Source organism: Homo sapiens, chromosome X, assembly GCF_000001405.40.
Source record: "Homo sapiens chromosome X, GRCh38.p14 Primary Assembly".
Lineage (NCBI taxonomy): Eukaryota > Metazoa > Chordata > Mammalia > Primates > Hominidae > Homo > Homo sapiens.
Window position 1 is genome coordinate 140,476,436 of NC_000023.11, and position 70,498 is coordinate 140,546,933.

A 70,498-nucleotide genomic window follows, 5' to 3' on the forward strand; every position below is an offset into this window, starting at 1 on the left:
CTTTCCTTTATAAATTACCCAGTCTCGGGTATTTCTTTATAGCAGTGTAAGAATGGACTAATACACCCACCAAAACCAAGATGGCAAATAAAAGTGACCTCTGATCATCCTCAGTTTTTATTATACACTAATTATAATGCATTAGCCAACTAAAAGATAGTCCCACCAGTGCCATGACAGTTTACAGATACCATGGCAATGTCTGGAAGTTACCCTACATAGTCTAAAAAAGGGAGGAACCCTCAGTTCTGGGAAATCCATGCCCTTTTCCCAGAAAACTCATGAGTAATGCACCCCTTGTTTAGCATATGATCAAGAAATAACTATTAGTGTACTCAGGTGAGTAGCCCATAACGCTGCTCTGTCTATGGAGTAGCCATTCTTTTGTTTCTTTACTTTCTTAGTAAACTTGCTTTCACTTTATTCTATAGATTCACCCTAAATTCTTTCTTGCACGGTCTGTTAACAAAGGTATCAATCAGCAAGTTTGGTTCCTTCTAAGGGCTGTGAGGGAGAATCTGCTGCATGCTTCTTCCCTAGCTTCTGTGGTTCGCTGGCAATCTTTGGCTTGTAGACACATCACTCCTAGTTCTCCTCGTATCTTCACATAATGTTCTCCTTGCTTGTGTGTGTGTGTGTGCATGCGTGTGTGTGTGTCTAAATCCTCCCCCTTTTTTAAAATGAAGAGTCACATTACATTAAGGTCCCATGCTTCTCCAGTATGACCTTATAATAACATAACTGATTATATCCACAAGGACCCTTTTTGCAAATACGGTCACATTCTGAAGTACTGGAGGTTAGGCCTTCGTTATATAAATCTAGCGTACACAATCAACCCATAATACCCTGAAACAGAAACCAGCCAAAGGCATTCTAAGGAAAGAAAATTACAGTATAGTATCACTCATAAGCATGGATGCAAAAAATGTAAAGTCATACAAAGCACTAAAAGCCTATGTTAGAAAAGATTCGATTTTCAACAAATGGAATCTGACACTATATTAAAAAAATAATATATCATGACCAATTGAGATTTATTCCAGAAATGCTGGGTTGGCTTAACATTAAAAAATCAATTAATATTATTAATATAATTCACTATGTTAACAAACTATATATGTATAAGAACATATATACATATATATGTAAACATATATATGTATACACACTTATAGGTGTCTGTATGTACGATCATTGCAATATATTTGGAGTAAATATTAGATAAAAACTAACATCCATTCTTCATTTTAGAAACTCAACAAACTAGGAAAAAAATGGGAACTTCCCCAACCTGATAAAAGGCAAATATAGAAAACTTACAGCTAACATGATGATTAATAGTGAAAGACTAAATCCTTTTCCCTAAAATCAGACTCAGATGGCCGCTCACCATACTTCATTATAAATGAAGTTTCTGGCCAATAGTATCAGATAAGAAAAGGGGGTGGTGCAAAGAGAGGCAAATTGGCATGTCCCTCTTCCCCTCCCTCCACCATCAGGGCCCAGAGGGAAGCTGAGCCTACACCTACATTCAGCATCAATGAGGTGGAATGAAGCAGTGTGAAGTGAGGTTATTAGGTATTCTGATTACTCTTTCCCCAGCTGCTATCAGAGGAGCCCACTAAGAAGCTGAGCCTCCACACCTATCCAGCATCAGTGAGGTGGAACAGGGTGTGTTGTGGCAGGGCTAGTAGGCTCTCTGATTTCTGGCCTCCCCTACCAGTGGGGAGCTGAGTTCCAATGCAGGAATGAGGCTGAATGAGGCAGCACTCTGCCTTCTTCAGGAATGTGTTAATGGGGTCAGGAGGAGAACTGAACTTGCAGCTTGCAGCACTTCAATCTCTGCCTCCATCATCACATGGTATTCTCCCCTCATGTCTTTATGTCTCTATGTCTCTTCTCTACTTATAAAGATACCACTCATTTTGAATTAAGGGCTCACCTTACTCCAATATGACCTCATCTTAACTAATTACATCTGCACTAATCCTATTTTCAAATAAAGTCACATTCATAGGTACTGGGGGCTAAGACTTCAACATATATTTTTGTGGGACACAATTCAACTTATTATAATTATGTTTAATGGTTGGAGCAAAAATTATAATATCATCTAGGTGGTTTCAATATAGAGAAAATAATTATGACATTTACATTTTTTAATTGAGAAGGGCAGAGACCTAAATAGAAGTACAGTTTCAATGAGTAGAAAAATATCAAAACAAGTAGACTCAATGTTATATATTTATGTTATAATGCCTAGCTCAACTACTAAAAGAGAACTATACAAAGAGATATATTAGGAAACAAAAAGTCAAAATAGAATTCTTAAAAATGTTCAAGTAACCCACAAGAAGGCAGGCACAATGAAGAAAAGGAACAAACCAACAGAAAACAAATAATAACATGGCAGCTTAAGCACTAACATATCAAAAATTAAGTATAAATGGTTTGAATACACCAATGAAAAAACAGAGATTGAAAGAGTGGATAAGGTAAATTACCCAACTACACACTGTCTGGAAGAAACTGACTTCAAACATAATGACAAAGGTAGATAGAAAGTAAAAGAATGAAAAATATGCCATGCACAATCTAATTTTAAAAAGCAGGAGTAGGTATATTAATATTAGATAAAGTAGACTTTGGAGCAAAAGAATTGCTAGGGGCAAATTGGACATTATATAAAAATGAAAGGAACACTCCACAAGAATACGTAGTTATCCTGATATGTGTATACACCAAACAACAGAGCTTCAAAATCTATGAAACGAAAACTGATAGAAATGAAAGAAGAAATACACAAATCCACAGTAACAGTAGGGGACTTCAACACACTACTCTCATCAATCAATATAACTACTAGGCAAAAAATCAGCAAGTATGTAGGAAAACGGAACAACAGGATCAACCAATATGATCTAATTGACATATATAGAAAATACAATACTCAACCCAACAGCTGCAGAGTAAATATTTTTTTTCAGGTGCCCATGGAACATTCACCAAGAAGGACCACATCCTAGTCCATAAAACAAACCTCAGCATTTTTTTTTATAAAATGAGCATACGAAGTATGTTCTCTGACCGCAGTGGAATCAAACTAGAAGTCAACTACAGAAGGTTAACAGGAAATTATTTAAACTCTAGGAAATTAAGCAGCATACTGATAATCCATGGATCAAAGAGGAAACCTCAAAGGAAATTTTAAAAATACATAGAAGTGAATGAAAATGGAAGCACAACCTATTAAGACATATGGGACACAGCTAAGCTAAAGCTGAGAGGAAAATGCGTGGTAATAAATGCTTGCTTACAAATAAGAAAAGGTCTCAAATCAACAATCAAAGTTCCTACCTCAAGAAACTAGAAACTGAAGAACAAAATAAACCCAAAGCCAGCAGAAGGAAAAAATAATAATGATAAAAGCATAAATCTAGGAAATTGGAGAAAATAGAGAAAATTCATAAAATGAAAAGATGTTTCCCTGAAAAAAAATCAATAAAATTGATGATCTTGTACCAAGACTAACAAAATAAAGACTGAAAACACAAATAGTCAATATCAAGAATGAAATGAAAAATGTTACTACAGATCATGCAGCCATGGAAAAAATAATAAGGGACTACTATAAACAACTTTACACTCATAAATTTAACGACTTGGAAGAGATGCATCAACTCCTCCAAAACCACAAACTACCAGAATTCAGCCAAGATGAAATAGACCATATGATATTGATATTAGGATAGGCAAATATATCAATAGAACCGAATAGAGAAGTTGGCAAACTTTCTCACGGAGGGCTAGATAGTAAATATTCAGTCTCTGTTCAAACTACTCAACTCTACTGCACAAAAAGCAGCCTTAAGCCATATTTGAATCAGCATATATATGTTCCAATAAGACTTTATTTATGAATACTGAAGTCCTAATTGTATGTTTTGTGTGTCACGGAATATATTTCTTTTAATTTTTTGCAATCATTTAAAAATGCAAAAAACATCCTTAGCTTGAGAGTCAATAAAAACAGCACATAATTTGGTTGGAGACAAGTAGGATGATTCACATGGCCACAGAGACTTAAATGTGGCCACTTTACCTTAGAGGGATTTTAGGGAAGTCATCCAAAAAACTAGGTAATGGTGACGGGTGGGAGAGAACAAAACGAACCACTGATGTGGTGGCTATGGGGAACAACTTGGAGGAAGCAACCTCTCTCTGCCATGTGGGTCGACAGAATTGAATATGTGGAGAAGAGGAAGGAGTGGCAGATCTGATTGGGAAGGCTCTTTATGTGGTGTTAAAGAAACCCCCTTTCTCCAATCACAGCATCTTAGCCTCCCCACCACCACCCAAACACCAATGGAGGTGTTGGGGTTGTGTTTTGTGATGTCTCAGACACTCCAGGGCTACCATTAGCTGGAGCAGTGCCTGGATAACCAAACAAAGCTTAAGAGTGTGGCTTGGCTTTGCCCCAGGGAGGCTACATACAGGGAGGGGAAGAGCCCTGGGACAGACCACTGGGAGGTTTCAACTTGGCTGAGATTTACAAGCAAACCACAGCTATTTATCACAGATAAGGACCAACCAACCAGAAGAGTAGAACAATCAGCCACAAGTGCTCAAGATGAAAAGAAAGAGGGGACAACCCCCTGCCAGTGCAAGTGCAGAGACAGTTGCCAGGTCAGATGACCCCACCCATGCTCCTTCTCTTCTTCCCCATACATTCCCCCAAGATCACTACCCTCTCCTGGCCTGGCACAAACCCCTCCTCAGCCTGCATCCCCTATGAAGCCCCTCTTCCCATCCCATCTCTAACCTCTTCCCTTAAACCATTGCCCTTCTGCGCTCACTCTGTTGCCTTCCCAGGTACACAAGCCAGCCACGAGGATATAAATTACTCCTTTACCCTTCTGCGAGCAAAAAAAAAGTCCTCTGAAACATCTATTACCCAATCAAGAAAGCATAAGAGAGGGGAAAAAGTCAACAATAATTGTCTGTTACCACATGTTGACTAAGAAATGAAATCAGAACCAAGAGATCCCCAGAGAATGCCACCAATCCAAGTAAGCCCTGTGTGTAAGAAGGGAGGGAGGGAGGTGGAGTCCCACGGTTAGCCAGACATTCAAAATAAGGACGGGGGAAGACTGAACATGGAAGACACATTTCCTCCTCCACACTTCATCCCACAGGCAAATGGGAAAAGGGGCTTGGTGTTTCTGCATGTCGGGGTGAGGGAGCAGGTAGGAGTAGAAATGGGAAGGGCCCATCTGGGTCGAGGTGTGCTGTGTGGGCGATACCAATGTAACAGTGACAATCTTCTCACAAAGGCAGACAACAAAATCACTTCCAGGCCACCTTCCTCACAGTAGTATGTGTTGTACCTCAGCCGATGCTGTGAGCACCTGAAGGCCTCAGAAAGACCAAAAAAAGTACCCTACAGAAAGTCACCAACAATATCACCATGCAGTAAAATAATAGTGTTTGGAAGCTACAAATGCAACACCAATTGGGGCACTCACTAAGAAACTTAGGGTGGAGCAGTGGCCTTCCAAAGGCAGGGTAGTGAGAGTGGTGCCCCCACCCCAGTGCAGGCAATAATAGGTAGAATTATCTCCCTGTTTTTAGGAAATTTTATTTTTGGAGAATTTTAATAGTAGAATAAAAGTGAGTAATAGTTGATCTTGTTTTTATTAGTAGACATAGACAAACTATCTCAAAAATCTACCTAGAAAGGTGGAGGCCATAGAATAAATAAAACAATCTTGAAGAAAGAAGAATAGCATAGGAACACTGATTGTATCTAATATGAAGTCTCACTACACAGCTACAGTAATTATGACAGTGTGGCAGAGAGATAGATAACATTGATAAATAGAGCACAAAAAAGAATTCATAAATAGACTCACAAAGAAGCCCAACTTATTTTTGACATCGTTGCAAAAGCAATTCAACACCATTTTGGAGTAATTGGACACCCATAGACAATAAATAAATAACATCTATCCAAACCTTGTGCTTTAAGCAGACATTAACTCAAAATGAATCACAGACTTAATTATAAACTGTAAAACTCTAAAACTTTTAGAAAAAAAAAGCATAGGCAAGATATACGGCTTGCTGAAGATGTTTTAGACGTGATATCCAAAGCATAGCCCAAAAAAGGAAAATTTAATGAATAAGACCTCATCAAAACTAAAAGTTCTGCTCTGGGAAAGATGCTGTTAAAAGGATGAAAAGACAAGCTCCAAAGAATAAGAAAATATTGACGAACACTATCTGGCAAAGAGCTTCTATCTAGAATATATAAAGAGCTCTCAAAATTCAACAGTAAAAATAAGAAAAATTCAATTAGAAAATAAGCATTTGTGGAGATAGTTTAAGCATGCTCAGTAGCTGCTGGTAGGAAAGTAAGCAATGTGAGGGAAAAGTGCTTTGTTAACTAGACATTTCCTTAGTTATCTAATGAGAAGTACCTCTCGCTGACTGCTAAGTTTTTGCTGGCCACCTACATTTCTTTAGTCCAACAGATGGGTGAGATGTCCAGAGCCATTTTGAGGTCAGTAAACATCCCCAACTAAGAAAAAGCATGCCGGGAAATCAATTGAACACAAAGCTAGGGAATTTAACACCACTTTTCAGTTCTGTTTAGACAAAAATCTGGGTAAAATGTTTTAATTCTTTTGATTTATACTAGATAACATTATTATGATATATATTGTTATATGGATTACATTAATCGTAATATAAAGTTATGTAAATGGTAACCACAGTTTTGAAGCAAAGATTCGAATTCATTCTCTGCAGAATGCAAGTGAGTGTTTGACCCAGGACCAGAGTTATGTATGTTACTCTACTTCTCTAGGTATACACAGTGGGTGCTCAAGAAGTACTGATTGTGCATACATATTTGAATTTTTAAATTTATGTAGAAATGTATTTTCGTGAGTGGACAAATGTATCTCAAAACAAGTTCTGAAGAATATTTAATTTTTCCCACAGTAAAGGAAGGGAAAAGAAAGTGGTGCTTCTCACTCTTGATAAAATATCAGTATTCACTAGCAGGGTTCCCTCAGTCATCAACATGGATACATGATAGGTTTATCTTAAATCAACTTTTAGTATTGTATGGAGGCAAGGACACTAAGCTGGTAACCAAAAGCCCCAAGTCCTAGTCCATGCTCCACCACTAACTCCTGGTGTGGCTTTGCTGAAACTCCTTCTCCTTTCTGGGCTTGCATTTCCATCTGAAAGATGTGGGGTTTGGACTAGAATATGACATCGGCCCTTTCTTGAAATTCTGTGAGTGTGTGTGTCTGTATCTTTTTATTTATGTATTTTGGTGGATAAAAATGCTTTTTTGGGCCAGGTGTGGTGGCCCATGCCTGTAATCCCAGCACTTTGGGAGGCCAAGACAGGAGGATCACCTGAGTTCAGGAGTTTGAGACCAGCCTGACCAACATGGAGAAACCCTGTCTCTACTAAAAATACAAAACTAGCCTGGTGTGGTGGGGGGTGCCTGTAATCCCAGCTACTCAGGAGGCTGAGGCAGGAGAATTGTTTGAACCTGGGAGGCGGAGGTTGCAGTGAGCCAAGATAGTGCCATTGCACTCCAGCCTGGGCAACAAGAGTGAGACTCCATCTCAAAAAAAAAAAAAAAAAAAAAAAAGCTTTATTGATTAGGATCTATAACCTAAGCCATTACATTTAACAAAAAAAAAAAAAAAAAAAAAAAAGGCAACATGGGGAGACTCCGTCTCTACATAAAACTAGAAAATTATTAGCCCAGCATGGTGGAGTTTTCCTGTAATCCCAGCTACTTGGGAGACCGAGGTGGGAGGATTGCTTGAGCCCAAGAGTTTGAGGCTGTAGTGAGCTATGATTAGGCCATTGCACTACAGCCTGAGTGACAGGGTAACACTCGATCTCGAAAAAAAAAAAAAAGAAAGAAAAAAGAAACCCTGTTTTTTGTATGCTTAGGCACAATTAAAAGACTGAATAAATTCCATGCTCAGCGAATCACAAGAGTAGGGGATCTTGGAATCTGGCAGCTACTGATAAAGTAGTCAAAGGAAGTCACTGAGAAGCAACAGTTTCAGTAAGTAGCTTTCATATATACTGCAACTTGGAGTGTCTTGCTAATATTTGTGACTAAAGACATTGTAGCTTGTTCGGTTTAACAGTCCCTGTGGAGATCAAATGCTGGAATTTCACGAGCTTTCAAGATATTAAAATCATCATCAACAGCATGCAGCCATGTCTGTCCAAATCTCAATCTGGTCCTGAGTTTATTAGAACACAACAAATGAAGCTGAGCTCAGTGGCTGTGGGAGGTTAAGGCTTAGAGGCAATACTGGAGTTCTTATTCTATTCTTGCTGGATGTTCACCAATAGCTCTCTAGGGTCTAGGTATAACGATAAAAGAAGCTAACTTTTTCCTTTCTTTGAGAATCCTTCCCTGAAAAGAACTTCCAAGTGCCTTCCCAGACCCTCTCGGAAAGGAAGCCCCAGACCCTCTCAGGAGCCTGCCCCAGTATTGTGCAGCCCTTACTGTCCAAGCCATTTTGCTTTAGTTCTGACACGATTTCTTTGGGTTAGTGTTCAAGCTGAAGTCCTGGATCCTGGGGTCAAGGGGCCTAAGAGTCAATCATGGTGGTGACTTTAGTTCAGTGTGGATAGAGGGTTTGGTATAGATATGAGAAGAATAAGGACCTGATGACATGCCAGGAATCAAATGGGTTAAGTCTGGAGGTAGTGTGTATAAATGCGCAGGATCACAAAATGAATTGGACTAGAAATCAATGTCCCCTGTACTCCCATTGTCCAAATGGCAGAAATAGAAAAGATAAGTGGGTACTTACCCAGTGACCAGAATTCACTTTTAAAAATTCTAAGTGGCAGCTGGGCGCGATGGCTCACACCTGTAATCCCAGCACTTTGGGAGGCCGAGGCGGGCGGATCACCTGAGGTCGGAAGTTCGAGACCAGCCTGACCAACATGGAGAAACCTCATCTCTACTAAACATGGAAAATTAGTCAGGCGTGGTGGCACATGCCTGTAATCCCAGCTACTCGGGAGGCTGAGGCAGGAGAATCGTTTGAACCCGGGAGGTGGAGGTTGCAGTGAGCCAAGATCGCACCATTGCACTCCAGCCTGGGCAACAAGAGTGAAAATTCATCTCAAAAAAAAAATTATAAGTGGCAATCAGTTTGATTATATATATATGATTTTATATATGTGTGTGTGTATATATATATATATATATATGGCCATCAGTTTGATTTTATATATACATAAATATATATTTAAAATATACAGAGGTTGAATATTTATCATATATATGGGAGTGTCCATACACACACTCCCATATATATGATAAATATTCGACCTTCATATATAGATAGATACACACACACAAACACTCCCATATATATGATAAATATTCAAAATGTGTATATAACCCAAATTATATACAATATATGAAATTATATTATATATAATTATATATTAATTTATATTAATTATAAAATTGGGCTAAGCTATCTCTATAGAATAGCAGCTGGGAAGAATGTGTTGGATGACAGAATCAGGACCTGACAATGAAGTGGGATTGAGTAGCTAAATTAATCAATATGAAATTTATTGTGAGTCAACAGTGTAATGTACTCATAGACTTCCGGGGTGGTGAAACTTGCTCTTCAGTTTGGGAAAGTGAGTCCTGCTCTGCTCTGCCCTAGTCAAACCCCACCCAGTGTTCACTTCTGGCTGCTACACTGTACTGATAGATGAAGAAATATTGCAAAATTTTCTCAGGAGAGACACAAGAAAATTGAAGAGCACCTAGAACCTTCCAAATGAGAGAAAGTTGAAGGAAGTGAGAGTGATTGGCTTGGAGATGAGCAAAATTACTGCACAGTGCTGTCCTAGGATAGAGAGGAAACTCTGTAAGTCCCCACTAGGAGGAATGGGTGGCAGGTACAAAACAGAATAGTAAGAGCTTTTCAAACAGGGGCCACTTTGCCCCACAAGGTAGTGATCCGTTCATCCCTGGAGGCCTCCAAGCTGGGCATCCATTTGGCTGGGACAGTCAAATGTGACATGAATGAGATCCATGGCACATTATGTGCCTCAACATGTGGAAATAGAGTATCTCCTCTAGGAAATATGTATATAATGTAAAATTCGGTAAAAATGGATGGAAACTTTCCATAAGGCACATCTTTTCTCGGAAAGGACATAGAGATGCCCTGTGACATACCTAGAGCCAAAGAAGCCAAGAAGAGTGGCTCTTACTAAAGCAGACCTGGCCATATCATATTTTTAAGCAAGCACAACCCTGGGCAACGTCCTCTTGAGAATGGCTTACCTCCTAGTCTGCTGTGCTCTTTTCATAGTCTAGGTCCTTCCACCCTCCCCAAATGAACTGCAATTGAAGTGTTGACAGGCTTGAAGAAAGTGATCAAAAGTAGATTGAAACTCACTGTCGACAAGAATGTTCTTATGCATGGCTGAGTTGAGGGACGTCTGAGAGTTTAGACATCAGGAATTGCTCTGAGCAAACAAGTTACAATTCCCTGGGAAACTGTCTTTCGACCTCATTTGTCCCTGACAAATGTTCATCAAAGACATGCTGTAGTTCTGTGTCTTGTCCTGCAAACCATACGCCTTCCAGACACAGTAATGCTAGCTTGCTCACCAGTGGAAACATTCTTAAGATAGAAGTAAGATCTTCTCATTTCTGGAAACTATTTTTCTAAATTTTCTTTCTCTCTAGTAATTTTCTTTCCCCTTTCTTCCATCCTTTTTCATCTCAAATGAATATTTTAATGGATATGTCTTTATAATAAAGACAAAAAAGAGAATGCTTTTTAAGAATGGAAAAATCAAAGTTATTGCAGACAAGGTTGATGTGGAACATTGTTTTTTTCAGACTGTGAGAAAGTTATGGAACAACTGTTGATCTATTAAAACTTAACCTAAGGCCGGGCACGGGGACTCGCACCCGTAATCCGAGAACTTTGGGAGGCCGAGGTGGGTGGATCACCTGAGGTTGGGAGTTCAAGACCAGTCTGACCAACATGGAGAAACCCCGTCTCTACTAAAAATACAAAATTAGCTGGGCGTGGTGGTGCATGCCTGTAATTCCAGCTACTTGGGAGGCTGAGGCAGGCGAATCGCTTGAACCCAGGAGGTGGAGGTTGCAGTGAACCGAGATCACGCCATTGCCTGGGCAACAAGAGCGAAACTCTGTCTCAAAAAAAAAAAAAAAAAAAAAAAAAAAGACAACCTAGAGCTCATATTCTCGGTCTATTGTTTGTTTACTTCTTTACTCTAGTGGTTTAAATCTGCCTTAAAGACTCAAATGTTATAGAGTGTAACAACATATGGAACAGTGGAAAGTGGACTGAAAAGGAATGCCAGTGGTTCTTCATTCTGCAGCAATACCACTTAATGAATGAGCCAACCATCATGCCTTTCAGACCTTATTAGACTCTCAGGGAGCCTTCTAGGACATCTTGTCCTACCCCTTTATTTTATACCTGAGGCCCAGAGGGGAAGTTAATGAGGACTAATGAGGGGTAGACCTTAGGTTACCCAGTGACCTATTCATTAAGTGTTCTTTCCACTATACCACAGAACCCCTCAACATAAAGAAGTCACAGATTCACAGATTTGCAATAAAGCAGCCAATGACTTTATCAAGACTTTTGGTTCAAATAATAACAGCCACTATTCATTAAGTACTTTATGTGTGTTATCTCATTTATTGGGTCACAACTTGTAACAAGCAGTCTGATTCCATTTTTTGATGTTTGAGTGCTGGCAGCTTTTAAGCTTCAGCCCCCTCGTCCCACTGTTCTCCACATCTGGGCAAGCTTTTAAGAAAGCTTGGGCACTACCTCCTTTAGTTCTGGCAGGATTCAAACCACATAAGCCCCTGACCATGTGTGGGAACCCATACCCTGGTCCTACCTCCTAGCCACAATAAAACCCCCTGTCCAATCTCCTTTTCTAGCTCTCTCAAGCCAGTTTTGGGCCGGCTTGGGATGCCTGCCCTGCTCTCCCTTGGAGAGCCCCAATTATGCAATTAACAAACCTTTTCATACACTTTTTGTTTGTGTTTGGCATCATCAGTCTTGACACTGGACCAAATTTTGGGTAGATGGTCATAACAGAACTCAGAGGTATGTGCCGTTATAATCAGCATTTTGCAGATGGGGAAACTGAAGAATAGAAAGGTCAACATAATATACTGAGGCTTCTAAAAGGCTACAAAATTATAGAAACCACTTCTGAAAATAAATATACTGCTAATATTTCAATTCAGACCTAAGAAAATGTAATAGTTTGTGTGTGCTATTGAAATGTAAGTAAATAATCTATAATAAATCTTTGACTCTTAGTTAAAGTTCTTGCCCAAGGTCACACAGTTACTGATGGGGCTGGGATTGAAACCCAGGCACTAAGACTCTGGAATCTACACTCTAAGCATCTCAAACTGATATTGGTCCAATTGCAAAGCCTGTGCTCTTTCCACTACAGCAGGAAAGTAAACCTGGATTGCATAAAGCTATAGAAAGGCTGTGTCTAGAATAATAATAATAATAATAATAATAATAATAGTATATGCTAGGCATTGCTAAGTCTTTTATTTAATCTTTTCTACAACTCTGTAAAGTCAATACTATTATTGTCTTCATTTTACAGATAAGGAAATTGGAGGCTCAGAGAGCTTAGGAAATAATATCCAAGGTCACAGAGGTTCTTGCGAAGCCTCTGCTTACTACCTGTGTGACCTTGGATATTATTTGTCTTGAGAAACTACATGGGTTGATTTATTAGAGTTCATAGTCTAATGTTCATTTGGAATGTGGAGTTTTGGATTCTTCCAGGATTGTAATAATAAAGGTAATATTTTCCCTGTATTGAGTGATAAGCCCCTTATATACATTCTCCTATTTAAACTTAGAGCCATGCTATAAAGTAAGTGCCGCTATTATTCCCATTTTGCAGAAGAGGTACTTGAGTCTGAGAGAGGTTCACAAAACATATTCAATGAAAGCAAGCTAAGCTATGGACTTGGGTAGAAGCTGAAATTTAAAATCCAACTGGTTACACTGGTCAAGCTCTGAAAGACTTAACCGGCTTCACAATTTGAGCCCTAATTCTTTCCTCTCTCCACTGAAAGTACATAATATCTAGCAAGAACCTCACTATATCTTTGGGATTTTGACGCACAACCAGCTGCCCTGCCACAGCCCTCCCCACATCAGCACTTCGTGAGCCGTTGCAGCATATTCCTCCTCAGCACCTCCTGTCAGATTCCTCATTCTTGCTGATTTCAGAGCCTGCACTGTCACTGGAATTGCCCTTGCTGCTGTAGCTACTCAGGCATCACATGCTGCAAGTCCTTGTTATCTCTAGGACAGCTCTTTTTGGTATGTTAAGGACTTATTCAGTAGAAAAGGAAGAAGAAGGAAAGGAGAACCTTCTGCTGTCCATACATTTCTTCCCATGAATATCCTGGAGCTTTTAGCTCTGGAAATGGAAATCCATGTACCCAGAAAGGAGAATGCTGAATAAACATACAGAAAATGGAGAAGAATGCAGTTACTGGAGGAGGCCCAAGAGTGGTCCTCCAGGACCATAAACTCCTGCAAACAAATTCAGCCCTACAACAAAAACTGAAAAGGGGACGGAATTTCTTCTGATTTCTTTACTCCAAATTAGAATGTGATTCTCGCCACCCTATCATGCAGGAAGTCTATGTTCACACAAGATGGAGATAGTAATAGGACTCATGTTGATTCTAACAGGAATGGAGAAGCATCACCTGCAGGCTTATTTTTAAACTTCCGTTTTTCCTACCTTTGGCGAATCATAGATTTTGGGGGGCAACAGGGAGCTTAAAAGCAGTGAAGTTACTTTTGTAGGAGTAGCAAGAGCACTTGAGTTGATGGAAGGAGGTCTGGCTAAGCTTGTTAGTTGTTCCAACTCAGTCAGTGAATAGCAGTGTAATCTCAGACAAATGCGTTCCTTTCTCCTCTCAAGCCCTCCAAGTCCTACCTCATTTGAACTTCAATAATCTATGCCTTTTTTTCTTTCGTACAGCTCTAGCTCTATTTGGTTTTATTCAAGAAAACGACGAAGTGGCATCAAGTGTCTCATCATATATGCCAGGCACTGTGTAAGTTCCTCAAATGGAACTACATACAAAGAGTTTGGGAGGCACAGACAGGGATAGTCAGGGTAAGAATCTGAAAGGAGGTGCCACTGAAGCTGTGCCTCGAAGGATGAAAGGCAGAAAACAAGACCAGGCAGCCAGAGGAGCATACATTCTTCACTGCCTCGGAAATTGTAGAAGGACCTAGAAGAACCTGGTTTGTTTCAGGGAACCTGGGAATCGTGGGAAATTTGGTATTGCTCTAGAGGAAGAGTGTGTTGATATGAAACAAGACCAAGGAGCTAAGAAGTCAGGAACAGATCACGGAGGGCCTTGGATGGCTTTCCAAGGAGCTTGTATTTTGTCCTATGGGTAGCACAGGTTGCCAACAGAGTTGGTTTTTAGCAGCAGCATCACATAATCAGATTGTTTTCATAGGAAAACTGCTCTGGTTTCAATATGAAAGATGACCTGGAGCGAGGTGACCCTGGAGCCCTGGAGGCCAGTGGGATGCTAGTGCCTGCATTACATTCCAGCCAAAGACAAGGACCTTCCTGCTGAAAGACTTTAAGTTGATTACCAATGATCTCTGCCTGCTGACATTCAGGCCCCTGTTTATTCCCCTCCCCTTGAGTGTGGCCTGGACCTAATGTCTCACTCCTATAAACAGAATACAGTAAAGGTGTTGGATGACTCTTCTGAGATTAGGTTACAGAAAGGCTATGACTTCCAAAATCAGCTGCCATGTCGTGAGCGGCCCTATGGAGAGGTTCAGATGGCAAGTGGCTTATGTCTCTGGCCAAAACCTAGCTAGAACCAGAGGCCTGCCCACCAGCCACTTAAGTGAACTGGGAAGTAGATCTTCTGAGGTAAGCCAACAGCCACATCAGTTACCTTGGAAATGGATCCTACCCCAGTGGAACCTTGAGATAACTGTAGTCCTGGCTAACTCCTTGACTGCGTCCTTGTAAGAGATCCTGAACCAGGTGGGCCACACCAAAATTCCTGAGCCACAGAAACTGGAATTAACAAGTAGGGTATCTGTTGTTTTATACTGCCAACATTTGAGATAATTTCTTACACAGCAATAGATAAGTAATACAAGCCCCAATAAGGCAGTGGCAATGAAAAGCAGATGAATTCTGAAAATGTGAGCAAGCTGGGTTGGAGTGTGAGAAGGAAACAGATATCTAGGCAGACATCGACGCTGTTTAATTAAGATGGAAAATAAAGTAGGAGGTGTTGCTTTGGGGAGGAATATGATATACTAGTTTGCTGGCCAAAGTTTGAGGGCCTGTGGGACACCCCTGTAAATATACTTAGGAGGCAGCAGGATTCAAAGGGCAGAGGTTTAGGACAATCATATGGACTGGACATTTGGGAGTATTAATGTAGAGGTGGCTTAGGAAGTGCAACAGTGAAGCCCTGGAGATCCTCAACATTTCATCAAACCAGTGTTATTGTGTGTATGTGTTTTTGTGTGTACTATCTATGTATATCTTCTCCTAAGCAACTACTTCGCATCCTAAAAAAAAATTTCCTTATCTTTGCAGCCATTTTTGGGTTTTCATTTTACCTCACTGAAGACTCTAAATATGAGTGACTCTCTTCGCCTTTCAGATTAACCTGAGCCCTCTCCAAATTGGACAAGTTCCCTTTTTAAGTGTGCTGCGTAAATCTGCTGTTGATTTCTGCTGCTTGTAATTATTGGCAACATCTCTAGAGTTCATATGTTGTTTACATACTCAGCCTAATTTATTTTTCCCAAAGAAATTATACAATGTGACATAGCAGGAGAGCTTGTTAGAAGAAACACAGTACATGAAGAGTCTAGAAGATGTCAAGTTGACCCAGAGATCTTTATCAGGGGTTGGTGGTGGTGAGTGTGTTTCTAGCTAACCTGCAGAATGTAAACAGAGCCTGCAGACAGACTGAAAGACAGCTCTATCAGCTGTGCTGGAAGTGTTGACAACACTATCCTACCCAGGGTGTGAGCACAGAAGTTTGTTACCATTCCAATTTTGCTGAGCAGTTTGGGGTTTTTGACATTACAGATATCCTGTTCCTGCACAGAGTCTCACAGAAGAATCTTAAAGTTAGAAAGCACCTTAGAGGTCTTCTCAGAAAAGAATGCACAGACTACTTCTGAATGTTTGAAACTATCTACTTGCAAATAATGGTATTTCAATTGCGCAATTAATAAAGCAACAAATAGAATCATTTTCAATTGAGCAATGCTAGTAGATGGAATATGTTTTTATTAACCTACAAAACCACATTAAATTTGATGGGGCAATGGTTCATTTGAACAAAGTGATGTAGATATTAATGTGATTATATATGGAAACATATAGTACCAAACTAAAGTCACATATCAAAATCTATTCTTTTCACTTTAAAAGTTTGAGAACTGACCAGGCACGGTGGCTCATGCCTGTAATCCCAGCACTTGGGGAGGCCGAGGCGGGCAGATCACGAGGTCAGGGGTTCGAGAATAGCCTGGCCAACATGGTGAAACCCCGTCTCTACTAAAAATACAAAAATTAGCTGGGTGTGGTGGTGGGCACCTGTAATCTCAGCTACTCGGGAGGCTGAGGCAGAATTGCTTGAACCTGGGAGGCAGAGGTTGCAGTGAGCCGAGATTGCGCCACTGCCCTCCAGCCTAGGCGACAGAGCAAGACTCTGTCTCAAAAAAAAAAAAAAAAAAAAAAAAAAAAGTTTAAGAACTTAAACTCCTTTTCTTGTGCTCTCTATCTCTGTTCATGCTACCTCTCTCTCTAGTCACCCCCAACCAGGATGAAGAAGAGACTCACCCTGCTTACCTACCTCTTGATCTTACCACTTCCCATGCTCATTGCTACTGGACTCAGAGATTGCTTTCTTGCCTTAACCAAAATCAAACAGCCTCTTGGCTATTCTCTCTGCCTCTAGCCTCTTCCTTGTCCAATTTGTCCTTCACACCGTAGTCAGCTTGATCTTTATAAAGCACTGACCAAAATCATTTCATGGTTTCCACTGAGTACAGAATCAAGTCACAACCCCTTAGCATGACATTCAAGGCCCACGAATATGACGTTTTCTACCTCTCCAGCCTCATTTCCCATGACATCACTCCATCCGCTCCCTTCAAAGCCATGCTCTTTAACCACATAAAGTTCCCTGACTCCAAGATAGATGACTGTGTTATTTGCATGCTGTTCTATCAGCCCAGAATGCCCACCACCCCTTCTTTTCCTATGAAATTTCTATGTATACTATAAGGCTCAGCTTAAATATTCTCTTCTCCAGGAAGCCCCTTCTTTGACTCTCTCATGAACCCTGGCTCTACCATGGAATGGTTCCCATTTCATTTTGTCTCAAGAATGAGACCTGTTGACCTTCTCTCTCCAAACCTACATTGTGAGCCACATGACTTCCTTTTGTTCCCAGATCGTTGCACACTCTCTGACATATAGGTTGCCTCAAAAGTGTTTATAGAGTAAATAAATCATGAGCATTAGCAAAGCTTTTTAACATATTTCAAAAGTCCTTGAAGGTTTCATGTTTAGATAAAAATTGAAGTTCATTAAATGTTTTGAATACTGTTTAATAAGTATTATACATTTTTTATTTTTGCTCATCAGGGATTGTCAAGATCCACATATAAAAGCATATTTATCATTAGTTAATAAAATGTAAGAGTAAAATAAACATGGTAATTTAAACTTCAGTTACATTTGATTGACATTTTCATAGAGAATACATGCTTCAAAAAGAAACAAGCTCTTAATTACTTCTTTAAATAGGACCCTTTTGTCAATGAAAATTTTATTTAATACAGAAGTTCTCACTTTTAAAATTTTTGAGGAGAGTTGCTACCACAAGAACCCATTTTGGAATTTTAGATGTTCAGTAACTAATTCTAGACTTTTAGTAACTAAAAAGATTACTTTGTTTTTCTTTTGGGAATGTTTTGTCCTTTTCTATATACCCTCAAACTGAGAAGGTGTTTCTGGTGGAGATGGAAAGAACACATTCAGCCTTATTAAAGGCAAGTTGAGAGTAGTTGTAAAAATCATTGAACAGGGAGGGAGAATACCCAAGCTCTGGTTCATTGACTCTGGCATTAACAAGCTATGTGACCTTGTTATGCCTGTGTCTCTCTGGGCCTCAGTTTCCCTGTATGTAAAATGAGAGTGCTGGATTAGATTATTTCTGAGGACTTTTCCTGTTCTAACAGACTAGGTTAGCAGAATGCATTTGGATTTGAGGTAGCAGCTGGTTAGTACAATAGCCCCTAGCACTGGACAGCTTTCTCTCAAACACCTCTCCTAGTATCAGCCACCAGAGCCCCAGGTGTTTTTTTAAATTCAAATAGCCACTTTATTGATATATAATTTAATACCATAAAATTCATCCATGTAAAATTTAAAATTCAATGGGTTTTAGAATATTCAAAGTGGTGCAACCATCATCCCAATCAATTTTAGAACATTTTCACCATGCAAAAAAGAAACCCTGTACACATTAGCAGTAACTCTCTATTTCCTCCCAACCCCTCCAGCCATAGGCAACCGCTAATCTAATTTCTGTTTCTATAGATGTGCCTTTTCTGGATATTTATACAAATTGAATCATACAATATATAATCTTTTACAGTTGGCTTCTTTCACTTGTTAATGTTTTCAAGGTTCATCGATGTTCATCATTTATTTTTCAAAAAAACAACTTGACTGGCCATGGTGGCTCACACCTGTAATCCCAGCACTTCGGGAGAGCAAGGTGGGCAGATCACTTGAGGCCAGGAATTCGAGACCAGCCTGGCCAACATGGCAAAAACCTGTATCTACTAAAAATACAAAAATTAGCTGGGTGTGGTGGCGCATGCCTGTAGTCTCAGCTACCGGGCAGGCTGAGACAGAATTGTTTGAACCCGGGAGGTAGAGGTTACAGTGATCCGAGATCATGCCACTGCCCTCCGCCCTGGGTGACAGAAGGAGACCCTGTCTCAAAAAAATAAAGAAAAAACTTTACTTTTCAGAACAGTTTTGGATTACAGAAAAATTGGGAAGATTGTACAGAGAGTTCCCATATAATGCCATATCCCATTTCCCTTATAATTAACGTCTTACGTTAGTGTGGTACATTTGTTATAATTAATGAACCAATACTGATATGTTATTACTATATAAACTCCATACTTTATTCAGATTTCCTCAGGTTTTCCCTAAAGTCCTTTTTCTTTTCCAGGATCCTATCAGAATACCATAATACATTTACATTACAATAGTAGTCATGTCTGCTTACGCTACTTGTGGCTGTTTCTTAGCCTTTTGTTGTTTTTTGATGACCTTGACAGTTTTGAGGATTTCTGGTCAGGTGTTTTGTAGAATGTCCCTCAATTAGAATTTGTCTTATGCTTTTCTTATGATTCAACTGGGATTATTGTTTTGGGGAGGAAGACTGCAGAGGTAAAGTGCCATTCTCATCACATCATATCAAGGCTGCATGCTATCAACATGATTTATGACTGTTGATGTTGAGCTTGATAATCTGGATTTGATAGGGTTTGTCAGGTTTCTCCACTGCAGTTATCCTTTTTGCCTGTTATGCATACAGTTTTGGTAGGTACTCACTATGAGCAGCCCACACTTAAGGCATAGGGAGTTGTGCTCCACTACCCTGAGTCCAGAGTATCTACATAAATTATTTTGACTTCTTCTGCACAGATTTGTCTCTTCCTCTCCTCTCATTTATTTATTTACTTATTTATTTATATCAGTGTGGATACATGCATTTTTTAATACTTGAGGTTATAATCCGATACTGCTTTATTCATTTTGTTGCTCAAATTGTTCCAATTTGGTCACTGGGAGCTATTTTAGTTGGCTACTGTGTTCCTTTGACACAGAGCATCATTGTAGTTTATGTGTCTTCTCTCTCCCTCTCCCTATTTCTCTCTGTCTCTCTGTCTCCCTCTTTTTCCTTCCCTTACTTTCCATCACTGCAAGACGCAACAGGCTTATTTTGTATATTTCTGGCCCCAGTCCTAGAATCAGTCATTTTCCCAAAGATCCCTGGTTCCTTTTATTGAAGAATGATATTAGAAACTAAGATCTGGGCACTAGGTGTACTCATTGTAACTGGGATGTCTCTGCTTCCAGGTCCTCTCAGCTGACAGAACAAAGAAATATGTGTGTGGATCCTAGCCCCTGTATATACCAGTACTCAATTTCTTTTCATTGCAGAATACTATTCATTGTATGAATATATTGAATTTTATTTACCTATTAATCATGTAATCGACATTTAGATTGTTTCTGCTTTTGGGCTATTATGAACAGTGCTGTTACTAACATTAGTTTACAGATTTTTGCGTGAAAATATGTTTTCATTTTTCTTGGTTATTCCTTAGAGTGGAATTGCTGCTGGGTCATATGGTAAATCAATGCTGAACCTTTTAAGGTACTGCTGGACTTGTTTCAAAGAGTTTTGCACTCTCACTAGCACTGAATAAAGATTCCAATTTTCCCACATCGTTGGCAACACTTGTTATTGTCTACTTTTATATTGTTATTGTAATAACCATGTTATTTGTGAGTGGTATCTCATTGTGGTTTTGATATGCATTTCCCTGATGACTAATGATGTTTAGCATCTTTTCATGGGCTTATTGTCCATTTGTACATTTTCCCTGGGAAAAAGTGTCTACTCAGGTCCTCTGCCCATTTTTTAATTGGGTTGTGTTTGTATTATTTAGTTTCAAGAGTTTTTATATAGTCTAGACATAAACCCCTGATCAGATATATGATTTGCATATATTTTTTTCAGTTCTGCAGGTTGTCTTTTCACTTTCTCGATGGTGTTCTTTGAAGCAAAACATTTTTAATTTTTATGAAGTTCAATTTATTTATTGTTGTGTGTCTGTTTATGCTTTTGGTGTCGTATGGCTTTCTTTTCATTATTAATGGTGAAGACTGATGGTGCCTTCTTCTTCATCAAGAGCTAGCCTCAGCAATGAGAAGCATCACTCATGGTGGGAAGTACACAATCTGACCAGAGAACACTCCCTCTTTTCTGAAAGGTCAACAGAGGCTATTGAGAAAGTGATCATAATAGCTTACATAAGCCAAATGTGGTGGCATGTGCCTGTGGTCCCAGCTACTCAGGAGGCTGAGGCAGGAGGATTGCTTGAGCCCAGGAGTTTGAAGCTGCAGTGTACTATGATGGAACCTGTGAATAGTCACTGCACTCTAGGCTGGCAACATAGCGAGATCCTGTCCCTAAAAAAAAGTTTTTTTAAAAAAAAATGTACAAAGATAATAATAACTAACACATACTGCACAATGTGTGCCAGGCACTGTGCTTAGCTCTCAAAGCACCGTTTTTTATTGAATCCTTAACAACAAACTGGACACATTGTTGTCCCCACTTGACATTTCAACAAATTGAGGCTCAGAGTAAGTGATGTCCTCAGGAGCCCACAGCTGGTAAGAGATGGAGACAAAAAATTATAAATTCAGTCTTGATTTTCACTGATCCTATTGGCTTTAAGTCCCCAGGGCACCCATTCCTAAACATGCAATAAACACTCATGAATATTCTGAGAGCCTCCTATAAAATAGGCATTGTGCTGAGTATTGGTGAAGAGTAGACACGGTATCTGCCTTCATGGAGCTTACAGACTAGAAAGCAGACAAGAGGCAGAATCATACAAATAAATTAAAATGATCACTGGAATCAGTGTTGGAAAGGCACCCAGAGCTATAACAGCTTATAACAAGGAGATCCATCCTATTCTGAAGAAGGGCAACATGAAAACCTCTCTAAAAGAAGTGGTGCTAGGGCCAGGCATCGTGCCTCATGCCTGTAATCCCAGAACTTTGGAAGGCTGAGGTTGGAAGACTGCTTGAGGCCAAGAGGTGGAGACCAGCCTGGGCCACATAGCAAGACCCTGTCTCTCCAAAAATAAGAAAAGAAAAAGTGGCTGAGTGTGGTGGCTCACACCTGTAATTTCAGCACTTTGCGAAGCTGAGGCAGGAGGATTGCTTGAGCCTAGGAGTTCAAGACCACCCTGGACAACATAGTGAAGCCCCATCTCTATGAAAAAAAAAGTGATGCTTGAACTGGGATGTTCAGAAGGACACTGGACTATTTGAGAAGCAAGCTTGGAAAAGAACTTTCTAGGCAGAGGAAATAGCAAGTTCAAAAGCCCTGAGGCAAGAAAGAAACAGTGCCTTTTTGTCAATGGATGTAATTGTTAGGAAATCTGTGCTTGATGTGTGGATTTGGGGGAAATCCTACAGATGCAAAAAATAAAATATGTACTGTGCATAATAATCTTTATTTAAGACAATTACTAGACTTTAAAATGTGTTGAGATATGAAACTAACACAAACCATAATCTATTCATTCAACAAACATTTCTCAAAAGGAATCCTGGCTGAGGTTGAGCGAAGGAAGACTAAGAGGTCCAAGGAGTTGAACCCAGAGAGGTAGGTAAGAGCTGGATCAGGCAATGCTTTTGAGAGTTGGGATATTTTTTAAAGAGCAATCAATAGGAAGCCACCAGAAAGTTCTTTAAAAAGTAACAATGAAAGGATTTATGTTGGGCAAGTGGAGTGAATGTTCTAGGGATAATGGGTTGAAGCGGGCAGAGTAGAAGCAGTGAGAACAGGTAGAAGAAGGCCATGGCAGAGGTCCAACAAGAAATGACAGTAGTGGTGTGGATGAGGATGGTGACGATGGAAAGGAGAGACACAGCATGTTGTATGTATTCCACTCAGCTGGTTGGTGCTCACCTAACCTCTCCTCTGCCTGACCTGGGAACCCACCCCTGGGCTTGCTCTCTGCCCCCTTCTCAAGAGGGCAGTGAGGGTTGATTGGGCCCCTGCATTTAAGCGCCTTCTGGTTCCTCAGCGGCCCCAGCTCCCCGCAGCCCAGGCTGTTCAGCTTGGCTCCCAAGGAGGTCTTTTTCTCCAGTGAGTGGGTCTGAAGAATGACGGAGCCGCTCACTAATCTGATCCTGCTCCTGCTTACTGAGGAGGGGAATTGGCAGGGGGTTGCTCTGGTGTGCTTGTCCTGCTTGTGTTAACTGCAGGCCCCAACCTGGAGAAAAGCTAGAGGATTACTGCTCCTGGGGCTCCCTGCCCCCTCCCCATCCCAAAACAGCTGAAGGAAAGGCTTGAACTTTTCTCTTTCACAAGGAGACACAATTTTGTATTTGTGATAGGGAGAGAATATATTTTAAACCTGCCTTTTCTAGTGATAACAGGAATGCAATCCTATTAGAGAAAATTGGAAAGTATGAGAAGGATGACTAACCAGTATTCATAACACTACCCTGCATTTTTGCATGTTTCTCCAGTCGAATATACTTATTTTAAATAGTCAAGGTCATATACACTGAATATAGTTCTGTGTATCTTGCTGTTTATGCTTTGTGCTTTAAGCTTTTCCTTGTGTCATTAAAAATTTCTCTGTAAACGATTTTCATGTCTGCAAAGCAGACTTTTTAAAACATTTTACCTAACCTTTCTCCATTTGTTGGACATTTGGTCTGTTTGGAACTTTTTTGCATAAGAAGGGCTGTGATGAGTATCTTTGTTATAAATCTTTGGCTGCATTTTGGATGCGCTTCTTCAGCCCCAACCCTCACCCACTCCTAGATTTCTAGAAGGGGGATTAATGAAGGAAGTTGTATAGTCAGAAGATAGGAAAGCAAAACTCTACCTAGGGTAATTCCCACCAAAAAGTAGCTCTGCACCTATCATAGAAGCTAAAAAATGGACTAGCCATTTTCCCTCGGTAAGGACTTGATGCTTCCCACATCACATCATTCACGAAGAGGTGGCTAGTAGGAGTCTCTGTGTCAGGAATTGCCTTTCTCTAGAGGCCCCGCTGGATTATGGCTTTGAGGGGCAGCTGGGGCTGTGATTTCACTGGTTTATCTCTTGGTTTTGTGGCCGGCAGAGGAGAGAGTACCCTCCCAGGCCTGGGAGTGTGGTTCCACTGCGCCGCGGTAGAACCAGCTACGCAACCTTGAGCACCGTCATTTCCCCTTTTGGGGCCAGTTTCCTCCTATGTAAAACAAGGAAGAGGAGGGAGGAGGAATTGGAGTTTGACCAGATTTCATTATTGTTGCTGTTTAAGCAGCAGAACCCTTATTACAAATTAAACCTTATCAGAACCCCAATCTATAAAATGGATTAAGGTTCGGTTGCCCTGATAGACGTGAGTGGGGAGGAGTGGGGGAGGGGCCCCAGTTTGAAAACTCTGGCCTAGAAGATGAAAGTTTCATTCTAGTTCAGTTCCGTTCTCTTCCCTATTGCTGAAGGAAAGAAAAAAAAATCATTTTTCATCTGTATTTAAATCCTCCTAATGTGCTGATTGATGAAATCTTTTCCCTTAAGGGCAATTTGGAAATCAGACAAAGTGAAGCACAAAGCCATGGATGTTTAGAGAGAGAGTGAGCGGTATGTGAGACACACTGAAAGGGTGACCCTGGCACTTCTAAGAAGGCAGCAGCACAATGGACTCTTCGAAAGAAGCAGTGTCAGAGTTTATTCCCCTGTTGGCACCGCCTCCCACAGTGGGGGCGAATTGCTTGTTTTTACCCTCCCTTTCCTGGAGTCATTTCAGACCAAATTTGAGTCCACAATTGCTAGCAATTGGAAACCCAGAGTAACCTACGGACAGGTATTTTATTGAAGGCCAAACACGGTAAAAATATGGTGGGGGGATAGATGGGACAAAAGAGTTTCCTCTCGCCCCTGGGTTTTTGGAGCACCCGGGTTGAGGGGCCAGGGGAGATGAGGCTCACTGACCAGGCAGCTTGCAGGTTTGCTCCAATCACAGCAGCAAGGATTGAAGCACCAACCAGCCGGGAGGGGGGCGAGGTCTGTGGCCCTGGGATTGGGAGAAGGGGGAGTGGTACCAAGGCTAAGACTGAACCCGAACCCGAGCCTGGACGCGCGGCAGGACCAGGAGGAGGACTGGGTGGAGGGCAAAGCGTATGGGTCTGTAAATCAACGCCGGCCCCCTCCCACCCCATGCTGCACAGTGGGGGATGGAATGCGGGGGGTGAGGGTTGGCAGTGGAAATGTCTTAGGGGGCTGGTGCTGCCTTCCCAGGGAGACCCGACCTTTCTTGAAGAGGCGGAGTGGGTTTAGTCTCCAGGATCCGCAGTGATGTGTAAAAAGCGGGCACGACCCCCGAAGCCTCAGAAAGCCCCCTCCCCACCCCCCCACCAGGCCCTCCCCGGCCCGCAGGTGAATGACTGGCCCACACAAAGGAAGCCGGCTGGAAATGTGGAATTCGGACCAATTTACGGGAGACTCTGTCGCCTAGGGTCCCAGCGGACCTCAAGCAAAGAAACCTGTGGTCAGTAGTGGATGAGGATAAAAACAGTGCACCAGGCCAAGCTTATTGGAAAGGCTGAGTTTAGTTATTCTGGGATAGCGAGGTAACAGGATTAAAGGGATTAAGGAAATCACCTCAAACAGCTGAGGAGGGGGTAAAAAAACACTGGTTCTATTTGTTTTCTTCCTAGGCCCCAAACAGATACACTGGGGCCGTGTGGCTGGGCGCGAAACTAAAGGCCCTTCGGGGGGCACAGTGGAATGGCCAAGGGTCAGGGACTGGAGGAAAGTGGGGAGGGGGATGGAGTGGGGAGGGGGATGGAGTAGAAAGCGGGCTCGAGACTCTGGATGAAAAGGAGCCTTCTCTGGAAAACAAATAGGTGGACTGAGTTGACATGTTAAAAACAAAACGCCTGGGAGGAGTTTCGGAGATCTTTGAAAATCTAAGGAGTACTTTTTAATACCAAATCTTCCAGCGCTGAATGTTGACTCCGGCGGTTCAGCTACCAGGGTTGAAACGTATTTGTTTCCTGCTGGGGATCCCTGTAACCATTTATTTTTAATAGGATCATCGAGATTTCCGAAGGGTTTTCGTTTTGTAAATATTTCAGCTAGGCTCAAATGTCTTCCCGCCCCAGTGCACAAAGGTAAAAGTGCCCCGTTTTTGGTCGGTTTCAGCGGCCGCGCCTTTCCAGCCCCGCCTCGCGTGGCTGCGGCAGCAGACACTTTCAGCAGACGCTCACTGCGATCAACAAGTGCGCGGCCGCGGGCTCTGCGCATTAGCTACTACTGTGTGCCCGCTCTCGGGAGACGCTCCTGGAAGACTCGGAACTCTGTTCCGAGTTTCAGTTGAGAATATTGGAAGCTGGTGTATGGTGGATCACCAGTAGTTAAAAGGAAACCATTTCAGATTATGCTTGCCTCCCCCCAGGTCCCACCCCGCCCCTAGGATGGGATCTCAGTTGTAAAACCGAGTGTTGGTTCCTCCCCAACCTGCAAAAAAGTTTCAGGGCCGCAAAATTATCAGGACTCCATCATGTTGGTTATAAAATTTATTGATCTCATTTAGGAATTAAGAGTAAAAGCTTGAAAACCCTGAAACAAAGTAGCCCCTCCCCACTACCCAAACGAAATCTGAACACATTAGCGCGAAGAAATATCAAACAGATCACGGCAGAAATCACCAACTCAACATGATTGGACAGAAGCTGTCCCGCGGCCAGGGGCGGCGAGGCGGGAGACACACGCACACCTGGCTATAAATTAACATTGGCTTTAGCTGCCGCGCTGCTTGGAGCGGTCAGCGCCCCAAAAAACCACGAGGAAAACAGACGCGACACGACTGGGGGCGTAGGCGTTGCAGTTCTCCAGCTGGCCTCACCCGATACTATGTTTCTCCCATTCACTCCTTGGCTAACTGCAAACTAACAAGACAACATTTTCAAATGTAACAGAATAACCCTGGAACTCAGGAGGAGGAGTGGGGGCTGTTTTTTCTTTGCAAATAACACAGCGATTCCCAGCCTACAAAGGTGAAAGGAGCAGCGGCGTGGGGCAAGAGAGCTCTCTAGAAGTCCCATTTTCGCTGCTCCTGACTTATTTTTGCTTTTGTACAAAACCCGACAGCTACAGCAAAACTTTCAGCCCTCCCCATCATCGGTACAAGGCAACAGTCCCAGGCAAGCAAAGCTAAACAAGGCGTCCCAACTTGGGGGTGCGGGGCGGGAGTGGGGGTGGGGGTGGGGAACAAGGGTGGACGAGCGCAGGCCGGTGCTCAGATGTGGGTCAGCGGCACCGTTCCGTTGACTGCAGTCCCGGCGCCCTGGTAGTGCTGGTGCACGCCGTGCAGGCGACCGCCGGGCAGCGGAGAGGCGGCGTCGGCCGCGTCCCCGCCGGGTGGCAGGTACATGCTGATCATGTCGCGCAGGTCGCCGAGGCACGCGCGCTGAGAGTGCGATGCGATGGCGGGCGGCGGCGAGCTGGGCTCAGACTTCACTACCGAGCCCATGGGGCCCAGGCTCATGGCGGCTGCGGCCGCAGCTGCGGCCGCGGCGGTGGCGGGCTGCTGCCCGTAGGCGGCGGCCGCGGCTGCTGTGGCTGAGGGCGCCATGCCCCCGTAGCCCGAGGCGGCGGCGGCCGCGGCAGCGACGTTCATGTAGCTCTGAGCGCCGGGCGGCATCATTGGGCTGTACTGCAGGCCGGCCATGTCGTAGCGGTGCATCGGCGGCAGCGCGGGCGGCGGCGGCGGGCTGCTCATGCTCGGGGGCTGCGCGTAGCCCAGCTGCTCCTGCACCAGCGAGTACGCGCCGTTGGCCCAGCCGTTCACGTGCGTGTACGTGTCCAGGCGCTGGCCCACGCCCACCGGACTGCTGGCGGCAGCGGCTGCGGCCGCGGCAGCGGCGGCGGCGGCCGCGGCACCGGGAGGCAGGAGGCCGCTGGGCAGGGAGTACTTATCTTTCTTGAGCAGCGTCTTGGTCTTGCGGCGCGGTCGGTACTTGTAGTCCGGATACTCCTTCATGTGCACGGCGCGAAGTCGCTTGGCCTCGTCGATGAATGGTCGCTTCTCGGCGTCGGTCAGCAGTTTCCAGTCGGCGCCCAAGCGCTTGCTGATCTCAGAATTGTGCATCTTGGGGTTCTCCAGGGCCATTTTGCGCCGCTGCCCGCGGGACCATACCATGAAGGCGTTCATGGGCCGTTTCACACGGTCCTGGTCTGTACCCCCGCCACCTCCGCTCGCACCACCGCTGCTGCCGCCGCCCGAGTTCGCGCCGCCGGCTGCGTTCGCACTACTCTTGCCTGCGCCTCCCGGGGCTGCGGGGCCGCCGGTGCCCGCCGCTTGTGTGGGTGTCCCTACGGGGTTCTTGAGTTCAGTCTCCAGAAGGCTGTACATTGCCGGGGCGGGAAGAAGGTGCGCCAGCGTGGCGGGAGGAGAAGGCGCTCCCGGGGCTGGAGCGGCCACGGTGAAAAGGCCCTGGGACTCCGTCGGAGCGGAGCTTGGGGGCCTGTGGGCCAGCGAGTCCGGCGGGAAGGGTAGGCTTATCAAAATGCTCCGCGCCAAATCAGCAGGAACCCGCGGGCTTCTCGCACCTGATGAGTTCTCTCGAACAGGTCGCATTCACAGTCTGCCTGGGCTCTAGCTGGGCCCCTTATATACCTGCTCGGATTCCCCGGGGTTGGGGCTTGGTCCGCCCCTCGCAACCCGGAGGACCCGTGATTGACAGGTTCGCAGTGATGCGCCCTGGCCAATCATTACCGAGCCCCCGTTCGGCCTGGCTGGAAAAAAAAAAGTTCGGGGAGCCCTTTCGTTCACCCCACGCCCCTCTTTGGCCTAGTGACGTGGTAAGAGTTACTTAGGAGGCGGGAGTCCACGAGGCCCACTCAGAGGCCACCAATTAGGGTTTCAAAAAGTTTGAAAGAACGAAACCTGAGGAGGTGACGGGGGGAGGGGGGAGGGGGCACGCAAGCAGATTGGGGGGAGGGGGCAGAGGGGCGCCTTCGGAATTTAGAAAACAACTTTGCAACCCTGTCAAGGCAGACCGGCGCCCCATCCCCCGGCCAGCCCGCAAAGCTTCCCGTTGTCTGCACGGAGGTTTTCTGGCCGCTTCTGCTGCCAGCGCTAGGAACGCAGGGCACCACCAGCTACCCAGGCCGGCTTAGGGACTCCAGGCTCATTGGAAGTGCTCCTGGCTGCGTCTCCAAGAAGCTCTCCCTGGAATTGGCCGCTGGTTGTCCAGATCTTTCTCTAGGAGGGCCAGTGCGTCCAGGACGCAGCGTGGGTCAGGGGCCCGGGCATGGGAGACAGGCTTCAGGACTGCGGGGTGCATTCGGCTGTGAGGCTCTTGGGGGTTTGCAGGAGGGCGGGCAAGCAGTCAGTCGCCCGTCTCCTGAGCCTGTCGGAGGCGCTCGCACAAGGTGGTGTGGAAAGTATGTGTGGGACGTAGGGGGTGAACTGGCCTCCGCTCTCTCGATCCTGGCCCCCGCTTAGCGGCCCCTTTTTGTCTCTGCTCTGTGGCCATTTCGGTTTTTCCAGTCCGATGCCCCTGAGGGGGAGGGTCGGGCCCCTTGGAAAATCCGTTTTCATGGCAACACGGAGCCTCTCAGAGTGAAAGAAAAGTTTCTTGGAGGGGGGAACGTTGGCCGGAGCGGAGCCGAGGCCGTCCTCCGGGCGAACCGCCGGGCCCCCTCCACTGCCCCCGCACCTGCCGGGACCGCTGAGCGCTACTCTGGGCGCGCAGCCTCGCCGCCTCCCCCGGGAGCAGGCTCTGCTAACGGATTCCGTCCGTCTCTTTTATTGTTTTAGAGACTTCCTGAGATTCGGAGCGGGACATTCACTTGCTTGTTGGGTTATCTGCCAAAGACTAGCGGCGCGGGAACTCTGGCTGCGGGGAGAGGAAACCCCGATAATCGCCACTGCCAGCTGAAGCGAGTGGCACAGCGTTTGAAACTCTCGGAGCAGCCCGAGGTAGCGAGTGGGAATGAGAAGCCATCCCGGCAGATTTGGCAGAAACTAAAATAAGGTGTCCATACGGTGTGGGGTCTCGCCCCCCCATCATCCCTAGCCCCGTGGAAAGGTGGGGAACTAAACGGAAAGCATAATCTTAAGTGGGTGGGGGGCGCATGGGGGAATCCCAGGTTTCTAGCGTCTTAGCGTTAATGCAAGACCAGGCGATCCCGGGACTTCTGCATGCTGGGCTCTTCCCCCTTTCTCTCCACGAATTAAAAAGTACGCCTCTTCGGCTTGTTAGTGGGGTCAGGGGGGGAGTGGAGGCTCAGGGCAGGCCAGCCCCCTCTCGGCCAGGCGGACCTCTGGCAAAAGAATCCCGGCTCCCAGTCGGCATCATCTCTCGGAAGTTTGGGGTCTGGAAACTTGCCCCTTAAGTTTGTGTTCCACTTGATCTGAGTATTCTGCAGCCAAGGGCTGCAGTCAACTGGATGGGTATACGGATTTAGGGTTTTAAATGTAAGTAAACTCTCTGGAAGGCTTCTGTGTGTAGATACAGTGTGTGTGTGTGTGTGTGTGTGTGTGTGTGTGTGCGCGCGCGCGCGCGCGCGCGTAGCGAACGTGAGCTGATAAGTACGTCTCAGAAAACATAATGATTAGGCAATCCCTACCTGCACCTGTTTTCTTGGCGAAGTGGCCGACAAGGTCAAACTTTCTTAGGCAAATCCATCCTCTCCTACAGAAGCCAATGTGCAATATCTCTGCCCTCCTGCCGTCTTTCCCGCATGCCCTCTCTGGGCTTTTCTGGGCCCTGGAGGCTGTTGCTAAGTGAAGCGCGTTTTAGGAAACTACCCAACCGACGCGCGGCCTGGCGTCCAGTAGCTTCACAGATGTCAGGTTTCTTTCCAAGTTTTAGGACCCAAGTAAACGTTGCAGTGACAGCGCCTGGGCTGCATATTTCCCAAGGCAGGGGATACGGTGCTGGGCCGACACCCTCCCCGCAGCAGATTACCAGGGGAAACTAGTCACTGCTCCCAGCTGTCTGACATTTGATCACACTTAGCCCGAGGCTTAGGTGAGCTCATTTTTGCCCTACATCCTCCTGCCAGATTTACAGCAGTCTTTTGCCAGGACCAGGCACACTCTCCCAATTCTCCCGGCTTCTCGCTGAGGCCAGCTCCCTCTCGGGGGGTAGATACATAAAATCTCCGTATCTGGTGGTTCTGGGGTGATCTGCACATTCTCAAGTAAGAGCCACGCCAGATTTCCTTGGAAACTCTTGCCAGGACACTTTCTAAATACAAGCTATCATTTCAATAGACAAGCAAGGTTACCATTGCGGGCGTGGGGAGATGGGGGAAGGCTGGAAATAAATCAGTTCTTAGCCCACCTGCAGCGCAGGCTTAGCCACCAGCCCAGCGGCGCAACCTTCGCTAAGGGTCGGGAGAGGTGTCGCGACAGGTACCACAGCGCAGGAGGCCTCGGTTCCGGCTGGGGCTGCGGGAAGGCAGGGCAGCTGGCGGAGCCCCAACTCCAGTGTCTCCGACGCGCACCCTGCACCCAGCGAGGAAAGCAGAGGAACGCAGTGGGAACCAGGACCGATCCTTCAACCTCTTCAGGAGAAGAGAGCGCGCTCAGCAGCTCTCTCGCCCTCTCCAGCCTCCAAGTGCCCTTGGGCGGTTCACAGAGCTCCGGATCTGGCGCTGGGAACCCGACCAAGGCCTCCTCCCCATTCCCCCGCCCTTCCTAGAGAGCTCCCGCTCCCTCCGACTGGAGCCAGCCCTGGGGCTCCCAGAACCCAGGGCGCGACAATAGCGCCGTTTGTTGGCTTCGGTTGGAAACTTCACCCAGCGTAGCCTCTTGCCGCTTCGCCCTGCGGGGCTTGGAGGTCGCCCCAACCTTCGAAAGAGACCAAGCGGATTTGCGGCGGAGCAGATGTGATGCCTATCCTTAGAGGGCGGGTTATAGCAAAACTCCGGGACCAAGACTCTAGCGTGACTGGCCCAATGGGCTTTGGGTACATAGGGCACCCCTGCTCTGCCTTCTTCCTATTTCTAGGCTTGGCCGACATCAGGTGTCCCAAGTGCCTTATATCTGCAAAGAACACTCAGCAATTGTGCCTTAGAGCTACTGGTGGAAAGAGCAGGAAAGGAGCTGTCCCACGACTCGCGCGGAGGTATCTGCATTGATTCCTCTTCAGTAACTGCTCATAGGGGACCTTTTTCAAGGTCCCTGGCATGATTAGGACCCAACTTATTAGAAGAGGTGCCCTCAGCCGGGCGCGGTGGCTCAAGCCTGTAATACCAGCACTTTGGGAGGCCGAGGCGGGTGGATTACCTAAGGTCAGGAGCTCGAGACCAGACTGGCCTACATGGCGAAACCCCGTCTCTACTAAAAGTACAAAAATTAGCCTGGCTTGGTGGCGTGCGCCTGTAATCCCAGCTACTCAGGAGGCTGAGGCAGGAGAATCCCTTGAACCCGGGAGGCGGAGGTTGCAGTGAGCCGAGATTGCGCCACTGCACTCCAGCCAGGGCGACAAGAGCGAGAGACTCCGTCTCAAAAAAAAAAAAAAAAAAGAAAAGAAAAGAAGGAGAAGAAGAAGAAGGGTGTCCTCTGCGTGCTGGGTGGTTTGGGGCCGATGTGTGTCTGTGTCGCTTGGGGGACGGAGAGTCGGAGAGTGGGGTGGGGTGGGCGGTATTTGGGCTCGCCTGGGCCCGCTGAAGCCTGACAATAGGGTCAGCAAAGGTTGCCCTCCGGCTGTGGCCTAGCGTTCGCCTTTCAGGTTTCTCAAGTGTAGCCAAGCCCAGCTCGGGGTCTGGCTTTTAGGAAGTGAGAACAACTTATCCTGGGGACTCTCGGAGACGCCTTGATTTTCAACAGACAAACAAAACCAAAAACAAACCCGCAACAGTTTGCGTTTCTTAAAGCAGTCATTTCTATCTTTTCCCTTGAGAACACCCCTTGTCTGTTTACTCTGGCTTCTAGCCAAGATTGTGTATTTAGGCCGCTGATCGAGAGCCTTGATCAAAAAATCATAGGCTTAGGTCTATTGTAGAACCATCCCTTGTAAAAAAAAAAAAAAAAAAAGGTCAGAAAGGTCACCATCATTTCAACGGGGTGGTAGAGACAGCACCTTCCAGTTCCTGGAGCATTCAGTAGGAACCCCAGCCCCACTCCGCCAACGCGTAGCACCGTCTCCAGCGGAAGTACTCTTTCTTACAGGTCACAGAAGCAGCTGAAGACCCTAGGCTGGTGGGTGTAGATTGTAATAACTTAGTCGATGGTCTCTAAAGAAAGGTTGCTAGGAGCTGCGAGGTATGGGAAAACAAGGTCCTCGAGGTACCATAAAGTCTCCTGCGGGCTGTACAACTGTATTCTATCGTAGTTTGGTGTTGCTCTTTTTTGGGAGGGTGCGGGGGTACTTTTAAAAAAGTTTCCGCATTCAATTCACTTGGTTGGCTGAGCTGTACTTGGAAAATACACTGGGAGTCCCCTCGGCCCACACGTTGGCGCTCAGTTTCCTTCCACCCACAGAGTATTCAGGTGTTAATCACCAGCTCTCTTTTCCCTATGTGCGCAGCAACTCCAAGGAATTTGACAACCTTTGCCTTCTGCTTTTACTCGCTGACCTCACCACCCGAAAGTTGCCATTTTCCCGGAGGAAGGAAGGCTCTGCCCATGCACTGGGTCCCATTTCCAGCGGGCTTTGCTGAGCCATCGCTGTCAGCCTCTTTGCCTCTCACCCCCCTCCTACACCCGTCTTTGCCCATCCCCACAACTCTCCTCACGCGCTCAGCTCCGCAGACTGCCAAACCCCCACCCCTGCGGAGCAACTCGGGGAACTCGGCCCCCTACGTCCAGGCCTGCCCTCCCACTGGGCCTGTTGCCCTTTCCACTTCCTTTTGTGACTGCAGAGGCACAGCGCTCACCTGTACAGAGGCGAGGTGACCTGCAGGAAGCCGGGGCCAATAAAGTAATCTTAAAATCGTTATCAGTATGCAATGCTGTTTGAGTTTTTCCATGTCTCCACAATTCCATTCGGGTCCACCAGGCAAGGCAGCGCTTCTCGGGAAAGGGTGCCTGGAAAATCAGTGGACCTCCAGGCACTTCCAGCGTGACCAAGCAAAGCTATCGCCCCAACCACAGGGGGCGCAGGATGGCAGGGGGTTGGGTAGAGCATCCTGGAGAAAATTTTAAATTCGAAGGCAGCACTCAGCGGTTCCTTTTCCACTCTTTTATTTATTTCTTTGTTTTTCTTTTTATTTATCATTTTCTTTTAAGAGAGTGGAAAGCCGTGGAATTTGGTGCGCAGAATTTCTATGTTCTCTTTTCATCTCTTCAACGCCCTCATTTTTTTTTTTTTTTTTTCATTTCACTAACCTTTGTCATCCACCTGCTATGTGCTGAGTTGTGCACCAAGTACGGGACGGAGACCCTGCACTTTCCCATTCCGTATCAGATAGTGGCAATGGCTTGGGAAAGTCTCAAGAGGACTCCGGATTCGGAGAGAAAGAAATTTTCGCCTGATGCTACCCCATCCCCCTAGTTGATCTACGGAGAAATCGGGCCTCGCGAGAAGCGCAACATCTTGGACAAGGACCTGGCGTGAGCGGGGTCGCTACGCCCCGACCTGCAGGGGCCACGCTCATTCCCCAGCGCGCGCGCGCTTTCCCACGGCGGCGCAGAGTCCAGCTAGCGGAGAGGCGGAGGGGGAAGCGCCCGCGTGCCTGGAGCCCTGGCGGTCCAGCGTCCCGGCGTTGCCGTCTGAGTGGCCTAAAAGGGAGGCTCTGGGGCCGCTGCTCGCGACGGAGAGCGGGGACGCGGCCCAGGAACAGCTAACGTGCCGCTTGCTGCTTGCCAGGTATGGAGGATGCCTATCCTCAGGCAGACCCGTTTCCCCGCGGGCTGGCGGCCAGACGGCGCGACAAAATGAGATCTGTCGAGAGGTCTGGCCGTGATGGCTTTTTGGCGTCTAGGCCGCTGTCATCCCAATTCCATTTCTCCGAAAAGCATCGCCGAGTTAGGACGTCGGGGCTTTGCTAATGTGATGTTTGTGTAATTAACACCATCTCCCCTTGTTTCTGAACATATTTCCTCCCGCAGCACAGACCAGCTTTCATTTGAAAAAGCAACGGGAAGAACGTCCCAATAACCCTTTCTAATGGGAAAAAACTGCCCCTTTTGTGGAATGGTTTCTTTACAAAGCCAACAACCAACCTTATTTTCTAGTTCCAATGGCTATCCCTTTATGAGTTATATTATTAAAGAAATCCGACACTAATTGTGCCGATTTAACTTGTTAATTAGTTGCAAATAAACTATTCATTAGTGGTAAAATAAAATAAAACCCATGTGTCTAGATATCATTCCACATTCACATATTGTAGTGTCTGCATAACATAGGCATACTAAATTAAGTTCCTAAAAGGTTTCTCCTCAGGATAAATAATTAAAATATATTCTACTTTAATTGACATTATAGAGGACATAAATGAGCTTTTCCTTTTAGAAAGAAATAGCCATTTCTAAATAAAGCTTGCAGTCTGGAGAATGGAGGCTTCAGCCAAATGAATAGTCATTACTACCTTTTCAACGACGTGGGCCTTTTGATCAGAAAAGAAATTAGCTCTAAAAAACAGACAATGGAAGCCTGCCCTGCAATAGGAAGAAAATTAGACGGCCAAGGCTCTTCACAACACCTATTTCTATAAACCATAGAGCTCCTTGCTTTTCAATTACAGCTGTTCATTTCATATAAGGAAAGGGGAAAAACAGGCCTCTAATGTAAACTCGCTTTCACCATAAAGCCTTGTTCCTGGCTCACAGCCAGGCTGCCTACTTACTATTGTTTTTAGTCCTGTCATCAATTAGCTAATACTATATATTTTAAATGACTCTGGGGGTATTCACAGACTCCCTCCCCACTTCCCCACTCAGACAAAACCCAAGCTGGACTTTCATGAAAGGACTACCATTCGGTACACAGACACTTATATACATAAAGTTTAATGTTTTTATTGTTTCCAAAAAAAAAAAAAAACCATATTGAAAACCCTGCTTTGTTTTTTTTTCTATATTTCTCAGTCCATCATTGAAAGACCCAGACGAGATGATGACAGAGGGACATAAATGAGCAGCTTTCAGTATTGTTTCTAATTGTTCACAGAGCTCAATCCATCTCTAGATAATTTTGCTATGCCCTTTAGACCATAATTTGGTTTGTACATCTTTGTGTTTTAAAAATAAAATTTTTGAAATTTGCTAACCCCATTGGTTTGGTGTCATTAGATATAATTTCATTTTAGAAATATTAATTCTTTACCATTTTGGTGAAATTATCTAGCCTGCAAGAAAAAAAATTATGTTTTTATGGTGTGCTACAAAATAAAACCTTTCAATACACATAAAGTAATAATATGAGAAAAAAATTCAGTAATAATAGCAGTGAGTCTTAGTAAGCCTGTAGATATATGTTCTAGAAACATCAAAATAGAGTTATAGGCTGGGAAGGCTTTACTTCCTTTGAAAGTAAAATGCTTATCTATCTGATCTTTATAAATCACTGTATAAATTCCTTGAATAACTAAACAATAGTGCAATTCAATGGGGTTGGTTGGCGATTTTCCTGTTTAGGGTTGTGCTAATAAAATTGCTTAGAATCTTTTTAAAATACAGTTAAGGATAATTGATTTGTTCACAAAACAAAGAACATTTTAACAAAACTATAAATTCACTTAAACCAAATAACATAATAACCATGGACGGGTCCCTGAGAGGTGTCATTCCCTTGATGCTTTAAATAAAGTTAAACAGAGGTAGATGGCCAGTTTAGAAAGGATGGACGGAGTAGAGCCACTAGGATGACTATTCAAAGTATGCATTTCTGAAGAACAATGACAAAAAAGTTGCTACCAAAATGCTTCTTATGGGCCAGATGTGGTGGCCCACATCTGTAATCCTAGCACTTTGGGAGACTGAAATGTGAGGATTGCTTGAGGCTAGGGGTTCAAGACCAGCCTATGCAACATGGTGAGACCCCGTCTCTACAAAAAATAAATTTAGCCAGGCATGGTGGCATGCGCATGTAGTCCCAGCTACTCACGAAGCTGAGGTAGGAGGATTGCTTGAGCCCAGGAGGTCGAGGCTGCAGTGAGCCATGATCATGTCACTGCACTCCAGCCTGGGTGACAGAGCGACACTGTCTCAACAAAACAAAACAAAATGAAACAAAAATACTTCGTATGCTCCTGTATTCAGCATGTATTTCTTGTTGAAAATTGATGCTTCCATTTGATGGCTTCTTGTCACATTTTTATCAAAAATATGGATGAATTGGTATGTTTGCTTTTTGCTTTTGAGCATTAACTTCTTTGTTGCTTTGTTCAAATGGATGTCAGAGTGGAGTTCTTAAAAGCATTTTGCCAAAGAGTATGACATTGCCATATCTGATTTCCTTGGCAACTGGAAGAAGGTGCTTTTCCTTGGCAATCAAGTCCCTTGACTCTTCCTACCCTTGGGTTCCTATAATAAAGGGCATCATCTTACCAGTATGCAAGGGTGAGACGGTCCCTCTTGTCTATTGCATTATGATGGTGCCTGCTTTCACAGAGAATTCTGCAGGAGCCAGAGGAAAACTGCCACGTTCCCAAGGTGAAGTTTAGTGGTAGGAGTTAGCAATGTGTGGTTGCTAATCAGTAGCCTGGAAGTTGTCCAGACTGAGAGCTATGCGAGTATTTTGGTGAGTCTGATCTTATGTACTATAGCACTTGGTTTTCTTTTTGGAAAGAGGTATCAATATGTGATGTTGTGGTCAACCGAGAAGGAGTTTGAGGGAGTCCCAAAACTGCTGTCAAAGAAAACTGAAGCTTTAACTGCAGCTTTGGAAGGGGACAACATATGTAGCAGAACTATTTCTCAGGATGCTGACGTAAAATAGAGCCTGGGTGTTTCCTTGTTTTAAAATTAAGGAAACGAAGGGATCCTAATGCTTGAGAAGAAATCCCCCAGGGCAGAATCCTTGTACAGAAGCCTTGAATTGCGCCAGTCGATTTTTGTTAGATCTTGGTGAATAAGAGCACAGGCTCAAGGGTCACATGGACATAAGTAAGCAAGGTCAATAAAAATGTGTCACACTTACATTCTAGGGGAAGACGGGAACAATAAACATAAACAAATGAATAAAGAGAATTAGTGAGTGTCTGGAAGTAATAAGTGCTAGGAAGACAAAGTAGGATATGGGTCTAGAGTGTGATGGGAGTTGATGTTTTAAATAGAATGTTCAGGAAATGCCTCTTTGGGAGGTGATGCATGTGCCAAAATCTGAAGTGAGTAAGCACTCAAATAATGCCATTCATCATCATCATCATCATCATCATCATCATCATCATCATCATGACCATCACCACCACCATTACCACTGGCTGGCAGTGATTTGTAATCTCCAACCCAGCCCTAAAACTCTAAGATTGTAGGAAGAAGAGGGTGAATTTCCAGACCAGGGCTGGGATAAGCCGGGCACCTAGGGCACACAATTTAGGGAAGTACCTGCTCTTAAGGTTATACAAATGCAACCCTGAATTAAATCAATTATCTTCTTATTAATGTAGTAAAGTTGTCTGTGCTTTAACTGTTAGAAGACAACAGAACTTAGGGACTGAATGTGTCAAGACACTCCTTGATTTTCTAGCAATCAGAGACCAGGACAGTTATTTGCTTGGGTTTTGATTAGGATGATTTTTATTTATTTATTTATTTATTTATTTTTTTTGTAGACACAGGATTTCCCTCTTTCACCCAGGCTGCTGTGACATGATCACAGCTCACTGCAGGCCCGTGGCACCATGTCCAACTGTTTAAAAACTTTTTTTTTTTTGTAGAGACAGTCTCGCTATGTTGCCCAGGCTGGTCTTGAACTCCTGGCCTCAAGTGATCCTCCTGCCTTGGCTTCTCAAAGTGCTGGGTTTATAGGCATGAACCAACGTGCCCAGCCAGTTGGGGCTTTTGCACGACTGGGAGTGTGCCTCCTTAAATTTTGTGTCCTAGGTGCCTGTCTTGCCTCACATTAGTCCTGGCCCTGCTCTAGACTGGCATTTAGTAGCTTCTATGAAATTTCTAAGGGTCAAGATTCAGGTCTTAGTTTAGCTCTCTCCCCTTAATACCAAATTGCTTACCACTGAGTATGGTTTTTCACTTTAGAGTAGTGTGGTGTGGTAGGAAAAACAAATACAATGGGATTGGTCTGGTAAACCTGAATTTGAACTTGAATTTGAGCATTTACCATCTGTATGATTTGAGCAAGTTTGCAAATCTTCCTGAACCTCAGTTTTGTCATCTGATGGAGTTGGGTAGTCAGGCCTTCTTCACTGAATTAGGGTGAGGATTCAACAAGATGATACAGCTGAAAGCACCTGGTACTCTGCTTCATACAGAGCCAGCTTAATAAGAGTTGTTGTCTTGTTTTTCAACTACGCTTTCTTTTATCCCAAACAGGATTGAACATTCCTCCAGTATGGACAAGAGGGAACCATGTTTCACTTTCTTATACCCCTTACAGGGCTATGCACAGATGTTTGTGGAATGAATCATAGTATTTAAGTAAGTCGCCTTTGAATGGAAGAAAAAAAATGAATTAATTACTCCATGGTTCCAATTCTGCATTGCAGTCTCCCACATTCGACAGAGTCACTTGAGATTGTTTCTGTCAAAGCTCTCTGGAGAGCACTCACTGAGATGATGGGGGTTTTCATTTGTGACAGAGAGGCCTCTTGTGTTTAATTCTGAGATAACATAAAATACCTTTTATAATAGACACATGCCTGCTGTTAAAAATGTACAATTAATTAGTGTCATACATATTTTAAATCCTTTTTTTTGCTTAAAATATAAGGTTTAATTTTTTTTACTTTCAGAGATCAGTAGAAATATGTTCTTTCTATAGATTACTTCAGGAATCCTGCTGAATTAGGAAAGAAGTCTTGTTCCAATTTTATAGCTTTTATATTTTCTCTGAGGCCTCAGAAGTAGGCACAACTGACCAAGTGGAATAATAATAAAAAAAAAAAAAGTAATTCTAATCACCAGCACAAAGTCTTATCATTCCTCACAGTGGCTGCTGAAGAGAATTACAAAAATTAGCCAGGCGCAGTGGCTCACACCTGTAATCCCAGCACTTTGGGAGGCCGAGGAGGGTGGAACGCTTGAGCTCAGGAGTTCAAGACCAGCCTGGGCAACATGGCAAAGCCCTGTCTCTCCAAAAAAAAAAATTTCAAAAATTAGCCAGGCGTGGTAGCTTGAGCCATTAGTCCCAGTTACTTGGTAGGCTGAGGTAAGAGGTTCACTTGAACCCAGGAGGCAGGCAGAGGTTGCAGCAAGCTGTCTTCCTGCCATGACACTTCAGCCTGGATGACAGAGCAAGGCCCTGCTTCAAAAATAAGAAATAAAAGAGAATTATATAAATTATTTTAAATAAATAAATTAGAGACACTTTAGTTCTTATTAAAAAGAATCCTGACCGGGTACGGTGGCTCACGCCTGTAATCTCAGCACTTTGGGAGGCTCAGGCGAGTATATTGCCTGAGGTCAGAATTACCTGGTTGTAGTCCCAATCACCTGGGAGTTTGAGATGGGAGGATCCCTTGAGCTGGGGAAGTAGAGGCTGCAGTGAGCTATAATTGCACCACTGCACTCCAACCTTGGTGACAGAGCGAGACCTCATCTCAAAAGAAAACAAAAAGAAATAAATGAGATTATATAAACAAAGTATTGAATCAGTGCCTGATACCTAGTCATAGGACTCAGTAAATGTTAGGTTATCGTCATCACAGCAACCTTGTGAGCTATGTAGCACAGATAGGGCAAACTTATTTATATTTTAACAAATAAGTAAACAGGTTCAAAAGGATTAAGTGACTGTCTAAAAGGGTGGAGCTTGTTATTGGCAAAATCAGGCATGGAAAGGACACTTCTTGACACTGTCCAGTTATCGTTCCATGAAATTGTAATATGCACTTTGCCAATGACTGCATTTATTATTAAGTTGCATATTCTGCAGTGTTATCAGTAATTATGCCCGATTAAGAAGCATGTCATATTTTTTCTATATTTAAGTAAAGGCAAATGTCTTAATGAGCGGTGACAAATGGCAGAGGAAGCACAAGGAATGTCCCCCCATTCTAGATTATTCCCCAAGAAGTGGGCTGGAGAGAGATCTCCCCAGGTCTCAAGGTACACTAATTAGAAACATTAAAATTGACACAGTCAGATTCAGGATTAAATAGGTAAAGCAATACGCTAGTGTGAACTTCTCAGGCAGTGCACACTAATCTCTTGTGGTGACACTTATTTCCTTTCATTCTTGGCAGTCAAATGAATCCTGTATTTTGTTCCTTATCCCTGCCAGGTGGGCTTCACATGGAAGGTCATAGCAAAGCAGCCTGCTGATCTAAGCATCCAATTCACTGTCCTTGACTTTTCACTCTCCAGTGTTCATCTCTTGGCTTATGACATATATATGCCAACATGTGTTTGCTAAAGGTTCCAGGAAATTATGATGATAGTGACCACTTATTGAAACTTACTACAAGGTAACACTGTCATGACCTTTACAGGTATAACTTTGTTTGTTTAATCCTAGCAACCTGGCTAAGGTTACACATTCAGTGGCAAAACTTTGAGATTTGATCTGTCTGTAAATGATGGTTCTTTCCACTGCACTGCCCTAGAAGGGCCTGATTTTCATATTGTGTGATTTTACAAAGAGACCCTTCCTCTCTCTGGATCTCACTTTCCTGACCTGTGGAGTGAGGCAGTTGAGCTACATGCTTTGTAAGGGCCCTTTTCCTTGTAAGGTTTTGAAGATTCCAAAAGTTCCCGTATGATGCTATTTTTAACAGCACTGAAAGCTGAAGTGATGGGGTACAAAAAATAACTAGAAAGAATGAATAAAACCTATGATTTCATAGCATAACAGGGTGACTATAGTGAATAATAACTGTACATTTTTAAATAGCTTAAAGAGTGTAATTGGATTGTTTGCAACTCAATGGATAAATGCTTGAGGGGATGGATACCCCATTTTTCATGATATGCTTATTTCACATTGCATGCCTGCATCAAAACATATCATGTACCCCATAAATATATATACCTATTATGTACCCCCAAAATTAAAAATAAAAATAAACAAATAAAGCTGGAGTGGCCCTTGATTTTCTTCAGAAATGGCCATTCTCCTATTTGCACTGTTGAGAGCCATCAGTTCCAGCACTTCTGACAGAAAATTATTGTAGAAGCAGAACCAAGCTAAGAAAGCTAAATTCTAATTCTGTATCCACAGGAGAAGATGCCCTCGTCTGTGGTGGGATGGGGCAGGAAGAAAGCCTCTGGGATTGGAAGAGTAGAGGGATCAAAAAGTTACCTGGAACAGTCAACCATCTCTAGCCACCTGCTCTGCATCCTAGGTGAGCTTTGTGGGAATTTCAGGAGGGGGAGGAATTCAGGGGTGCTTTGGGTTTCAGAATGAGCAGAATAGTGGATAGTCATCTGCATTAGAGCTTCTTAAAACTTCTGCTGCCATCCTTGGTTTGTCCTTACATTTCCAGCCCTAACGATGTAGGGCTAGTCTTTGGAACTTTACAGGAGAGGCATTCATTGTGTGCTAATAAGGAAAGAGATACCACATTTGGAGATTAGATTTAGAGAGTGTTCCCACAGTAATACCCCAAATCTGAAGCATTTCTCTCCTGTGACTTCACATTAGCACTGAGAGTCAGTAGCAACCCCTGATAAAATTGGGTTCAAAGTTCCACTTACAGTATCACTTAAATTATATGACTCTCAGTTTCCATATCTGTAAAGTGCAGCTGTTGGGGGAGAGGATGTGCTGCCCTTACCTTGAATGTTTCAGCCTCCCACTGTAGAGGATCATGTTCATGTGACCTAGTTTCTATATATTTTGTTGAATAAATGCTTTTCAATTTGTTGTCTTTTGATCAATCTCCGGAGTCTTTGAATGATTTTCTTTACAAATTTTTACTGGCTTAATTGATGCATCTCCAGAAAAGAGGCTTCCTCAAGCCATTCCCAAAGTCACTGAATCTCTTTGAATGGTTTTTAGCAGGGGAGTGACATGGTCAGGTTTGTGGATTGGGATGCTCATTCTGGTTGTTAAGCATATCTCTCAGAGTGGTATGTGACTGTTAGATAAGATGGTGGATGTGAAAATGCCTGGTATATGGTTGATACTCAATAGATGCTCATTGTTTTGGATGTTAAATTGGTTGTTTCCTACCAGTCCAAGTGTGATCTTGGAGAAATTGCTTTCTGTCCCTGGATGTCAGTTTCTTCAACTGTAAAATACAGATGATCTCCCTGTTTTTTGTTTGTTTGTTTGTTTGTTTTTGTTTTTTGTTTTTTGTTTAGTTTATTCTTTTTTGTTTGTTTGTTTGTTTCTGAGACGGAGTCTCTCTCTGTCGCCAGGCTGGAGTGCAGTGGTGCGATCCCAGCTCACAGCAACCTCCAGCTCTCTGGTTCAAGCGATTCTCCTGCCTCAGCCTCCTGAGTAGCTGGGATTACAGGCATGCGCCACCACACCTAGCTTATTTTTATATTTTTAGTAGAGACGGAGTTTCACCATGTTGGCCAGAATGGTCTCGGTCTCCTCACCTTGTGATCTGCCTGCCACGGCCTCCCAAAGTGCTTTGATTGCAGGTGTGAGCCACCGTGCCCAGCCTAGTTTATTCTTTTATTCATTTATTATGATCTTTTGTTCTCCCCTTTGTCTCAGTGACCCTCAGTCCAGATAACCTGGGTTCTCCTCCAGTCTATTTCATTAGAGATTTAATATCTCTCATCTGACATAATTTTCATCTGATTTTTGCATTTCAGTTTCATTTTAAAAATATATGGTGGTATTCTCTGAAAAGAGGCAGCTGTTGTCGGTGGCCCCCAGGAATAACTCTGTAAATTACAAAGGAGACTCCATTTTAACAGGCCTATGTGGTCCCTTTTGTCCTCCTTTTGGTAAGTTATCCCTTACTTTTGAGGGCCACAAAGCATTTGCTAAAGGAGGGCATAACGAAGGTCCAGGTAGAGATTAGACATACTCTCTGACATGAAGAAACTTTCATTATGGTAGAAAGGGAATAATTGATTGCTCAGCCATTTACAGTTGTATTAAGTCAAGACGTTGGGCTGTTGTTAGTCTTGTTAAGTGCTTCTTGTTTATCAATTACTTTTTATCAGTTACTTCGACCTGGGCAGTGTGGGAGAGACAGATGCTGCTCTCCAGGAGCTCAGTCTATTAGAGGAGACATGTTGGTAACTGCAACAAAAGCCAGCCTCTCCTCAGGGTGTTTACAAAGGTGTCCTGTGCTGCAGGAGTAGAGGGGCAGGAGGGATTCATTTTGTCTGGGATGATTTAGAAAGGAGTTTTGGAGAAGCTGGGCTCTGAGTTGTAGGTTGTGCCTTGAAAAATCACAGATGGCAAGGATCCCAGATGAAGAAGCATCTAGCACAACAGCCCATGGCAAGGCACGTTTGGGAAATGGCAAGGCAATCAGTGTGGCTAAGAGGTAGAAGGTGCTGTAATGTAAGGTGGGCTTTGGGGCTAAATTGTGGAGAACATTGAAGGCCAAGCCGAGGACTTTGGCTTTGTCTGTGCAATGAGGTGCCAGCAAAGCCTCCTCCACCACCTGGTAGAATTTACATAGTGTGTCAACAGTTTTTGAACAGGATAATGATCATTATCATAGTGATGTTCGTAATCAGTTGTTCATTGTAATGAAGAAATTTGGCCATTTTTCAGTATTTCTGAGATGTCAGGCCAAAAAATAAAATGTGTTAGTAATTGTTACGCACGAGAGAGGCAACATGGGGAAGTTGTGGAGTACTGCACCAGAAAGCCAAAGCCTTGGGTTTGAGTACTGGTTCTGTGGTATGCCAGCTGTGTCCCCAGGGTTATTCACTTATTCTCTGTTGGCCTCCATGGGCTTATCTATTAAAGGGGCATGACCATTGCCTTCTCAGATAGTTATGTTATTGAAGTGATATAATAGATAAAAGCTTTTGTAAATTATAAAATACCGTCTGTAAGTGAAGAGCTGTTTTTTATGAAGAACAAAAAGTTTAAATGAAGCTGCATTCGAGAGGAGAGGTTCCTACAGGCATTTCAGTCCCTTTAACCTAAAGCCAGAAGGGGGAGGAGTTCCCTCCCACTTTCACTTCCTACCCGAGGCCTTATTTTAGTTTTTCATTTTGTATGTCTTACAATCAGTCCAGCTCTAACGTTTTTCTCCAAATCCAGCAACCTTTGAGTCTAACTTTATGCCCCGTCTAACCAATGGGCTGTGGAGCATTCATTCATTCATTCATTCATTCATTCATTCCACAAGTGTTTATTGAGTACCAACTCTTCTAGGCACTTGGAATACATCCGAGAATAAAATAAAGAGCCTTGCTCTTGTGGAGCTTACATTCCATTTGGCCTGGGGCAGGGGTGTGGGGGGCGGGGGGGCAAGCAATAAACAGCTAAACATAGTAAAGTTACAAGTATAGTATATGAGAAGATGACAAGTGCTGTGTAAGAAATAGGGCAGGGTAAGGGGAGTTGAGTGTGCTGGATGTTAGAGCAGTTTGCAATTTAAATGAAAGAAAAATCTTATGTGAAAGGACTTTGTAAATGGAAAAGTCCTAAACAAATATTCAAGATGAATACTTGTAGACTAGTTTGAAAACTGCCAAGGTTGTCTGCATCCTTTTAGAGCATCATCTGCTTCAAGGAACTTCATTCACTCATTCAATCAATCAATCAATATTTATTGAGTGCCCGCTTGGTTGAATGAATAAATGCTGATGATAATAATGATAGCTATTATTATGAAGTGCCTACTAAAGCATTATTTATGTATGTGATCTCATTTAATCCTTGTAACAACTCAGTAATGCAGACACATGTTCCCAAGTGAGCAGCACTCTGGAGTGTGGGCAATGATTCTGATTAAGGAAATCGTTCTTCATTCTGAAAAGCAAATGTGGGAACAAAATGGCTTTGATGAGGATTACTGATGTTTTTCAGGTTGTCAGGGTCAGCTGCTCAGCAAATTCTGGCAGTGACTTTCTTTCCATTCCCTTTAGTGCCATTGCTTTATCAGTAGTCACCAGTGGACTCAAGACATGGCTGTTTTAAAGAAGTTCTCTCAGCAGCTGCTGAAGTAGACAGGTTGGTGTGGTTGGTGGTCGCCTTAGCATACACAATGGAGGCCTCCTTGTGTTCAAATCCTCAATTTCATAAGGTGAAGTCATGTGTCCTTTCATTAGAGAGGAACCATATTAAGAATTATGTGAGTGAGTGGACCTTTTAGGTCTCTTCGATTCCAGCTACTAAGCGAATAACAAGTATGTTTCCAGGTTGGAAGCACTAAGAAAGGAGATGAGGAGGAAGGGACTTGGAAAAGGTAAAATTGGAAACGAGGAAGAAAAGCAGATGAAAGGCCCTGGTCACAGTTCCAGGCTAGGCTGAACTCTGCTCAGTTAGGAGAAGGACCTAGTTCACTCTCCTTCCCCCCACCCATCACTCCCCCTCTTTCCCTCCTCTCTTCCCCCTCCCATGCCCTACTTTCCTTCCCTCCCCCTCTCCTCCTTCTCTCCTAGAGCTGCAGCTCACTAAATATCTGGCTATTACTGAGCTGGAGATCCAGCTAGAGATGACACTGCTTTCTGCTGGAGAAACCAGCAGAGGATGGGCTATCAAACCCTGCCAGTTCTGCTCTTTTAATTTATAGCTTTTCATTCCATGGTTTCCTTTCTATACTCAAAGCCACTGCCTCACCATCTCTTTACTGGTTTATTAAAATAGCTTCTTAAATTCTAAGCTTTCTGCTATCCAGATGTAACCCTGCAACTTACCTGTGTGGGGTTATTCAGTGGTTCTCCACTTCCTTTAGAATAAAACTAGGCTCTTGAATGTGGCCTGCAAGGATCTTCCTGATCTGGCCTCTACCTGTCTCTTCATTCCTTCCCAGTTATGTGACTAGATCTTTATGTTTTAGCTCTAGTTTTACCTCCTCCAAGCAGAGTTCCCTGATCCCCAGGCATGGTTGTGTTCTTGCCTGTGTAGATTTTTGTATATAATGTTGCTTTAATTACAGAGTGTCTTCATTGGTTGCTTGCTTTGCTCTCTCTGCACCAGATTGCCAGTTACTTGAGATCAGCTTTACTCATTTTGTCCCCCACCTTTTGGTTTGTTCAGCCACCACATTTAACTGTGGAGTGACTTACCTTCTTGTCTGTCTGGCACACATCATTTAATTTCTCCTACCCGAGCCTTCCTTTTCAATTTAATTCATTTTAGTTCATGCCATTTACCAGATAGTGTGGCAGTTTCTGGGAACAGGAACGTAAGGAAGATATGGTTGCTGTTTGGGGGGTCTCACAGTTTCATGGGGAGACTGCTGGGGACAGAAATTCTTCATTACAGTCTGTAGAGCCTGCAGACCCTTGGGAGAATCCTCAGGCCTTTCCACCAAGTCTTCAACAGGAACAGCCCTGCTTGTCTCTTATTGTTGGGATTTTTGTAGAAGCTTTTGGAGGCAGAGGGCGGTGGGGCAGCAAAGGCAAAAAACCAAAAAGGTAGTTACTTAGATACCACTATTTTAAAGTAAAACCTACGGTGTTAAGTGCTGTAAAACAGTCTAAACAAAAGAGACACTCTGTCTTCTTGTTTGACAAAAGTCTTTTTTATTTTTTTATTTTTTTCTTGTTAAGGTCCAGCCATTCTGTTTATACTTCCAGGAAGTTTGGAGATAGATGGGTGCCCTTCCACCATTCCCACCATCTTACTGAGTGGATAAGATACTTTCCCTTTCTCCACTATTTAATTCAGAGGTCTTCAAACTTTTGGGGAGGCAACAGTTTAGCTATCTCAAAGCATAAAGCTACCCAAAGACAGGTTGTGCTAAATTCCCTGTTTGGGGCCAGAGCTAGTGGGTTCTCTCTTCTGTACAGGCAGAGCATTCTGTATTGACCTCTGCAACAGCCACTAACACAGTGTAATGCTATTGCCTATTTTGTATTCGTCAGCCCCCCACCCCTGAGATAATCCGATCCTCTTAATGGCATGGCCTTTCTGTGTGCCCTAGCAGTGGGCCCTGCAGAGAATGAGTGCTTCTTCAGGTTTGAGCAGAGAAGGGAAGAAATGGGAGAGGGGAGGGGAAGGGGAGGGGATGGTGTGGAGAAGTCTTGACCACAGAGGGCTGACTAATTGCCAGAACAAGGCCTAGGAAAGAATCTGGGCCTGAAGAGCTGAGTGGTAACGGGAGTAGTGGAGTATGTATGAGGACAGGGGAGGAGAGCAAGGGCCATGGTATTCAGGGATTCTACTCTCCAAGCGTTTCCTGATGACTTCTGTGGGAAAGCATTTCTCACTTCCTGGAATCCAGCCCTTCCCTATTTCTAGGCCTGAGCTGTGAAGGTTCAGCTGTCTTTGAAAGGGTTTCCTCTGTAACATGGGGACTCTAATCCAGAGGCTGAAGAGGAGTCACAGTCTTTCTGAGTCTAGTAAGTTGTCACTTGACCTGAAGGGTTTTAGGCAGATACTTTAGGAGAAGGTCAAATGTGGCCTTAGGGAAACTAGCATTTCCAGATCGCATGCTCAAAGCTCTGTCCAGGGTACATTCACTTGTGAGTTTATTTATCCATCCTCCATCCTATCCCCCCACCCCCGGGTCACCGCGTGTGATGTTCTTCAAGGCCTTCTCTTTACTAAATTGCTAAGAGTCAGGATTTGTATTTGAATCTGCAGCCTCATGCGGAGCAGGACAAATCTCTTCAACTTTGAACAGCCGTGATTTCATGCCACAGGAGAAGAGGATAGTTTGTTTTTTTTTTTTTTCTGATTTTGATTGATTGATATTGATATTTTAGTTACTAACGTGCTGCATTATTCTACTTTGGCCACCCTGATAATAACTTTTGATGCTTCACACAGGGAGATCACTGTTTTCCCCCACTGCTTAAGAAAGAAAAATTTTGTGAAAACTTTGGATGTGAGAGTCATGCAAAAACGCATAGCAATCATCAGGAAAATGTCTTCATTAACGCAGAAACAATGGTTCCTTACCCACCAGTATGTTAATGTATGTTAAACCAGTCTGTTGACATGTAAATTCTAATTTGCACACCTCAGGTTTTACCTGCCTCACTCACTGCTAGGACTTCTGAGGAAACCCTCTTTGAAAAAATGTTTCTAGCTTTTATGTCCTACAGTTTCCCCAACAGACAGAATTCCAACAAGCAATGACTCTGTAGGATGACTAAAGAACTGAGGCATCTGCCAAACTAAGACGTGCTTGCTTAATAAAGGAAAAAACATTCAGCCTAGTTTTCATAACATATTTTGCAATTGAGAGTTTTATTAACCATTTATCCTGTGAGCATTCAGAAAGGGTACAAGAAGAATCAAAGGATACAATTTTAGAAATCTCAATAACCATAAGTCTGCCTTAATAGTTCATGCACATCATGCATGTTGGGACCGAAAGATAGTAAGATATCTCCACTGTCTTTATTCAGTCTTATTTAATATATTATTAAAATTGGGCAAGGGACCAGCTCAGACCCGTGTATGAATGAGCATATGGCTGTTGGTCAAGTTGGCCACTGAATCCACTCACTACTGTAGCTATGGAGTAGGAGAAACTTTATTTCAGACACGCTGTCAACCAGGAATTGACTTGTCTGGACAAGACAGTTTGTTTGCTTTTATTGTCCTCAAATTAAACTACTCTCTGTCCGACTCTTCAACTTGTCTCAAATGTTTGATGAAACACTGGGAGAATTGTCAATATCGCTCAACTTCTAAGTCACTAAACATCCTAATTCTTTACATTCCTTGCAGCTGAGGCCATTTTCCTTCAGAATTCTTTCAAGCAGTTGGGAGGGTGGAGGGTTCTGTGAGACACCAGGGGGGGTTAGAGCCTTTACTTTGGCCTTGCAGACTGGTGATCGTTCTCAGCCAGAGAGAGGTGTGGAGCTTGTGTAGAGGCTTACAAAGTGCTAATGACTAAAAGAAAAATCAGCATAGGTTAATACATTCTAAAGTAGATGGAAATCCATGCATGTGGTTGCTTCAGAGCAACCCCAGTTTATTGCGCCACTGCACTCTCCAGCCTGGGCGACAGAGTGAGACTCTGTCTCAAAAAAAAAAAAAAAAAAAAAAAAAAAAACCCAGTTTATTCCATTGTTATCATACCTGCTTCCCCCAGATATACGAGCAATGCAAAAATTTTTATTGTCTTTAGTAGAGATCCCAGTTGTCGAAATTGGAGAAATTAATGTATTCTCTTGAGCCCAAACACCTGTTCATCCTGTATCCCCTACCACGAATAATCAGTTCTTGTCATGATTATGATAGGCCTGTTGAGAAAATTGCCCATCTCCTTATTATAATTTTTATGCATACTCAAAATGAATATTTAAACTGAGTTTTGTCAAGAGCTATGTCCAGTTATTAGGTATGCACAACGGTATGTGAGTAGGGTATATGCAAAATTGGGTTTTAATATAAAAATAAAATGCTGAGATTTTTGTCTCATCCTAATAAAATACCAAGAACTCCATCTACCCCTCCCTGCTTTTCTAACACTCCTAGTCACAAATATATGCTCAAAAAGAAGATAATTATCATAAGGCATCTTTATTATTACAGATTACTCGATTGTAAATCTTTCTTTGGCAAAATGACTTGATTGATTTTGGAATTTGAGCCTCTTTGTGATACACTGCTTAGAAGTGACCATTTCAGAGAAGGCAAAGGGGGACTTAGGCACACTCAGAAAAGCATGCTGAATAAATAGGGGGAATCACACTGAATTGCCAAAGATTATTTTAATGGCTCAAACCCCTTCCTGTTACGATAATTACAGGAACATCTTTAAGCTCTTCTCTGAAGAACTTGTGAATTGAAATAGAAAATGTTTTAATGAATTTAAATTATTTAAAAATTGGTATTAGAATTTTCAGGATGAATTATTTTTGTATTCCCCTCTTGTTTATTAAGCATGAGCAGTTATTAATGCATTTTTCCTCCTGTAATACACTTATTATTTGTACAATTGTGTATAGTGTTATGTCACATAGAAATATATCTCTTTAGGATGATTATTATTTTAGGAAAATATGCAGAAATCACATTGTAGCAGAAACAGCTACATTTCAAAATAACATTTATTCTTTTTCAAATTGTTTTTTATAAAAAGATCTGGTTGTAATTTCTGCCGGTAAGTTTAGTGTGGTGACAAATATTAGACTATTTTATACATCTGAGGATAGTGATACATCAGTTTCCTAATTCTAAAAGCCCTGTTATTCATCACAATGAAAACGAAGACTTCTCTCAAGCACCTGCCTGAAACAGAAGTCTTTCCGACAGACTGTGCATGACCTCTCATTAAATCAGCGTACGGAGGACTAACCAGCAGATGCTGCTGACATGAACCCAGATGTAATCTCTTTAACCTTGTCCTGTAAGGCACACACAAGTCGTGACCGGAGAATTCAAAGTAAATTAGGTTTTACATGAAAGTCTATAATCTAAATTATATTTGACTAAAATGATGCCTGATTTGTGTTTGTAATGAAATATTCCACTATGACTGTTAGCAATGATGTTTTTTTGAATGCATACACCTAAGTCTGTTTCTTCACATCCACATCTATCTTACTTTTATTTTTAAATTGCCAGCCAGTTTTTCATTGTTTCACATCCTTGAAATGAAAAGTCCTTTATAGGAGGAAGATGTATGCAAAGGAATTATTTATCAAGATAATCCACTGAGGTGACAAAGATATTTGATTTCAAGAATTCATGGAAGAAGGGTCACTTTACAAGTCCAAATATAATTGTTTTCTGTTAGAAATATTTTCTTTATATTTAGTATGAGTATTAGAGCTCCTTTATTATATGTAATCTTCATCCTGCAAGTGTTTTGTTAAATCAAATTAATCATTCTTTTTTGTTTGTTTGTTTTTGTTTTGTTTTGTTTTTATTTTGTTTTTTTGAGACAGAGTCTCACTGTCGCCCAGGCTGGAGTGCAATGGAGTGATCTCAGCCCACTGCAACCTCCACCTCCCGGGTTCAAGCAATTGTCTTGCCTCAGCCTCCCAAGTAGCTGCGATAACAGGCATGCACCACCACGCCCAGCTAATTTCAGTATTTTTAGCATAGATGGGGTTTTGCCATGTTGGCCAGGCTGGTCTTGAACTCCTGACCTCAGGTGATCCACCTGCCTGGGCCTCCCAAAGTGCTGGGATTACAGGCATGAGCCATCGCGCCTGGCCTCAAATTAATCGTTCTTAGTCAACACACTTCTTACGGAAATTCAGTTAGTCATAATAAAAAATTATAAGTCATTACCAGAATTCCTATGTTTTTACATTTTTTGTTTCTTTTCTAAACTTCCTGTTTTTAGGTATGTAATTCTTTTGTCCAAAGATAACCTACAGAAAGTTGAAAACATCTTGGCTTCAGCTACTTTTTGAGTCAGGAGCTAGTTGCAGGAAATTTTACAATTCACTTCTTAAAGCTATAGTTTTTCTTTATCTTTAACATCTCCACTCTCTCCCTGTAACCCTCAGAGGTTTGAATGAGCTAATGCCTGGGTGACCACTCCCCAACTCTCTCCCCTCACTAGCTATCACCCAGAGATTCGCTGCATGGCCTCATTGTGGGCCTGAGAAGCAAGGTATGGATGTGGGTCGAGATATTTAGTATTAGGAAACTTTAGGAACACACCCAGGAGGGAGAGAAGGAGGCTAGAGGTGTTTACAGCTTTTGGAGCCCAATGCATTTCTGGGTAAGTGAGTATTTCCAGCTATCAATTGCTGCTGATAGTGATTTGTTAAAAAAAAAAAAAAAAAAAAAAGGAAACTCAGCAATTAACACTGAGAGCACAAGTGTGCTCTTTGCTGTCCTAATCTAAAGCATTCTTCTCATGCAGTGGGTGGTTGAAGCATCCTGAAGAATTGGAATGCATACTGGATTAAGGATCTGGAGACTGGAATTCTAAATCTGTCTCTCATCTTTCAGTAGCTAGCTGTGTAGCCTTGGGGTATTTAGTCACTTTCTTGAGGTGGACATTTATGCTACTCTGCAGATGTAATAATAGGTCATCTTTTTAAAAAGTTACTAATTGAAATTTAAAAACAAATTATTGAGATGCAATTTACATTTAGTGAGGTACCCAGCTCTTAAGTGTAGAGAAAGATCAATTTTAAAATACATATACAACCCTGTGACCACCACCTATGTCAAGATATGGGACATCTCCAGTACTTCAGCAAACTCATCCTTGTGCTTCCTAAGCCACACTTTAGACCTCTATTGCTAATTGAAATTTGAGCTGGGCATTTATATGTAAACTTTGATCTCACTTAGCTGAATATAACTAGGTAGTATCCAGTCAATAAGCATCTCATAAAAGATTTTTTAAAAAAATTTACTCTGACTTTTCTTCTATTTCTTTTCTTAAGGAAGTGGAGTACAGTCATGGGTCACTTAATGACCAGGGTATGTTCTGATAAATGCTTTGTTAGGTGATTTTGTCACTGTGTGAACATCATAGCATGTACTTACACAAATCTAGATGGGATGGCCTTCTATACACCTAGGCTGTATGGTATGGCCTGTTGCTTCTAGACTACAAACCAAAGAGCATGTTATTGTACTGAATACTGTAGACAACTATAACACAATGGTATTTGTGTATCTAAACATACCTAAAGATAGAAAAGTTAAACAGTAAAACTAGAAGGGGAAGCAAACACGTCCTTCTTCACATAGTGGCAGCAAGGAGAAGTGCCAAGCAAAAGGAGAAAAAGCGCCTTATAGAACCACCAGATCTCCTGAGAACTCACTCACTATCATGAGAACAGCAGCATGGGGGTAACTGCCTCCGTGATTCAATCACCTCCCACTGGCTCTCTCCCATGACACATGGGAATTATGGGAATTACAATTCAAGATGACATTTAGGTGGGGACACAGCCAAACCGTATCACTCCCTGAGTCTTAGCTTGACTGTGAAGTCAGAACCCAGAGGGCCTCCCTTAGGTACCTGTGTGTGCAACAATAGCATCAGTACCAAGATTTCCCATGCTTACCCTCACAATTCTAGGTTTTAATGTGGGATCTGGGAAAAAAAGCAAAAGGAACTGTTTTCACACATTATGCCCAGCATAGTGTTAAAATTGCTAGCAACAGACTAACAACAGGTAATATTGATGTGGTGCTTTAGGGTTTTTTAAGGGACTTTCTTCTACATTGCCTTCTTGGGACTTCACAGCCATTCTGCAAGCATGTGTTATTCCTCTCTTTTACAGAGGTGGGTATGGAAACTCAGAGAGTGAAATGATTTGCTTAGGATCACATAGCCAGGAAGGGGAGATTTTTGAATTTCACCTTAGATTGGTCTGATTTCAAAATCACTTAACACGTTTTCCCCTTATAGGCCTTTTTTTTCTGCAGGAAAATTGTTTATGGGAGTTCCTATTTCTCTTCTTTTCCCTTTCTTACCTCACCTGGCATAGTAGTTTTGTCAGTGGTTGGGCCAGTGCAAAATGACACTGCCAACATGTGGGCAAATTACTCCTTAGGGGCATTACCCGAGAGCTGCTGGGGAAGGAAGTAATTGGTGTGGATTGGAAATGGTGTCCAAGTGAAGCAATAGAGTCTGGGCTCAAACTCAAAGGACTAACTGGGGATTTATGGGCCAGTCCCCAGATACTGCGATGCTCAGCAAGGCAGATTGCCCACCAGGATGACTGTCTTGCACTGAACATTCTCCCCTTGTGTGAGTGGGGAGGGGAGATGTCTAGATCTGCCCTGTCCAGTAAGTTAAGCCACCAGTCACATGTAGACATTTAAATTTAAATTTCGATTACTTCCAATTAAATAAAATTGAAAATTCAGTTTCTCAGTTGCACTAGGCACAAGTGTTCAATAGCCATATGATCACCATATTGATTAGTGCAGATCTAGAAGATTTCCATCATTGCAGAAAGTTCTGTTGGACAGCACTGATCTAGAATAGAACAGTGAGAGTGTCCATCTTATGTGTTGGTAATTCTCACTCAGCAGACTTAGGAGAGGTGTACTCCCTTTTCTACACGTGGAACATAAACTTTTCAAGCCCTAGGTGATGGGTTCACTCTGTGTTGTATCCACCTCCCCTAATGTAGGGTACCCAGAAGTTGAGAGTTTGCAAAGACCCACACATCATGAGGTTTGTCCAGCCTCCGTGCGTATTCACCCCGTACCTCCTCCCCACACCACCTTATGTATACTACTTTGCAACTAGGTAGTCAGTGCCTTAGGGAAGAATTGTTTCTTCTTCTCTTCTCAGCTTTGGCTATTTTCCTTGAAAGTGGAGACAGATCATCTCTTTCAGAGGAAGCAGCAATCTGTCCCTTTGTTGCCAAAATAGAAGAAAGTCCATCTTTAGGGGTCTTGAAACTGGAGTAGAAATATAAGAATTTCCACTTGAATTATATTTCTCTTTAGCCTACCTTTCCTCACTTTAATTAAACAAGATAATTTCTTAGTAAATTATATACTTAACCAATATGAGACTAACCCCCCAACCTTCAAATCAGTTCTCATTGTATTTGCAGCTTTTGGGGAGAAGGTTGTAAGGATCTTTAGAATTGGTGGTCCCGGAGATCTTTCAAGTTTAGGAGGAGAAGGTCATAAGCACCTTTTGAATTACCTAAGATTTTAGGATGTATCTTGTGTTTGTTTGCAATGCCAATAAGTACCTTTTTATGTAGAATAGCGTACTAATACTAAGAATTAAAGCCTCTTATTAACGGCAGGACATATTAAAACAATCACTAGTCATTGTTAAAATAAAGAACAGCTCATTATTTTTCATATCTTAAAGATTGAACCCTTCACCATGATTAATAAAGGATAGTTGTTATCTGCTTTGGTAACGAAAATTCATGTACAAAAGAAACACTTTGCCAAATTAAAAGTAAAATGGTAGCAAGAACACTTGTATCTGCACTGCTAATTAAAAGACTTAACTTATTAGACCTTAAGCGGGGAGGAAAAAAGAAACAAACAAGTATAATTTGCCAGATTAATTTTATGGTCTGTTCTATTTAATCAAACTATACCTTTTAGTGAAAATGACAAATCTGAGTTGTCAGAAGGTGGTAGATAAGGAAGATAAAGGTCATATATTTTAATGTCACAGAAGGTCTTATTAAAGGAACCTTAATTACATTAGGTACCCATGAAACATTAATTAAATACTGTCTGAAATAATTAGATCCACGTTACTGATGGTTTAATTAAACTCAGTTTCTTTTTTTGTAAGAAAACTAAAGGTCCAGTATCTCTGTCGGCAGCATAATTGATAATATGTCAAAAAGGCAAAATAGTAACCTTGACCAACCACAGACAGAGGGTAATATGGCTCTCAGGGCCTTCTGTGCATTAACTTCATTGTCTATGGTGGCCGGTGTCTCCAAGAAGACCTCATGATGTGTGTGCCTTTGCAAACTGTCAGCTTCTGGGGGTCCTAGCATAGGAGAGGTGAATACAAAACAGTGAATCCATCCTGTGGGGCTTAAAAAGTATATGCTCCACATGAAGAAAGGTGGTATGCTTAATACATGCACCTTTTCATTCTAGAAATGCATCCTGCCTTTTGTCATCTCTGCTTATTGTATCTCAGAAATGCCAGCACCCTTTCTGACCACTCAGTCTGCCCAGAGAGTATCATGGCATTGAACTCCTTTCCCGTATTTGTTTATTATCTCTGTGCTCCAACATTTATTTTCTTTTTTACTTGTATATCTTTGAAGTTAAAAGCATGGGCTTTGGAATCAGATTGCAGGGTTTGAATCTCAACTCTGCCACAGCTGTGTAACCTTGGGTAAGTTACTTCTTTGAATTGGTTTCCTCATCCTTAAAATATTAGATGTAATAATAGCTAATTTAAAAAGTTGTTATGAGGTTGATGCTTTAATGTATATAAAATACTTACCACAGGTGAAAAGTACATGGTAAGCCCTACAAGAATGACACAGAACATTCCGTGGTCTGCAGGATCGTGAGGATTTGAGGCCCAAATTGAGTAAGTAGGTGAATACAAGTGAAATGCCAATTTAAAAGGGAAGATGATTTTACAAAAGCAAAAATGTGGCTGGAGAAGTTATGGGCTGGTGATTTGAAATGAGCTCCAGGTCTGTTTTTTGTCTTTATGTTCAAGTCTTGGGCTGACCAAGCCATTCCCTTTCTCTGTGCTGACATATCAGGGGTTGGTAATTTGGGTAGGAGAGGAAAACGGTTTTAGTCCAATTCACCACACCCTAGGACAGCCAGCTCTTCTTTCACTTTGAATGGGACAAAATGAATCAGGATAATAGTCTTACAGTTTCTAAAGTACTTCAATGTACAGTGTCTTACTTGCTCTTCTTTACAGCCCTGTGAAGTAGGAACTGATATTAGCACCGTTTGACAGATGAGGAAATTGTGGCATGGAGAGGTTAAGACACTCGTGCACTATGGGCAAAATTTGTGACAAAGGTACTTTGGCAATATAAACCTTTTAGCACTGGGGATTTTAACTCTCTGTGCTTTGTTATCTGTGGGTGACATCACCCTCCCTGAGCTCAGCACTGTGTTATGGTTTAGAGCAGTGTGAAAACCAAGGCCTGTGGGGTTCAACCTCACCAGTCCTTGTAGTTAAGGGTAGATTTTACATCTTTAATGGGTTGCGGAAGAGAAGGAGGTGGAAGAAGAGGAAGGAGGGAGGAGGAGGTGAGGAGAAGGAGCTACCAAGACTGAATGTGGCTAATAAAGCCTCTTTAGTTCCTGGCCCTTTGCAGAAAAAGTTTGCTGACCCCTGTTTAGTGAGGTGCTTCTCAAACTTAAATGTACATAAGAATCCCCTGAGGATCTTGTTAAAATATAAATTCTGATTCAGTACGTCTGGGACAGGGCCTGAGATTTCTGCTTGTGTGAAAAGGTCCCAGGTGGCAACCATGCTGCTGGTCCTTGTGCTACACTTTGAATAGTAAGGATTCTGCCTCAGACTAACTCTGGACCCCTAACCATGCTCTTTGCTTATAGGAACATGCACTAATAATTACTCTCCATTTGCCTGTATCTTAAAATCTTTCACTTCTTTTCTGTGTTCATAGCAGATGAACTTACAGCAATTCATCTTTAAAACAGCCTTCATTTTTTCCCTCAAAAATGGTAATGGCTTCTGCCTGCTACCTCTAGCGGCATGTCAGTTCTACATGCCAGACCCAGGGTGCAGTGAGAGGAAAAGTTGGTTCCTCGTCTCTAGGAGTGTCTTTTCGAGGCCCATGCTGCTTAGTCTGGCCTTAGTTCTTTTCTCCAGCCTCTTTAGTTATGAGCCCCACTTCCATGTTAAGCATCTCTCACAGAGACCCTACTTTTCTTTCTCTGTGGCTTTTCATATGTATTATGGAATCCAGGTCTTTCCTCTAGGCTTGCCAGCCTTCTGTTTTGGCCCCTCTCAGCTCCTTCTTTTCTGTCCTTTATCTGGCTTCCCTGGCAGGAACTCTCTTCGTTTCTCTTGACTCATTCCTTGGTATGGTGGTTATTCCATTTGCACACAATTCTCATTTCATAGCTAAGCACCAAACCTCAGGAGTCTGTGTTTGAAACAGAGTGGTCTTCCCCTTCCAGAATATGGTCAGCTTCCTCCTTGTTAGAATCTGATCTATTAGATGTAGATGCCAGGCAGAGGGACTTTGACTTACTCCATTTCTGTTTCACATAATGTCTTGTTAATAATGAGTACATATTAATTACACGTATGCCACAATCATAATTTAGTTACAGTAGTTGGTACTCGGCAGTTTATCCTAGTAAAAAGTAGCATTACCAATCAACGTTACCATTGACCTGAGTTCTGGTTTAGATTGGAGTGTAGCAATTCTTACTCCAAAAAGAATGAACTCTGATTAATGTCCTACCACTCATCTCCCTGGTTTGGCCTAGGATATGTGGTATGTCATGCCATTGGATCCTTCTTGTACTCCAGAAGTCATGTCATTTTAAGCTGAGTGGCTGGCACTTTTTGCCACAACTGTTTTTTATCCTGTGGCTCTCAACTGCCTACTGCAAGTGTCTCTCAATTTATTCTGCCCTGCATTCCTTAAACAAGTCCAGAAAAGAGAAGCAATTTGCCCAAGGTCACACAGCACATTTGGTGGCAGAGAAAGACCCAGATCCTCACCTTTGTTCTTTCATTCTAACTATATTTTACTAATGAAACAGAAGAGTGGTAACCTTCATTTTTCTATTTTTCAACATATACCTGGATCAGCATAAACTTTATAGTTTTTTCCTCAATGCAGTTCTACTAACTCCCAGGTAATCTTGCATACATATATTTTTAAAATAATTTCCTTTTGGGGGAAAAAAAGAAGCCATCTTTAACCTAGAATATTTAGCTTTTTGAGTATTGATAGTAGTACATATAAATGCAAAGTCCAACAGCCTCCTGTCCTCAAACCTCCAAACTCCACAAAACCCCAGGGGAATGGTAAACTTAATTTTAGGAATAAAAAAATGTAAAAGCTAGCCAGGCTGCCATCCATCTATTCATTTGCTCATCTGTCTATCTCTAGTTTGTTAATTTCACCTCTGATAACTTTCCCCTTTAGTTCCTTTGTTTATCCCTCAGTGAGGCCACATATACAGGGAGAGGAGCCTGAGGAATTTGGGCAAGGCAGTGATCTTAGTTTCTCGGCCTGATCATTAGGTGCATAGGATCTGTGAGCTGCAAGTCGCAGTTTAGAAAATATTTCAAGTAGTTGCCAGGTGCAGTGGCTCATGCCTGTAATCCTAGCACTTTGGGAGGCCGAGGCAGACGGATCACTTGAGGCCAGGAGTTCGAGACCAACCTGGCTGACGTGGTGAAACCCCATCTCTACTAAAAATACAAAAAAAAATCAGCCGAGTGTGGTGGTGGATGCCTGTAGTCCCAGCTACTTGGGAGGCTGAGGTGGGAGAATCACTTGAACCTGGGAGGTGGAGGTTGCAGTGAGCCAAGACCACACCACTGCACTCCAGCCTGGGTGACAGAGTGAGATTCCCTCTAAAAAAAAAAAAAAAAAAAGGAAAGTTTCAAGTGGTGATTTTTTTTTTCCCAAAAGCAATTCCATTTGATTTCAATGGATAGCTGTATTGGCCATTTTTTAAAAATTTTATTTTGCATTCTCCCATTGAGGAAAAAGAAGTTGGAGGACAGAGAGAGAATATATTATTTTCATTGTTTTGTTCAAATGACAACATTCAAATTTAGACCTTTTATTTAAATCCTTGGGTTTTACTTACAGCTCAGTATAAATATTGTCATAAATTAATTGCTCTCACGGTTTGGTCGATGACCTCAGAAATGGTAGTTATGGATTGATTTCCAGAAAGCAAAAAGAATTTTTTTAAGGAATAAAATAATTAGATGCAGCAGTGTGACAGAGATAGTCATCTGTTTATATGTCTGCCCTTATGTAAGCTATATTAAATCCTAAAGAGAATAAGCAAATCTTTGATTGTTTATTTTAGAAGTCACCTTTGGCCGGGTGCGGTGGCTCACGCCTGTAATCCCAGCACTTTGGGAGGCTGAGGCGGGCGGATCACGAGGTCAGGAGATCGAGACCATCCTGGCTAACACGGTGAAACCCCGTCTCCACTAAAAATACAAAAAATTAGCCAGGCGTGGTGGCGGGCGCCTGTAGTCCCAGCTACTCGGGAGGCTGAGGCAGGAGAATGGAGTGAACCTGGGAGGTGGAGCTTGCAGTGAGCCAAGATCGTGCCACTGCACTCCAGCCTGGGCGACAGAGCGAGACTCCGTCTCAAAAAAAAAAAAAAAAAAAAAAAAAAAGTCACCTTTAAAAAGTGGGAAGTAGCTTTAGATGACTGATGTATTTCACATGTTGGTTGGAGATCTGTTACCATTGCGTGTCAACTAAAATCCTACATGTTGTTAGCTTGGATGGCTGCTCTTCAGGCAGCAGATTTGATTGTAGAGCACTTTAATGGCTTTCACACTGTGTCTGCCATGAGTCGCATGTATGCAGAGACCCTACTAAGGTCTCTGGGTTTGGAACAAAGGGACCGCACTGGATAGGTAAATGAACTCTGGAGTTTGACGGCTCCATGGCCAGCTGAGCAGACTATAGGATATCTTGCTGTTTCTCCCTTCCTAGCAATTATTCACTTAGATTTCAGGATGTTGCTTTATTCTCTAAGAAAGTCTGTAGGAAGAGGAATTCTCTCATTTACTCCCTCCCTCACTCATCTCTATTCTTCTACCCAACTTTCCCAACTGGTGACAGACTAGGGGACCTTGTTTCTTTTTTCTCTTTTTTTCTCTTGTTAAGTGTTGACATACTTATTTGCCTAGAGTAACTCAGTTAAGCCAGCCACCCAGGAGGTAGGCAGGTCACATAAGCCGAATTAACCATGACAGTTCCCAAAGCAGTATAAAGCTTTTCCCAAGAATTATCCTTTGGGCTTTTCTAATGCTAAGATATGCAGTCTCATGTGACTTATCTTGATATGGAATACAAAGCAGTTCCACACACTCAATACATTTTTTTTTTTTGAAGTAACAGAAATTTTAAATAAAAGTTATCTGTAGCCAGTGGCCTGGTCCCTGCTGGGACCCTTGTTTACCTCAGGGCAGAGAAAAAAAGGCCCTTTCTGAGATTGGGAGCTCTCTGCAGATGCAGGATGGTATATGCTGGCACCTCCTAGAGTCACCTTGAAAGGAGCATAAACCAGCATTGGGAAATAAAGTCAATTCCAAATCAGCATGTTTGTTTTTCATTTTAGCCAGGCAAAAGTAAAAACAAACCAAAGCATAACTCTCTTCACAGTGTCTTAACCCTTAATACAAAGCAGATACTTTGATTAGTTGTCACTGCAAATTGTTGAAAAGCATGCCCTCTGCGCAGGCCACCTCAAGGCTGTGGGGGCCTGTGGACCTGACAAGACTCAGAGGAGCTAGCCCTGGGGGAGGCTACACCCAGCTCAGTAGCCCCACAAGGCAGCTGGATTTCCTTTTTCCCTAGGAGCACTCACCTGCTGTATTGCCCACTTTACCATAAAGATCTTTCCTAAAAGAAGAGTGGCCAGTGAATTATGGAGCAGGAATGTAATAAGGCAGGTAGAAATGTGCCCTGTTATCAGTCACACACATTCAAGCCCAGCCTGGGACAGCATAGTAGACGAGACTATAAGCTCTGGGATCTTCTCATTCAACCAAGATTGCTTCATACAAAAGTTGACAATGCCGGCCAGAAAGCCATTGTTGATATTCAACATTTTTTAAAATAGCTGAACAGACCAGACAATAAGGCATGACAGAAAACTTGGACAGGAAGATGACTTGGAGTCTGGCTTAAGAAGGAAACATGCTATTGAAGGTAGGCAACAAACACACATTTCTAAATGTTAAATTTCTTTGAAAATAAGAATCAACTCTGCTGTTCATTTATTTTCCTCCTCTAAAGCCACAAAGCCAAGCAGAACTCAATTTCAGTTGCTCGTTAGGTTATCTCTCTAGTCTTCCTTTTTTGCACATTGAAATTCTCAAGCATGGGAACTCTATGATCCTTTCTTGCTGTTTGATCGGTCAGGGAGAAGGCTAAGAAGACACCTCGAAGGGCCTTTCATAAAGGATTTGTAGCACTGAAAGGTGTCCTGGAACCATCATAAAATCATTAATTCATTCAGCAAATATTTATTGAGTACCCACGATGAGCTATGGGGTTGCAATAGTGAACAAAATTGACATAGTCCCTGCTATGGTCACCATCCACCACTGTTCTGGCTTTAGCACTGGAAATCCCACATCTGGGAACCCCCTCAAGTCCTGAGAAAACTGGGATAGTTAGTCACCAATTCTTCCGTTCTTGAAAGCTAACACTCCATGAATTCCTGAGAGTGAGTGGGTAAATTGTGGCTACCTGAGTCCTGGTACCAAACCTGGTTCTTACCAGCTACATGATCTGTGTCAAGACACTCTGCTCATCCCCAGTTTTCTCATTTGCAAACAGGAAAAATAATATCTACCTCAAAGAGTTTCGTGTTTTGTTTTGTTTTTTTTTTTTTTTTTTGAGACGGAGTCTCGCTCTGTCACCCAGGCTACAGTGCGGTGGCGCGATCTCAGCTGACTGCAAGCTCCACCTCCTGAGTTCACGCCATTCTCCTGCCTCAGCCTCCCAAGTAGCTGGGACGACAGGCGCCCACCACCACGCCAGGCTAATCTTTTTGTATTTTCAGTACAGACAGGGTTTCACCGTGTTAGCCAGGATGGTCTCGATCTCCTGACCTCGTGTTCCACCGCCTTGGCCTCCAAAGTGCTGGGATTACAGGCATGAGCCACCACGTCCAGCCCCTCAAAGAGTTATTTTAAGATGAAATGAATGTTGTCTTTTGAGTCTGTAGGAACTGACTTTGATGACAGCTTTTCAGCCAGCAACAAAAGAGGAGATGTAGCTGTGGATGTCCCATTGGGTCTGGAAATAGAAGAGGCTGCTCTATGCTTTATTTTATTTATTTATTTATTTATTTATTTATTTATTTATTTATTTATTTATTTATTGAGATGGAGTCTTGCTCTGTCGCCCAGGCTGGAGTGCAGTGGTGAGATCTTGGCTCACTGCAAGCTCCGCCTCCTGGGTTCACGCCATTCTCCTGCCTCAGCCTCCCGAGTAGCTGGGACTACAGGCGCCCGACACCACGCCCAGCTAATTTTTTTGTATTTTTAGTAGAGACAGGATTTCAACATGTTAGCCAGGATGGTCTCAATCTCCTGACCTCGTGATCTGCCCGCCTCAGCCTCCCAAAGTGCTGGGATTACAGGCACGAGTCACCGCGCCCGGCCTCTATGCTTTATTAAATCATGATGGAACCTGCCAGAAATCTGATAATATATCTTGTTACTAGTGTTTGGATGAGGTAGGGTCTCAGGTCCATAGTACTTTGTTAGGGGAAAGGACTGACCCCCAGAGAGAGGCCCATGCTGTCTGCGGGCAGAGGCAAAAATATAGGTACCTTATTCTTCAAGTGGGGATTTGGGCTAAAGATTAAAGCATTAAAGTGAAAGAGGGACATGTATAATCCTACATTAACTCCACTTCTGTTGGGAGTTGGTTTTCACTTTTCTTCGTTAGAGTTTTAAGATTTCTTTTTTCTTTGCCAAGCTCACTCTCTCTTTCCTATAATTTATAATCTTATTTAACATGAGCATCTATTAGGCACCCAGCATATACCAGCCATTTTGCTAGGGACTGGGCTGCTGAAAGGAAGCAGATCTGGTTACTTTCCTCAAAGAGCTGACAGTCTAGTTGGAAACACATGAAACACATACTCACACACACACAAACCTCTCCCTCTCGGGCTCAAACAATCCTCCCACCTCAGCCTCCAGAGTACCTGGAACCACTAACATGCAACATAACACAAGCCTGATTTTTTAATTTTTGTAGAGATTGGGTCTTGCTATGTTACACAGGCTGATCTCAAACTATTGAGCTCAAGTGATCTGCCCACCTTGGCCTCCCAAAGTACTGGGAGTACAGGCATGAGCCACCATACCCAGCTGGACACAGAGGTTTTTGGTTTTTTAAGTTTTTTATTCCTTCCTTTGTACAGCTTCCCTCTTTTTTTTTTTTTTTAAGTAGCTCTAGGCCTTTGTTTTTTCCTGCCTTCAAATATCTCCCCTTCCCCACTTCCCCCACCTAATTTCACTTTATCTTCCATATGATGGGTGAATACCACTCGTTTCACAGGCACCACTGATATTGGTTTTCCATGCACCACATTACAAACAAATGTGGCTTTTAAGGTTGAACTTCATTAGTCCATACTAACAATGTAGGCTCTCTCATTATTAGCCAGTTATAATGCTATTTTTAAAATTTGTCGTGGGAGAAGACACTCAATTTCCATTCCTGGTGTACAAAGAGGGGGACACATTTCCTACCCTCTTTGAATTGTTTGTAACAGGTAACCTTTTAGCCTCTTCACAGTCAGCTAAAGAGCTAGGTTTCATTGGCAATGAGAGAGTATGATGGCATGAACCTTGTCCTTTCGTTAGATTCAAATGGGTTTCATTTCAACCTATTTGTCTGAATTTCTGCTGTCAGTGGGCCCTGTGCTAGGCAAGGTAGGAATCACAAAGAGAGGCAGAAGGGGGAAATACTTTTTTTTTTTCTTTTTTTGAGACAGAATCTCACTCTGTTGCCCAGGCTGGAGTGCAGTGGCATGATCTCAGCTTACTGCAACCTCTGCTTCCTGGGTTCAAGTGATTCTCCTGCCTCAGCCTCCCGAGTAGCTGGCACTATAGGCGCGTGCCACCATGTCCGGCTAATTTTTTTTGTATATATATATATATATTTTTTTTTTTTAGTGGAGACGAGGGTTTCACCATGTTGACCAGGCTGGTGTCAAACTCCTGACCTCAAGTGATCTACCCGCTTCAGCCTCCCAAAGTGCTAGGATTAAAGGCATGAGCCACCGCACCCAGCTGGGGGAAATACTTTTAATACCTGGCCAGAAAATTGAATAGGATGTTATTATGATCAGGGACCAGTACAACATGGCTTTTGCACCCTTCATTAAATTAACACATTTGCTGAGCACACTTATACAATGCCAAGGACTTTTCTTAGGCTTGTCATTTAATATGAAGATATATAAGATCAAATATTGCTCTAAAGGAACTTATGGGCCACCAAATGGATCCACAAAAAAAAAATATGAGTATTGTATAATGGATGCTCTGAGAGGCACAGGCTAGGAATTACAGTGGGGTTTTGGGGGAAGTAGGAAGGCATTAGGGAAGGTTTCATGGGAGCTGCCTGCTCAGTGGCAGAAGTAGTCAGAGTATGTCTGCAGATCATTCAGTTGCCTTGCTACTAGAGAACCAATTATATCCCCCCACTCCTGACATTTCTTCCACATCTTCAGAAAAGCCACATTGAATCATGATCAGCTTTTCCAGTATGCCTTTTAAATTTGCTGCAGTGACTGTGTGTGTGAGCCAGTGTCCACCTTCGCTGTTTTCTAACTCTTTGCTCACCATAATTTTATGTCAACTACACTTCAAATATAGTGTAGAGGTTGAAGGACTTCTGGAAGTCCTTTTGTAACTTTTGGTTACACACATTTTCATAATAGGGTTTCATCATTATATGATGGTGGTGATGTGAATCTTTTTATTATGTTTCATCTTTTTCCATATACTCCAGAAACTGGCAATGGTTAATGGCAGAAGTGTGAGGACAAATTATCTTCCTGGTCATTTCTATTACATAAGCATTACCACTATCATATCTGTGATGTTCTAGGTGCCTTATACACATTATCACTAATTTTTATACCATCTCTATAAATTAGGTTTTATTATCTCCATTTTATGGATGAAGAATCCAAGGCACAGAGAAGTTATGTAACTCGCCTAGGGTCATCTAACTAGCAGAAGGCTCACAAGCACAAATACTATGATATAGTTAGCAAAGGCCATAGAATAAACTCTGTTGGTGTAATGGAAGCTGTCTCTACCAACTTAAAATTTTGCTTAACATAAATTATTTGTCTATGTTTTCACCCACCTGCAGTGAGAAAACATGAATATTTTCCCATGTTTAGATTCAGTTTTTCAAATTCCTTGGTAGCAGGTAGTTTGTCCTCCTATGAGTCCACATGTTCTATTTTAGATAAGATTGTATTTTATCTTTTTAAAGAAATCCCTGGGCTGGCTACTGGATGGGATTAGGTGCATGTCATTTCTCCTGCATGTGTTGCACATTGTCCAAGATCTCTGTGATGGAGCCAGATCTTGTAACTTCACAGCCACCACGTGCCCTTTCCTATGTGTACACACCACAATTCTGTCCCTAAATCAAGGCACTCTGTTAAATGTCATCTTTCTTTCCCAGTTTTAGCCCAGGATGGTGAGTAGATGGGTAAATGGGCCTTTTAGAGTGTCTCCGCTTGAAGTATAGAATTCATAATTGTAAACCATGGTCAAATAAAATTTCATTCTTATTTTTCCCCTGACCTTTGGTAAGTGAGTCTCAGCTCAGTCCTTTTGGCAGATCCTGAATTTTGGGTCAGTGCAGAACATATTCAATTTATCTACAAGGCCTAAAAGCAATCTTCCAAGCTGCTATTTGTTGATTGAGGATTACTAAATTCTTTTTTTTCTTTTTTTCTTTTCTTTTTTTTTTTTTTGTCTATTTCTCGAAATGGAGTCTTGCTCTGTCACCCAGGCTGGAGTGCAATGGCACGATCTTGGCTCACTGCAACCTCTGCCTCCTGGGTTCAAGTGATTCTCCTGCCTCTGCCTCCCGAGTAGCTGGGATTACACGCATGCGCTACCACGCCTGGCTAATTTTTCGTATTTTTAGTAGAGATGGGGTTTCACCATGTTGGCCAGGCTGGTCTCAAACTCCTGACTTTGTGATCCGCCCGCCCCGGCCTCCCAAAGTGCTGGGAGTACAGGCGTGAGCCACCGTGCCTGGCTTACTAAATTCTTTAATCATGCCTCTGGGAAGGGAAATGGAAAGGGGCGAAATGTGCATACATTTTTCTGTTGATTCAGAAAAGGCCTGTAGTGGTAGATTCAGAAAAGTACCTGCAGCTGATGATGGAACGTTGGAGACATTTCCAGTTTATTATGCTGGTGAAAGGGATGCTGTAAAAGAAGAGGGAGGAAAGTATTTTGTGGCTAAACTTACCTTCTTCAAGTGCTCGGGATCTGCGGCAGTGTGTCATCCACCCCACTGTACACATGTGCAGCCTGAGCAGGGTTGTGGGATAGAGAAGGAGACAGGTTGTTTTCATTCCTGAGCCCATATTTAACCCTTTTCCAGTTATGGCCTCTGTTTTCATTTTTTATCTTCCACCTGTTCACAGAGGATGTGGCATTGGGAATTTTTTATAAAATTTCAAAATGATCCTGAAACTATGTGATGTCTGGGGTCACCTCTTGAAGCTAAGAGGAAAAACCATCTGTCTTCTGGGGAATTCCCCAGGATTGATTTATCTTAATGAGATGTGGATAGGTGTGTTGCTCACATCTGACCCTGTTCACTCCTCTGGGATGAACACTGAATAAGTAAGATAGAAAATAATTAAGAAGGAGTCTCTAATGTTCCCTTTGGAGTTCAAAAACAAGGACATTCTTCTGCTCTTGTGACTTGGACTGTCCCATCTATTAACTAACACTTTTCTGTGTTTCATATACAGGGAGATAAGAATCCAAACCTTCAGGCTCTGAGAGGATTGCTTGAGCCCAGGAATTTGAGACTAGCCTTGGCAACATAATGAGACCCTGTCTCAATATAAATAAATAAAAAAGAATTGTACCAAACTTGCAATTACTTGTATATCACTCATTTAACAAATATTGAATGCCTACTATGTACTAGGCATGTTCCTAGGGGTTGAGCTTGCAATAGTGAACAAAACAGTTAAAAATACTACTCCTTGTAGAGCTTGCATTGTAGTTGGGCAGAAACAGGCAATAAATATTAGCTAAAATAAATTTGTGAAATACATGTAGATCCTCCCTCATACTGGCCTGAGGCTACAGAGATACCGAATACGTAGTAACTTAGAATAATTCTGGAACTTGCCTTCACTACCTAAGCTGATGAAACTCCTAGGTCCCCCTACCCAACTGGGTACTTTTGGTTCCTTAACAGACCACCAGTATTAACTTTTAAGCTTCTTGGCCCAGTCTCTTGCTGCGAACATCATGAGTTACATGGGTGAGTGCCTTACCACTTGGGAAAGCTGTATTACTGCCACCACCACTGTGACTCTTGCTTACTGTGGGATCATCTTTTTTGCCTGCACGCAAGGCTGATTATTCACCGCAGTGCAGGGCTTCCCTTTCCTCTTCCTATTTTCTCATGGTAGCTTCTGACTTTTTCCCCTCTGACCAGATTTCTACTTTTCCTTGCACACCAGATTCAGTCTTCATCTGTCTGTGATATACTATGGCTAGTGTTCCAAATCGTGCTCTTTATAACTACAAGTAGATATCAGTTAACTTTTGTTGGTTCTTTTAAAATTATTCACATATTTTCTAATAATAAAAGTAATATATATTCACTTAATAGAACTTGGAGAATACAGAAAAATGGAAAACAATCAGCAATAATATTAACACCCAGAGATACCTAACTGGCACCAGGGCCATTTCCACGGCATGCAACCTATGCAGTATCTCAGAGCCCAGTATCTAGATGGACCCTGCACTTGGTTTAATGCTCTGCTACTGCCATCGTGACATTCTTAATAACCTTTGAACAAAGATCCACACATCTTCATTTTTCACTGTGCCCTGTGAAGGATGTAGCTAGTCCTGCCTACTTTTAGCATTATTGTTGTATTCCTTCTGGCCTTCATGTATAGATTTTTAAAACAATTGTGATTATAGGGTTTGCATATTTTCGAATCCTGTTTCTTTCACTGAACATTACACAATGTGAATGTTCCTATTTCATTAGATATTATTTGAAAGTATTTTTAGTTGATGAGTGATATTTGATCACTTATTTAATCATTTTTCTGTTGTTGAACTTTTAGGTGGTTAGTTGATTCTTGAGATCTGGTTTTAGAGCTCAGTGCCAGGAACATCATGAGTGCTAAATAAATGTTAGCTATTATTATGTCTCCATGATTCCTCAGGCATTTCTGAAAATTGGTGTTCATGGTCTCTCAGGGATGAAATTCAATCATCTGTTTTCTAGGTTTGCTGTGCTTTCTGATGTCATCCAAAAACTGGGCCATTGGGTTTCCTGTGCTGGGATAATGACGGCCTTATTTCATCAACCTGGGTGATGAGATGCTGCGCTAATTCGGAGCCTGGAGTTTTGCATCTCAGAGCTTAGATCTTGATTTTCCGTTGTTGTTCCTGACCTCACCTGTGAACTCCCAACACAGTTCTTTTGGGGCCTTTGGAATTCAAATAATTTCTAGAGCTGGGAAGTGCCTTGGAAAAAATTGTGAATCCCTCACCTTGCAAATGAAGACTCTCTAGCCCCAAAGATAAAGGCTCTATCTATAATATAGGAACAGAGGTGGGATCTGAGGCTAGTTCTCTGGTACTTTTACTTCATCATTATTTAACAATGCTCATTCCTTAAGAGTGGTGGGAGGTATACTACCTTTCTCAAATTAACCTAAGAACTTCTTGAAAGTCGTAGATCAGTAAGTACTCAGCAAATGATGGTCATTTGAGGTTTCTCTATGCCCTTGTTCTTTTTCCCTGATAATGATGAATCTAGGGATGGGGGTAGGGACAGGGCAGGAATGGCTGTTAAATTCATTCCTCTTGAATCTGCTTGCTGTATCCCCTGGAAGGACAGTGCCCCTACAATTCTTGACAGATTCTTGGACAAGGAAAAAGAGTTAGTTGTTTACTGGGCATTAAGATGCTCAAAATTTTTCTAATTCTAAAACAGGTTTAGCTGCTGAAAATAGC

General features: G+C 42.9%; 1 protein-coding gene and 1 long non-coding RNA gene across 2 annotated transcripts, besides 17 other annotated features; one reads left to right on the top strand and one right to left on the bottom strand.

Moving 5' to 3' along the window:
• Positions 26,550-28,634, bottom strand: SOX3 (SRY-box transcription factor 3). The gene has a single exon (NM_005634.3). The coding sequence runs from the start codon at positions 28,623-28,625 to the stop codon at positions 27,285-27,287; it is 1,341 nt and encodes a 446-aa protein (NP_005625.2). The 5' UTR covers positions 28,626-28,634; the 3' UTR covers positions 26,550-27,284.
• Positions 28,367-29,075: a promoter, noted in NCBI's record as "F19R30 amplicon spanning -427 to +286". NCBI's record gives the evidence for it as "EXISTENCE:reporter gene assay evidence [ECO:0000049][PMID:15656994]".
• Positions 28,586-28,872: a promoter, noted in NCBI's record as "F17R24 amplicon spanning -219 to +67". NCBI's record gives its function as "core promoter" and the evidence as "EXISTENCE:reporter gene assay evidence [ECO:0000049][PMID:15656994]".
• Positions 28,689-28,715: a protein binding site, noted in NCBI's record as "-63 SP1 site". NCBI's record gives its function as "positive regulation of transcription" and the evidence as "EXISTENCE:protein binding evidence [ECO:0000024][PMID:15656994]".
• Positions 28,705-28,723: a protein binding site, noted in NCBI's record as "F35R35". NCBI's record gives the evidence for it as "EXISTENCE:protein binding evidence [ECO:0000024][PMID:18786169]".
• Positions 28,705-28,735: a response element, noted in NCBI's record as "F31R31". NCBI's record gives its function as "mediates induction by retinoid X receptor" and the evidence as "EXISTENCE:reporter gene assay evidence [ECO:0000049][PMID:18786169]".
• Positions 28,705-28,735: a protein binding site, noted in NCBI's record as "F31R31". NCBI's record gives its function as "positive regulation of transcription" and the evidence as "EXISTENCE:protein binding evidence [ECO:0000024][PMID:19799567]".
• Positions 28,705-28,735: a protein binding site, noted in NCBI's record as "F31R31". NCBI's record gives its function as "positive regulation of transcription" and the evidence as "EXISTENCE:protein binding evidence [ECO:0000024][PMID:19799567]".
• Positions 28,705-28,735: a protein binding site, noted in NCBI's record as "-83 USF1 site". NCBI's record gives its function as "positive regulation of transcription" and the evidence as "EXISTENCE:protein binding evidence [ECO:0000024][PMID:15656994]".
• Positions 28,744-28,945: a response element, noted in NCBI's record as "F18R14 amplicon spanning -293 to -92". NCBI's record gives its function as "mediates induction by retinoid X receptor" and the evidence as "EXISTENCE:reporter gene assay evidence [ECO:0000049][PMID:17005281]".
• Positions 28,745-28,765: a protein binding site, noted in NCBI's record as "-113 NF-Y site; also known as NF-YA site N3". NCBI's record gives its function as "positive regulation of transcription" and the evidence as "EXISTENCE:protein binding evidence [ECO:0000024][PMID:15656994, PMID:17910945]".
• Positions 28,807-28,834: a protein binding site, noted in NCBI's record as "RXRalpha footprint B". NCBI's record gives the evidence for it as "EXISTENCE:protein binding evidence [ECO:0000024][PMID:17005281]".
• Positions 28,829-28,860: a protein binding site, noted in NCBI's record as "F3R3 CRE". NCBI's record gives its function as "positive regulation of transcription" and the evidence as "EXISTENCE:protein binding evidence [ECO:0000024][PMID:24257117]".
• Positions 28,871-28,905: a protein binding site, noted in NCBI's record as "RXRalpha footprint A". NCBI's record gives the evidence for it as "EXISTENCE:protein binding evidence [ECO:0000024][PMID:17005281]".
• Positions 28,879-28,906: a protein binding site, noted in NCBI's record as "NF-YA site N2". NCBI's record gives the evidence for it as "EXISTENCE:protein binding evidence [ECO:0000024][PMID:17910945]".
• Positions 28,960-28,989: a protein binding site, noted in NCBI's record as "NF-YA site N1". NCBI's record gives its function as "positive regulation of transcription" and the evidence as "EXISTENCE:protein binding evidence [ECO:0000024][PMID:17910945]".
• Positions 29,021-29,052: a protein binding site, noted in NCBI's record as "TGIF site". NCBI's record gives its function as "negative regulation of transcription" and the evidence as "EXISTENCE:protein binding evidence [ECO:0000024][PMID:22293114]".
• Positions 41,350-49,748, top strand: LOC105373344 (uncharacterized). The gene is made up of 3 exons (XR_938604.3): positions 41,350-41,533; positions 42,286-42,409; positions 43,836-49,748. It is a non-coding gene; the product is annotated as an uncharacterized LOC105373344 (long non-coding RNA).
• Positions 49,552-50,053: an enhancer, noted in NCBI's record as "NANOG hESC enhancer chrX:139608152-139608653 (GRCh37/hg19 assembly coordinates)". NCBI's record gives its function as "activates a minimal SCP1, AML or CMV promoter by ChIP-STARR-seq in primed H9 embryonic stem cells {active_cell/tissue: H9 hESC(primed)}" and the evidence as "EXISTENCE:reporter gene assay evidence [ECO:0000049][PMID:30033119]".

What these genes read in the sequence shown, in the direction of transcription:
- SOX3 (NM_005634.3), bottom strand. Translation starts at nt 28,625, where the DNA reads ATGCGACCTGTTCGAGAGAACTCATCAGGTGCGAGAAGCCCGCGGGTT.